The sequence below is a fragment of the Aplidium turbinatum genome, chromosome 10, assembly GCF_918807975.1.
Source record: "Aplidium turbinatum chromosome 10, kaAplTurb1.1, whole genome shotgun sequence".
NCBI lineage: Eukaryota > Metazoa > Chordata > Ascidiacea > Aplousobranchia > Polyclinidae > Aplidium > Aplidium turbinatum.
The window spans coordinates 24,344,923-24,412,320 of record NC_137481.1 but is presented as its reverse complement, the minus strand read 5'-3'; the positions used below and the strand labels follow the sequence as shown (position 1 = coordinate 24,412,320).

Sequence of the window (67,398 nt, the reverse complement as noted above, 5' to 3'; positions counted from 1 at the left end):
TGTCCCTAAAACAAAGTTTGCCTAATTTTAAACGAAACTGTATTGAAAGAGCGAGTTTTGCCAATACCAAACATTCAAATATCTCAGCCAGGAATTAGCAACAAGAAAACATAGAAAACTGCAATGTTTTTGGCAGAAAACATAGAAATGTTTTCTGCCAAAAACATAGAAACTTAACTTTTTTTTTCGAAAAATGTCGAAGAAAACATGATCTTATCCTTTTGCTATGCCACCGGACAGCACCATTTTACAGGAATATTTATACCCATATTTTTGTTGAAAATGCTCTCAGAATGCACCAAATTCAAAATAGTTTTTCAAAATTTTCTGGGTGAGACCCCCCGCCGCTGGGTGTCGCCTTTGGCGAAAACACCGCCGGGCTTCGCCCGTCGGCCGTCAAACCCCCCCCCCTTTCACAATTCCTAGCTACGCTACTGGTTTCATATGTCACCATTCATTTTCAAAGCTTTCATTCTCACTTTTTCACACCGGATGAATGGATGTTGATACAGATATACGGCGTCGATTAATGACAGATAGCAGTTGATCTGACTATTGACCTGCAGACCTCTTTCGACGATCAGCAAGAATGCTATATTTGTCACTCACTGAATGAACTTAAATTCTCTCTTAACACTTTCATCCAACTGGCTTCTTTATGGACTTGTATTCTTTATCGGTGTCATTTACTTTTTCTTCAGTATTATCGTCCGATAAATCTATTCGATGCTTCAGGTGTTGCATCCCGCTTCCTAAATTTAGTGGCAATCAGAATAAGAGATGAATCTGCATCTTTCGATACACACGATTTCAGGACAGAAGTGCAAGGTTGTTCTTCATCTTAAGATGGGACGGCAATTGTGCGGCGATGAGTCCTCCTTTTTATCATATCTCAATTGTGACTGACGTTGTGGGCTATCAAATAGCCATTATTACGTCACGTTATAGAACAAATGACTATTCAATGTGATAATGAAAAAAACATTATTTTCTAAAAACAGTTCTCAACTTTTGACTTCTCAAAAATAAACTTTGTCAGTAAACTTTTCATTAAAATCTTTTTTTTTTACCACTAATGATTCAAAAGGCTGTGCAGCCTACTGTGATTGAAATAATTACAAAAAAGTGTAGACAGTACGGTACCACACTAAATTGTCAAATTCAAGTTTAAAAATTCAAACATAAATTGGCCAATTTAGTGTGGCACTCAATACTTTTTTCTACTTTTCAGCCTACGAATTTGGAATTAGTTTCGTCGCATTGGCATTGCGCCTGTTTCTTTGGCTGCGTATGATGACGTCATCTTGCGGTCTTGTGGAAGGCGCAATACAAGCTGAGGAAACACGTGGCTGAGTCGCCATGTTTGGACAATTACGTATTTGATGGTTAGCTATCTGTGATTGTTGTACAACAGTACAACAATTGTTGTTTGTTAAGTAAGGTAAACAAACATCTGTTTAATTACGAATAATTACGACCCGAACCATTTTGGTTTACTTTTGGCGTACAATTAAGCCTGCTATATATTCATTACCCAAAGAATGACGTTTTTCGTAAGCAAGTAGTAAGAAAGAGAAAAGTCTTTTATTTTGTCTGTTGCGAAAAATAGTATACGGTACAAATATAAATCGGTGTAACGGTCCAGGAGTGACCGCAGTCCAATAGTTACCAGGGTTGCCAAATATAATTAATTATTTTTTTTATAAAAATAATTGAAATTTCTACTGCTCAAAAAGTTACATTGACAATTTTAGGTATTAATTAATCTTAAATGAAAAGGTATGCATTAGTTTGAGAGTAACTACTCAATTAAACTTAGTTGTAAAATTTTTGTTTTTGTATCGCTTTCAGAAACGCCGGCAGCTCTGGTTATTTGTGGTCTGACGTCATTTCTAGAGTGCCACGCTGCAGCAGCACGGTAACTTTTGGACTCCTGGACCGTTACACGGGTACAAATATATTCAACAACAGACAAGAAGCAGCGAAAGACTATGTTAGTCATCGAGTCAGTTGCTTCCTGAATTGTGACCGCACGAATTTAGAAAAAAGTTTAGAAAAGCAAGGATACAATTAAATAAAAAAAAACAAAAAAACATACATATAGCTTTCAACATTTTTTTTCTCATTTTTACAAAAAAAAAGAAAAAAAGGTGCATGCAATTTTATTAAGTTATTAACACTTGCAGCAACGGCGATTTAAACTTTACCAAATTCAAGACGTGAAACGTTTCTCAAGCTGAAGTCTCAAGACAATTAACAAAATGAAAGTGTGATGTCATAAAGAAAGGAATGACTCAGAGAGACAAAAAGTTACATAAAACCGGCTCATTGTGACTACATGAACTCAGAAAAGCAAAGTAATAAAAAGTGAGATAAAATTAAGCGTAATAAAAAAAACAAAAAAAACAGAGGTGCTACTTACTTTTTAGATAAAGTTGGCTTAATCAAATTCAATTCAAAATTTCAAAAGCTTTATGAAAATCACTAATAAAACAAGTTTTAGCAATTGAAATAGATTTGCAATTTCACCAAAAAGTAGCCTTAAGCGACAAAAAAATTAAAAACAAGTATTTAAAAGCAAATCAACACTAAAACGGCCGAGGTGTCGAAATCGACAGTTTTAGAAATTTAGTGCACTATTTCGGGCCTTAATTGTTATCGCAACGTTTTCAAACTTTCACTAGCTTCCCAATTATGCTTACACTTCATAGTTCAGTATTATTTTTCTAAAAAATCTTTTTATGTTATTTACAATGTGCAGATATAACTCCAACGGTCGAGGTGTCGAAATCGACACCTCATACAAATTTTCACACTTACATGTAGCGTTTCTCATGGTAATTATCCAACGCTCGGCTTGATGTGTGTCATCGCTCGGCTTGATTTAGGTCATCGTACTGAGTTTACAGATACCTTCCACAAATCTATCAGCGATTTGCAACAAATAAGTTTATTTATATTCGAGAGCCACTGGAAGGACTTGTTGCTAGTTGCACCAACAATTACAATGCTTTGACCTGACCAACAAAGACATGGAAATAACAAAGGACATGATCCTTTACAATCAACTCCCTGGCGGACAAAGGAACAACCTGATTCTTTTGACCATGATGAATGTCGCCAAGCACACCATCATCCAAAAGAAGATATCTCTGGACATAGGCAACACATACATACAGGACACAAAACGGTCCACCATTCAAGCCCTGTGGGTGATCATGACAAAAACAAAAGACGTAACACAAAAGCACAACATACCTTTGTCATCTGACATTTCTCTTCCTTCCAAACCTCCTCCTACGGTCAGAAGAAAGAAAAACCAGTCGAGACCCCCTCTTCAACCGCCCTCTCAGTCGTCCTCGGTGGTAGGGATGACTGATTGCAGCGGTGGGTCTCACTAGCACAGTACGGTCATAGAACATCTTTAAAGAGGCTTAGACAGCCAAGGGCGTAAAAACCCACCTTTAACCCGTCCCTCTCACTCATCTGCAACGGCCTGATGCCGGAAGAGTGATTGCAGCGGGAGATCTTTAACCGTCCCTCTCCGTTGTCCCACTCGCCCTGGGATGACAGGATTGCAGCGGCCCATTCCAAGATGACTCTGGGGTCAGCGAAAGCTACCCTCCCTCTGGCCGCTCCTCTCTGGCATCTCCGCCAAATGAGATGTCAGACTGCAGTGGCCCGTTTTCTCCAAACAGGTGCCCTTCTTCAAGCGGGCAACAAGAAGATACACACACACAAACAAACTCAAATAAAAAAAAAATAATTCTCTACCAAAACGCGCTAGTTCTCATGCTTGACCTGCCATCTCCTAGACTGCTCCAAGATCAGCAAGAGGAAAGTCGAGACAGGCAGATCAGCTTGAGGCAGCCACTAACCAAACATTTACATCCACAGATTACCATCTACCGCGGTGGGTCCCTTCGGTCGTAGTAAGTCCCTCGCCTCCCTGGTAGGTATCTTCCATGTAAGTATGGTGTGCCTGCTGAGTGTTTGGGTGTGCGGACGGCTCCCGGAGCGGACGCACTAATGATGAGACAAGGAACAAATCCATTTCATATGGAAAATTTGTAAACCTGCAAGATGTAGTGGTATCCATCTTGAACTCTGAGCGTTGCGCGAAAAAAAACAAAAAAAACAACAATTACACTCCGGATTGGAGCCTGCCAATCGATGAACAGCTATTTTCAATGGAAAACAGATGTCCTTTTATCGTGTTCATGCCAAACAAACCAGACAAGTTTAGCATGGAATTCATGGTGTTAGCCGACTTTCATTCCAAATACGTATGTAATACCGTACCGTGCTTATCGTACCTCGGAGCTATTGAAAGAAAGTAACGAAATGGAAGGCTTACTCCCCGAAGATGTAGTGATGAGGATCACCACCAATTTACACAGACAAAGCGAGTACAACGTCACAACAGATAACTTCTTTACTAGGGAGAATCTAGCTGGTTTGCCACAGGAAAGAAGTATAACCATTGTTGGAACTGTTCGAGCTAAGGACTGACAAAGGAATTGACAAAGAGTGGAGGAGAAAGATTTTCCAGTAAATTCTTCTGCAATTCAACGAACAGATGCATGCTTGCAAACTATCAGTGCAAAAAAAAATGCAAATGTTTTTTTGCGTATGTATGACAGTCCCAGTATCGATGCAACAGAGAAAAAGAAACCCACGGTGATCCATTTTCATAGCGAGAACAAAGTAGCAGTTGATGTGTTTGACCAAATAGCAAGAGAACACACCACACATGCAGCAAGCAAAAGAGGACCTCTTGCAGTTTGGACAAATATGCTAGATACTGCAGCTTTGAACTCTTGGATTATTTTAAGAAAACATTCCGGCAGCAACATCAGCCGACGTGATTTTATCCTCAAGCTCATTGAGAGCTTGAGAACTGCTCATGTAGGCTACTGAAACGAAAGCCGACACTTCAGAGAGAAGAAGAGCAGAGACGACAATCTAGAAAACGCAGAAAATGTGCTGGACATTATTGCAAAAGCAATACAGTTTCAACCATTTTCCACCACTGTCAAAAACCAGCTTGTGAGAAGTGTGATAATGGTGACTGGAAAGTCACAGAGTGCAAAGGCTGCACTGCGTAAAGTGTTTGTTGATTTATTTGATTTTTTTCTCCTGAATAAGAAAATTTTGTGCTATTTTTATGATAATGTTGTCTTCGCTCTGTTGAATTTTTAGATCATCGTACAGAGTCAAAATACAGATACAGTCAAGCTTCGAACTGATCAAAACCTGGTAGCCTACGTCATAATTTTCGTCTAAAACCAAAAAATGAACAGCGCAAATAGGTGACAAAAGTAATAAGTGCTTCAGATAATTTTATCACTGTAAAATAAAACGAACTCTTACTGTTAATTTGGCGGAAAAATAAAGTTTTTGTGAAAAGTGTTGATTTCGACACCAGCGGCCGTTGGAGGTATACTTTTTTTTCGGCCGTTCTAGTGTTAAGAAGAAAGATTATTACTGTAACTTAACAGTTTGCACAAAAAATTAAGGCTACAAAAAAGCAGTTTCGATGATACGAATTTCAGTACATTATAATTGATCAGCACGTCTGACAACACTACTTTCAAAAAAAAACAAAAAAACAGTGAGGCTGGCAGTCAACCTTTGTTTAGTGACAATTTAATGATAAAAATTTAGTGTAATTTAAAGTTTTATTTTAATAATCAATTGCAAATTAGTCCAGAACAGTTTACGTTTTATAAGAGTCGATTTCGTAGCCGAGTGGCTGGCTGCGTAGCCGAGTGGTGAGAACGTCTGCGCGACGTTCGAAAGGACGTGGGTTCGACACCGCGCCAGAGCACGCGGCTGTGTCTCGGCGAAAGACATTTAAAGGCAAGCCAAAAATAAAGGAAGCAGCTGACTCGAAGACTATATGTCACTTCGCTGCTTCCTGTCGTCTGTTGCATCGCATCTGTGATCGCAGTGTACTGCATGTTATCGCAATGGGCGTAAATAAAAGCATGATTATTATTATTATTATTTCCGTTTGTAAGCCAACTTCTTGGCTCTTTCTACTTGTTGCTTCAGCAAATTTCTAACATTTGTTTGAATCGCATTTTCTTTAACAATTCCTGATCAATTTGAAAAAAACTCTTCGCAGTAACCACAAACAATTTCTTTTATCCAGTGGCGTAGCCAAAGGGGGGTTTTGGGGGTTTCAACCCCCTCCTTTGACACGCGTGTGACGTCACGATATTGAGAATGATGCTTTCAGTCTCTTTATGTCTCTAAAACTAAGTTTGCCTAATTTCAAACAAAACTGCATTAAAAGAGCGAGTTTTGCCAATACCAAACATTCAAATATCTCAGCCAGGAATTACCAACAAGAAAATATAGAGACTTAGCTTTATTTCTGAAAAATGCCGAAGAAAACATGATCTTATCCTTTTGCTATGCTACCGGACAGCACCATTTTACAGGAATATTCATACCCACATTTTTGTTGAAAATGCTCTCAGAATGCACTAAATTTAAAGCTATTTTTTAAACTTTTCCGGGAGAGGTCCCCCAGAGCCCCCGCCGTTGGGTGTCGCCTTAGGCGAACACGCCGTCACCCCCCCCCTCCCTTTTCAAAATTCATGGCTACGCCACTGCTTTTATCAAACTTTTCAAACTTGGCGTGTCTTCAGGCGTTCATTCTTCATTAGTTTATTTTTTTAAATTGGACATGGAGAGCACAAATTCAGCTGCCGACTTTGAAAAGCGTGGGAAAAAAAGCAAAGTAACCCTACGTACAATGAACTGGGTTTGTTCAGAAGGAATTTTCTTTGGGTGAAATGAAATACTTAATTTAGATTTATTTTCAATTCAAATCGAAAGGCAACACATCTTTGGACGGAAACGAAACGAAATTCAAATTTGTTTTAAAACAAGATTGAAGATTTAGATTAAGTGAACGGGAAGGCAAGAAAGCCAATCTTCATGTCCACCTTCAGACATGCCTTTAAGTGTCCTGCCAAAGACACAGCCGCATGCTCTTGAGCGGTGTGGAACCTGCGCCCTTTCGAACGCCGCTCCAGGGCTCTCACCACTCGGCAATGCAGCCGATGGTTTGATGAAACCAGTAAACCGAGTGCGTGATTACAAGCCTTGCCACTCTCATCCATAACCTTTATTATTCGTTTGAACTTATTCACCCCTATGTATGTTCTGGTGCACCTTGTACCAGGTGGAAGAGACATCAATAATACGCACGCATATTGTTATTGAGCCGATTGGATTTAAAACTTGCAAATAGGCTAAAATTATTTTTTAAAGAAATTAGTTCAATATCAAACTAACGTCTAAACAAAGCTGAAAGTAGAAACTGAGCCAGGGCCGGATTTAGCTGATGGGGGGCCCGGGGCACTTTTAGATTGGGGGGCCCCCGTGGAAAAAAATTTTTCGCGCCTACGGCGCATAAAAACCACCTCTACGTCTACAGTAGCATCAGTCCAGTACTGCACAGCATTTTGCAGAAACTTTAAAGGTCAAAAGGAATAAAATAACACAAAATCACATTTTTTTCCACATAGGGGGGCCCTTCAAAAGTTGGGGGGCCCGGGGCAACTGCCCCCTCTGCCCCCCCCTAAATCTGGGCCTGGACTGAGCTATACATTTCAGTAAGTTGTTTTGTTTTTCTCAAGAGAACTGGTTTTTGCAAGGGAAGTAATTTTTTGTGCTAAGTACAAAGCCCTGTAATCTCATTGAGTTTCATTTTACATCTTTTTTATTTGTGATCTCTCTACGTCACATATCTCGCTTGGTTGAAGTTGAGTTTGACGAATGAAGCAAGAATGCCCGCTGGCGGTGTTGATTTGTTATCATGCTTTTTAATAAGTTTGTTTCTTTCAAAGCAAACGCCACAATAAAACAACACGATGGTCTTTTCGTTTTATTGACAACAAATAGATTGGTTTGAACCGTTTGGTAAAGCTTTCTTTCAATCAAAGTTTTTTTTACAATTTTGGGATTTGGGGCTCCACAGCAGGTTATAAAATTGTGATTTTCCTAAGTAGCCTATCACCCCCTTCGCTTTCATTGAGAAACAAATAAACTATTTTATTGCTGTGATACACAGTAAACAATCCCATAATTGTTAAGTCTACCGAGTCATTTGTAGGCCTAAAACCGTTCATCTATTTGATTATGGACTGCACAAACTTTTAAACTTTCTATAATTTCATTGTCAGTCTCATATTACACAACAGTTGGTTTACTCTTGCTAAAATAGATTGGATATTGCATTCGATTTATTTCTAATGAGATTTTATTTGTATTTCGAAAGCAAAAAGGTAAGTAGCCTATATCAGCTGCAACCTACAACACACGATATCTCAGCAAGGTACAGCAATACAAAGCTTTTGAGAGAATGGTCAATGTAGAACAAATAATTGTTGTTATGTTTCAAAATAAACTTAAGTATTTGGTGCGCCAACGCGCTCATTTTGTGAGATGTTTTATTCAGTCATTAATTGATAGAGTGCAAAGGGGAAATGTCATTTGCATGAAGCTTGAAATACGAATGGAAACTAAACGCAAGATTAAAATAGATTTTTTGAAGTTGTTCAGCAGCTTTCGAACTTTTTTGCCTGCGCTGCTCTCCAGACAATATCATCCAAGAACACATGCGTAACAAGTTATGAGCAGCGTACTGGTTAGATAAGATTTTGAACAACGTAGCAGGCCCGGACAGTATCATGCAACTAAACCTACTGTACAGCAAAGTTTAAGGGTATTGTGTTTATAACAAAAAAAATCACACATGCAGAAATTTTTAAGTCACTAGTTGTTGAACTTTGAGAATAGAATATGTTACTACAGTTAGCAGGCTACTTAAAAATAAAAAGCAGATTTTTGTTGCTCATCAGGTAACAAAACATCATGGCGAGGCAACTCATTTTTGTTTATGTTTGTTGCATAAATTTGTGTTATGTTTTCTTGAGTAGCACAAGGAGAATTTTTGATTGTGATATTAACAATTGTTGAGAATATTTGAGTGGCGACAAATTGAGATTGTGTACACTCTTTAAAACAAAATTATTTTTTTTTATGCAAATACCCAAAGAAAATTATAGAGTTTTTAAATTTACAAACTTTTGAAATATATCTACAGTAAGCATTGTACAGTTCTCTGTTGTAGCGGGAAACCTAAAAGAAATAAATTGTGGAGCACTGCAGTTTCAACAACTCTAAATGTAATAAAAGTAGACAGTTTGATGTTTAAGGTACAAAGAAGTTAATGATGTAGTAAAGGGGGGCGGGGGTTTACCAGCCAGAACAAATTGGCAACCATACCCTGCTTTAATCACGTTTTGCTGATTTGTTTCTTCTGGAATGCAACTTCATCAATCTGTATATTTCGTAATAAACCATTCTCATCACAGCTAGATTTTTTAACTATTCTACAACCAGGTAAAGTTAGAACAACTTTATTTTTTATCAAACTGAGGACTTTGCTGTGAAGAACTAAATGACATCCAATGTAGCATCCCGCTCGGGGGATAGCTGAGTAGATGGCTGAGTAGATGGCTGGGTGGATGGCACTAACCTACCAGTCTAAGTTGGCTACTCGAACAGATGAAACATAGAAATAAAGTCTGGTGTAATATTGTAGTAGTGGTAGGTTATCGAATGGGGAGTTGTCGATCAAAGGTTTAGTAATCAACGTAAGCTGATTTGTAAAAGTTTGTTTAACTCAAAGCATGGTCATAGGGAGACTTTCAGCAAAGTATTCTCTTACAAAAAGACAACACGATTACCGAAATGTATGTATGACGCAAAGCTGATATGTAAATGAATAAGCAATTAAAATAATAAAGAATACAAGCAAATGTAGTCGTAGTTACTAGATTAGCTATACCAGAGCAGTTGCTGTGACCCTGGTTGTTATTCTCATCAACTAGTCACAGCATGAATGAACAAACACTTCCATTGGAGTTAAAACTTTATTACTTTTGGGTTTGAAAATTCCTAATTCTTGCTGTTGGATTTGTAGTAAACAACACTCTAAATGGAGTTACAAGTTACAACTATATGCTGTATTTTCTCTACCCAGAAGGTTATTTCATTTCTCTCTCGACAATATTTCAACGTTTGCGTAGCTTCTACCTCTTTGTACATCCCTCTATGTCAGGAAAAGCATTACCTTAACTTTGTAACAGAGACAAAAATAAAAATAAGCAAAACTGAAAAGGGTGTGAGTGGTTTATTTGACTATAAAGACCTAAAAATCCAGGTAACCAGATGTTAATAAATCTGACCTTGCTTAAATTTTATCAAACTTTCCAAATGTGCCTTTTTGTCAGCTCTTAAATAATTTGGCAATAAAACCAAAAATCGCCTTATTGGGGACACTCTTCTGATTCAGTATTACAATAAATAAAAATATTTTATATTAAAAATTTCGGAATTTGTGATCCGAAATTTTTAATTTAGTTCCGAAATCTCAAAACAAGTTCAACATAGGCTAAGTCAAACTGCAAGAAGACGTTTGTTGCGACAAAATGCAATTATTTTGAAGTGTTTATGATAAAATTAGACTTGTGCAGTAATAAACGAAGCAGGTTATATAACGGAAGACTAATGAATGTGAATTAATTATCTCTGGAAATGCCAAATAATGCTGCAATGCTTGCTATAGGAACTCACTGATGAAGGTTGCGATGCGATAAGTCTCGATTGAAAACGAATTTGCTAATTTAACGTGACACTCTCTTCTGTGCTGAAAGCACTGGTCTATGGTCAGAAGTGAAAAGCACCAAATCATTGTTGGAAGGAAGATGCCACCACCGGCGATAATTTTTTTTGGAGTAGGCTAACGACACAAAATTACCCTACTTTAGCAATATTGGTACATTTTGTCAGTAGTTATAATTATTTTTGACTTAGTTAAACGTTTTTGGCAACTTGAAAACTTGACTTTCCTTTCCTGTCATCGTTATTCAATCTGGTCTACAGCAGCGTTGACTGAGGGTACAGGGAGCAGTCATGGGCCCAGACATGGGATGATTTTTAGATCCCAGAACCTTTCCAAAGAAACCAAAAGTTGAGGAACACCGCGAATTCTTTTGCTTTAGTGCGTTGGCATTTAATCTATTTTATAGAAACGTGTAGCTCTTTCAGGAAAGTCACTTTTCTCGATGATTTTACATCTGTTTGCTTGTTTGTTGAGTTCTTTATTTTCATTTCTAAAAGCTTGTTAATTCCTTTGAGACCCCAAACATTTCATTGGTACCAGGTCCAAAGAGCAATTTTAAAGGTTCTGATGATCTGCTTCTTTTGTCATGTACATTTTGTCTATATATGATGTTGTTTTGTATTACATCGAACACGATTAGGCTGAGCATCGGTCACCTCACAAAGTGTAGCCGTTGTATAATAGCAGTTATTCTTGAAACATCACTCGCAAGATTTTTGAGAGAAGAATGCGTAATAACGTGAGCCTACAACGGCACAGCTTCATAGTATTGGCTACAATTGCTGGGGTACTTTGTTTAGTGAGTTCCAAACAGTTACCGGTACCAAGTTGCGTTAACGAGACTTGATGCTTTCTAAAATAAGTACCCGAGTTCAGATGCCGAACCACTTTAACGTACGGATGTCCCCCTCCGCTGACCTTAGTTGTACATCTACAGCTCTAATCAGTTGACTGAATGTCGTCAGCAAAAGGTCGAAGTTCATGTTTATTTATTTATTAAGCATAAATTTATTTAGAAAAGAGCAGTGCTGAAAAGAAATATTCAATGTTTGCGAAAAAGGTCAAACAAGGATTTTAAAAGAAAGCATGCTTCTCTTGTCTTGGCGCTGTTGGCATGCTTCTCTTCTCTTGTCTTGGCAAACTTCAGTTCCTTTGCAAGTTAGGCTATACTTCTTCACTTTCCTACATCACTAAGATCTAAAACGGTCAAAATGTTTTTGTTAAATGAGATTGTAAGGTAGTTTAGAGAATCAACTCAAAACACTGATTTGATCAAAATAATGTCGCTTTTTGTCTTGAAGATATTCGTTTAAGCATTTCGGATTTGAAGTAACTATGGAAAAAAAGCATTCATTTTGGAAACCATTTATGTTTTTAAGGCATAGCTTATAATAATAAGTAAATTTTGTAATATTTATAAAAGTTGAAATAAACTTTGAAAGAATGCGTGGCAGTGTCACATAAAAAACGTGGATTTGATCTTTAATCAGTACGTAGGCCTAATTGTATTTTAGATGCAAAGTGACTATGATTTCAAGCTATTTCAAAATTATTTCCCTTACTAGCTGTTGTTATTTTTCAGGTTGCAAAACCATGAATTATTCTACTTACAGTAATTCATAAAGTAGGCTAGTTTAACTGCAGTTTACTTTTATAATATATGACGAACGTATTCAACGTCGTTGTTGAAGAATTCTGCCACGCATTTATTATCATTTCCTTGCAACGAAGATCTAAACATGAGGTTTTGTAAATGGACGAAACTGTTACGAAATATATTTTGTCGTATTACTTTCATTATATTGCTGATGATCTTGACCCATGAAAAAGCTTCATCTTGCATTATTCCAGGAAAAAATGTGCGGTTTGCAGACTTTGCAAAAAGGTAAGTTACCGGTACCTTAATTTATTTACTTCATTGTGTTTATCTCGTCAGATTAACTGCTTTCCTTTTAGGAACTCTCTTCATAGTTTGTATCTCATGTTATTACAATTCGCTTGCAACACCGTGGTCAACATCATCATCATGACGTGGTTGGATGATGATGATCGTGAAAAAAGAATGTGTCCATTACTAAGTAATTATAAAGCTAGATGAAGGTTCAATAGAATAGTTTTGCAGCAAGTTCTCAGTTAGCCTGCAGGTCAATCAAAGGTCAAAATCAAATCAGAGTCGGCGTTGGCAGTTTTAATTTTCTAGTTGAAGTGTTGTTGAAAGAAATGATTTATCTATTCCATATGAAAAGTTGTGTTAGAAACGTGTTGATCAAATCCTACTCGAGCCGAAAATGAACCAGCATCCCTCTGATTATGTCATTAATTCACTTACATAAAGTACACGTCTATTGATAAATTGAGCTATTGATATAATTTTGATTTCTTGGACAAGAAAGGACTTGGGCTCAAGCCTTCTGTAAACACTGCGTGCAGTGACGCCATCCAGAAGTCTTTTTGTTTGTTTACACGACCAGCTCAGTGGCCGACCGGTTATCACCTTCGGCTCTAGTGCTAGTAGGTTTGGATTCGTTTCACCTTATTCGGACTAATGGGTGGACGGGTTCCGTCCATACCAAAAACTTTCATCGATTACGTAAAAGTTACTGGCTCAAATTAGCTGAAGTTTTATGACTTTTCCTAAAAATTATTCATCTTTGTTTTAGTAATAAAATGACATTTTTATGTGGTATAGTTTTTTAGTTATCAGCAGTTTTTGACACCCTACTCCTAAAATTGCCAGGTCATCTGAAAAACTTTATCATCTTGTACAAGCAAGTTAGCAAACATTTGTATTGTTTTGTGCCTTCCAAGATTTACTGCGTGACCTGCATGACTGCTGACCATTTCGGATTACATGCATGACTGGACCATGTGCCTTTAACGAAGATATTAGCGATTTCAGGAGATTATGACGGAGACATCAGAAAAATTAAAAAAAGAATGACTACTTTTAGCAAAAAAGCAATAGCAAAAAACTGATGGAGTATGTGTATCCACTTAAAATTTTAACCAGTTTGTCAATAATTTTGCTTTAACTTTGCGAAAAAAGCAACCTCGTAACGTTTTTATATCAAAAGTTATTAGCAAATGAAAGTGTAGATGGAATAAGTCCACACGTCAGGCCATTACCTCACAAAAATAGCTTAGTCCGAATAGAGTTCAAACCGAAGACTTCACAAACGGCATAGGCTACTACCGATTGTATTCTTTCTTGCTTAACGCAGTGAGTATAAGTCACGTAATAATGTGATGCGTAATACACATAAAACAAAAATAGAAAATGAAATAGCCTACCCCAAACCTTACCATTATTTATTACATTCTGCATAACTGCATACACTAAGAAGTGTTGCTACTGTGATAGGTGTTGTTGCAAATAACCATTCCCTTTACATGTTATTTATAGAAGAGTGTAGTGGAGATGTTTTACATTAATACTTCTGTAGAAGACCGCATCTGTTTCTTTGTTTTCTAAGCAAGGCACATACTGCTGTGAGGCAAAATTGACATAGGTTTTGTTGCAGCATATTTAGGCTACCATTATGAAGATGACATCAGGAAAATATAACTTTTCTTTTCACTTTGCTTCGTATCGTATTTGCAGCATCAGATGCACTGATGCTGATTCTAAAAACATTATTTCTTAAAATTATGACTAGCTGCTGTTTAAGTACATTGAACACATTGCCGGCCTAGATTTTCAACGGCAGCCTACCCTATTCGTAAAGCTGCACGTTCGAGCAGATATGATTGGTAAGTTTGATCCGAGGTGATCCGTCAAGTGCTAATGGTGAATAAATTGAACCTTCAATCCAATTGCAACCTTCAATCAATAAAACTTATTAAAGGTTAAAAAGTGAAGAAGCTACGAGCACATATGATTTATAAATATATTTAAATATAAATGATTTTAATATAATATAAATTTAAATATAAATGATTTTTAGTTAAAAATATCTACAGATTAATTTAGTAAAAATTGAAAAAATAATAGATAAAATTATAGCATAATATAGTTCATACAGCTGCTATTGTTCCAAAGAACACACGGCCACTATTGTTCTGCCCTGTTAGCTCAGTGGTAACGCGCCCAGCTCAAGGTCACGCAGCACTGGTTCGACTTACGGAGTGTGCGCTTGAGCAACGCACGTTAAGGACTTGCTCTCCATTCAGCGGCCATTAGTGAATGGAATAATTCCCCGGCAACAACACTTCAACAATCGGAAAACTTCACTCTGTCAATCTCGGTGACCGGCCTGCGTCAAAAGCCTCTACTAGTATGCCAAAGTAAAAGTTAAGAAAACTAAGATTTAAAACATTTCTTTTCTGTGACAATTCGAAATTACAACAAAGCAAGTCAAGACATTGTTTGGTAAAAGATTACTGGTAGTCTTAAACTTTCTTTTCTCCAAAAGTTACCTAATGCTGAGCACCTTAGACTAGGCAACATGTATAGGTGGATGGTTATACTGTGCGATGATGATAGTTTCCTGTAGTGTAGAAGATAAGAGAGAAAATGCTTCTAGCAATTTGAAATGCAGCAAGAATTTTGACTGTGCACTGAACTTGCCGCTCAGCGAATTCTCTAAACTTTCGACAAAGTCAAAACATGGACCTGCAAGAAAGTTTTACAATTTCAGCTTCTCGCTACATTTCCAAAAGTTTGTCACGTTGTAAATTGCCGCCGCATATAACCTACGTGCATTTTCATTAAAGTTACAAATATGGTCTTAACATAATTATCTCTAATTAACGACATTTAGTGGTTGGAGGCAAAGTATAAACCGCAACAATGTGGCCTTGTAAAATTTCTATGATGTCATAGTGGACTTCTACTGCCGATGTACAAAAGAAATATACGGTAAAATTTTATTTCAACAACGCAATGTAATATGTGGCATCATTGTTGCGCTTCTTACAACAAGCCAATGCTCAACTCCAATGTAGTTAGTTTCTACAGAACCAGCATAATGATTTACACCAGAACTTTTGCTTCAATCCACTTAACAATTCTGTTTAGTGTGAAAACTTCAGAGTTGAAATTGCAATAACGCAAAATTTTTGATTTTGTATCAATCGCAGATAGTCACTAAACGTGTCGGCTCAATATTGAGTCTCCGAATGCGTCATAGACTAAAACTCCACAAGTTACAATACATCATAAAACGGATAGTTCTTAATGTCACAATGCTCGGTCGGTATCTACTCGTATAGATAGCCAGCAAACAAGGAGGCTATGTGATGATATGCAGGCTGTGTATAAACATAACTTTATGATTGAGTTGGTGTGTTTCTACGCAATATGTGCTACAGGCGCGAGTGCATGAGTCACGAGACCCCAGCTTATTGTGGAAAGTAACGATATTACTTTGCACTCAGTTATAAACGTCAAAAATTAACTTGGAATCATTTTATGTGGATTATAAAACTCTAAAAGAATAAAATCATAAAAATCTCCACCATCAAGCTTTCTACAAAGCGCATGCCGAAAATTTAAGTAAATTCCAAAAACGACACCCATCATAAATATCTTTCATGGTATGAGTAGGGACCTACCACAGCTATCATGTGGTTTAGATCCAGCGATCACTTGTATTAACACTGACGGCTATTTCAAATACTTTTGTATAACTGATCTGCAAAGATCGGGAAGCATCTTCCACATTATACAAACACGGAACAGACAAGGTTTGCAAATTTCATTTTGCACCTTAAATGTGATAGCTGTCCAGCAATCACGCAGCGTGCCAGCGTAGTGTGCAGTTTAAGTTGTCCAGGCCATGTTTTATCCCACCAGTTCGTATGTTCAGTTCAGCGGCTGTGCCTTCTATCAGTCTGCATCTACTATAATTATCAAATAATGACGGCATTTAAAAACTTACTAAGTCCTTAATAGCAACACCAACCATTCCTTCCAGGCCACACCTGTGTTGGTGTTGAGGTTTTTCATCTTGTTAGCCTGCGGCAGGCTTGTAAGCTAAATGCTTGCTTGGTGGTTGCGATTAGCATATCAACAATTTTTTTTTGGAATTTCGTAAACAAAAACACTTTACAAACTCAATTTCACTTCATGAACCACCCTTGTGTCACAATAATAAGCTGACTGTGTTTCTCGGCAGTCGAGTGTAGCAAGAACTCAGCGATAGACTACACTCGACTGCCGAGAAACACATGGTTTTGGAAAAAGTCTTGATGTCTAGTGTGGAGGCTACACCGGTATGGTTAACGAAACACAATGCTCGCTGTTCTATAGTGAGTATTCAGGTAGTGCTGACGCCAGGAAGATCGCTCCTTCTCAACAATAAATCGACTGTCATCACAAATTACTGTAGATAACATTTTCTACTAGTCATCAATCCTTCTTTGCACCAACTTATTCCCAATCATATGTTCAAAACCAGTGTTCTTCAAGCTGCTTTTTGTTGCTAGTAGGTTGAGCACTACTGCTTTAGCTTAGGTTTTAGGTTATAAACGCCACAATGTAAATATTCAGAGGATAACCATTGCTGAGGAGCGAGAAAAATTCGATTAGTTTTAAGAATTTTTTGTTGTTTTAGCTTTTACATTATTAGCCTACCTATTGTACTTAATATAATTATTGCACAACAGTTACTTTCTAGTACGTTTATGTTAGCGGTTCTTAACCAGAGGTACACTATACTAAGAGGTGAGAGACCTATTACTAGAGGGTGCAAGAATACTGAATCATTAGGGTTAGATATGAAACGATGAAAGAAGCTATGTTTGTGTACAAAAAGCTTTTATTTAACATTCCGATTTGTAGGTGACTATTACTTTTGAACCATTCCAAGAAGGGGTCTGAAGAACTGCTTGATAACGTCAATGTGTGAAGGTGGTACCAACAAGCTTTATGCTTATTAATCATTGCTTTACACTCATAAAACCGTCTGTGAGCAGGTGTTGGGTATATTTTTATCAATGTGTAAATTCGTGTAATTTTCTTTAAAGGTCGCAGGTAGTCATACAAGCTGAAGCTATTTCAATCACTGCCACCCCCCAAGAAAATGAACGCTATAATGCAACCTTCAAAGTTTTCAGACGATTTCCTTTGAAATATGGTCAATTCAGAGTTGGAAGTAAACTCAAGTAAGCGATTGAGGCGGTGTACTTTGAGAAACTCCACACAAGTTGCACCATTAATCTGCTTGGGTTGCTAAGACTAACTTAGTCTGTCTGAAAATTAATGGAGTATTTTTTGTGGTTATGACATTATTTCAACGCGAAAGAAACTTTCACAGAAACCAGCAGATATTCATTGATGATTAATTGTTCGGCTAGAATGCATTCTATTGAATCTTTTTCAGGTTTTTATGCCATATTATATTTTTGCTTTGATAAAGTTTTGCAATACACCAGAACAAAACACGTGTCGTAGACTAAATCATGTTTTCTTTTGCTTTCTGGCCTAGGCTACACCCGAATGCAGAAATAGTAACATACCGTGACGTAGCCTAATAAACTTTCATTGTTGACTTTTTAAAACTGTTCGTTACTTGGTCGACGCAGGATTGGACCATTTGGAACAGAAGCCGCTTGCACTCAAGTGAAAAGACGAATCAAATACATTTTATTTCTGCGTCAAGCCAACGAGCCATCTAACGGACAAGAAGGTGTTTACCGAATGCGATTCAATCCTGTGCCTTATTCTCCGAAAGTTGCCGTGTTCTTTAGAAAAATCCTTAAAGGTAACATAGAAAAATTTCAAAATTCTCTTTTCGCCTATTTTTATATAAATTTTAATTAATTCAAACCGTAATTACAGTTGTTCATATAATGATGTCTGATGGGCATCCCTGCTGCTAGAAACGAGAAATCTGGTACTTTATTTTTGTTTTGCTCCGCACAGTCAAGTCCCATCATCCTATTCCATATCAACAATCCGTAAAGTTGAAAACTAGAAGTCTCATGCGTAACTATATTTATCGATGCATATACCGTAGAATTAGATCTTTTCATGCACGTCTTAAACCACTATGGTTTTGCCACCTTTTCCTTTTGTTGGTTTTGTTACTGTATTTCTTCTTCACAATATAATTTTTTCTGCATTTTGACAAAGAAAAGTAAATTGAATTGAATGAATTAAATTGTATTGTTTGAAAAAACTAGAAACTGAAATCATTTGATAGAAACTTTACACCAGTGGTCCTCAACGGGGGCAGTACCGCCCTCTGGAGGGCGTTTTGATTTTACAAGGGGGCAGTATGATTACCTCGGATTAAAGGGAGCGTTTTGATTATTTGGGGGCATTCTGGTTTAACCCATCTACCGCCCAGCGTAACGATTTCGTCAAAGAGCTTGTATCTTCGTGGTAGCATTTCCTACCTCATACCTGGTGGAAAAGGGATTTAGCTGTGTTGTTCTGCAACATACCAAATATTCGCTTTTCGTAATTAATCGTTGTTGTTGGGGGGTGGTAAATTTTTCCAGTTTATGAAGGGAGCGTTGGGCCGAAAAAGGTTGAGAAACACTGCTTTATACCAATGATACATAAAAGTGTATTTCTGGAAAGTAGCCTAATAATGCCTAGCCTAATGCAAAAACGTTCAATTTAAATTGTGATTTTCAGGCACAATCTCAGGCGAAAGAATATTACGATCTGGATGTCCCAGGCAGCAGAGACCAACAAATGGTAAAATCCAATGCAATCCAAAACGAAGTCGTTGCCGCGTGGAGTGTAGACAAGGATTTGAAGTTGTTGGATCAAAGTACAAGTTTTGCAGAACAAGATCAATGAGTTGGAACAATAAAGCACCCTTCCAATGCATCGACAAGTCAAGTAAGATAAAGTTTGGTCTTGCAGTACGAATAAGTCAAAACAAAAAGACAACTGTTAATCAAGGCAAACGGGTATGGTCTCTGAGCAAAAGACGCCCAAACACGCAACCTCGTAGAGATCCTGAAGAAGAAGAGGAAGAAGAGGAAGAGCAAGTGGAAAAGAGAAAATTTCGGAAACCTCCTCCGAGGCAAAGGGCTATGCAAAAGGAAGAGGAGGAAGAAGAAGAAGAAGAGGAAGAGCAAGTAGAAAAAAAAAAATTTCGGAAACCTCCTCCGAGGCAAAGAGCTATACAAAAGGATACAGTTCAACCAACAACTCAATCTGATATAACAACCAGCATCAGTAATGCTCTGAACAGTATTCAATCTACTGGAATATCCGTTCCTCAAAATAGTCCTCACACAGATTCAATATTGCATCAGTCGGAACTGGAAAATGTTTTTGTTACTCCACAAACTCAAACAAAACCAGAAATTCACAACCTTAATACAACATACAATGCTCTACAAGGGGGAAGTAGTTGGGTAAATGGAGATGGAACCACTAGCAGGCCCATAAAAGGCTTTGGCGACGCAGTGGTTGGTTGCCCCACATACAAAGGAAATCTTTCCATCAATAGCGTATGGCGCGGGGGATTTGATGGAATAGTCCGCTTTCCCAACATTGTGGAACCGTTAATGGGAGGATGGATAGTGAGACTGTACTTGAACATTAGAGTTCAGAGGCTAGAGACCTACACAGTGGATAAGTTTGTCATCTCCAAAAGTTATCGGGAATACTGTTTTGTTCCAAAGTATTACAACGTTGATCTTTACGAAGTAAGTTATAAGTCTACAATAACACGCTTTAACTGACACGGGCTCTAACTAGAGCCCAAGCCCTAAAAAATACACACTGTTTGCAATCACCTTAACTCTGGTCTTTGTTTGCCAAACTGCATGGGACTTAATTTTTAGAAAGAGGAAGACTTATGTTTTTTGAAAGTTGAAAAACATTACTAAGTTTGTATTCTTTTACACTGACATCACTGTGACAACGTTTGTGTGGAAAGCCTGACACTTGCCTGACGTCTAGAGGGGAAGTCTTCCGTAGTTTGAAGACTTTTATTCAGATGTTCGAAATTAACGAAAAAAAAAAATTTGGTATTTTGTCAGAGATTTTAGTCATTTAAGGCATGTTTGAGAAAAAATTCACAAAATTTGTAAAGACATTTTAAAAGACTGTTAAAAATACAACTTTCATGTTTTCATTTTTTCCTGGTAGGCTAGTTACCGTTCTCAAAATTCAGCAGTTCAAACTTAAAGCTAAAGCTAAGTTCTGAAAAATGCATCAAAAAATAAGCGTGGCACTTAAAGGGTTTAAGGTTCATGGAACTACAGCTCTCTCTCTCTCTCTCTCTCATCTTTCCTGCTTCTTCCAAAAGATAAAGCGACTGAATCAAGTTACCACCACTAACGCGTCGGTTCCGCACTAGAAACTTCTAGCTTTCACTTGCCTGTTCCCGTTATGCATTATCGATCGCCGTTAGGTTTGAGTGTCTTGCGAAGACGCCTGTACGTGAATTGATTAGCGTGGACTTGCTGGCGCACACTCAACAAGCACACATAAACTTGACAAGGCCATCAGCTTTATCCAATGGCAAGGCAAGCCAAGACGATTGGAGCTGGTGGCATGCTGCAGCCTTCATCCGCCTTCACAGTCGTTGAGCCTGGCTGGCTTCATCCGCCTGTTCCGCCGTTGGGGACTTGCGGACTTTGGACTTTGTTTTGTCTGACCTCTACCTTTCGACCAACCTGGCATGGGTGACCCTTCTGGGAGCAGTTAGCTACCGCCAGAACAGCTCTTGAGGTCATTGAGGCACGGAAACTCTCTCACCACGTTAAGGTAGTAGTCCGAGGAGAGAGTATGGAACTACAATACCTTCTATCATACCATGGTTTATACATAGGCTAGTAATGCACCCAGGACAGGGCGTATAATACGAAGCACTTTTACACTTTGTTTTGCGTAGTTTACACTTTGCTTTGATCCATACATAAACACCGAAACATATCGTCAGACTAATAAAATAATGGCGTAACTCATTTTTTCTTGTTTTGAGATAATCGAAAAAAACTGTCTACACGGTTGTTTTTATCATATTTATTGTACAGTTAAACGAAAATAGCATGTCGACACAAGTACAATGAGCATGTATACTTTGATTTGTTTCATTTTGCATCCCATAATGGGCTGGCATGACTTAGGCCATTTTCTGAATGCACTGACATGACTTAGGCCATTTGATATTTTGACTTTATTAATATGAGTTTTTTAACGGTGACATAATAACAGTGATAATACGACTAGAATTTACAGGAAAATCCCTAATGGCAACTCCAATCTAACGATAGAAGTTATATTTCATGCTAGACTGCATATTTCGCCCAAAAACAGTTTAGAGTTGGCAAGACAAGCTGAATAAATTATCAGTAATGAGGCAAATTATCGAAAAAGGAGTGGCACGATGTTGGCATAACATGTTTCATCGATTCGAGATCATTGTATTTCCTCAATTTGATTGGAAGATGGCTTGAAAAAATAGGAATCCATGTAGTGTCGTCTAAGTTTGTTTTTGACCGCTGTGGCAGATCCTCCCATTGTGCAGCCTCACATAATGGGACCTTGTACAATGCCTTTTCACTGCTTTCATGATTTCGGCCTCTAAGATCATGAACCGTGGGATCTCCAGCTTTCTTTCCAGGCCTAATACTCAACAAGCATCATCCATCGATTGTCATAAAATCACTGTGTTGCATCCTCTGTACATTGTTGGAATGCGGTCTGATCCTGGCATTCTGGATGATAATTTCGTAATCTCTCGTCGTAAAAATGTTGTTTACCAATTTTCGCTCGATAGTACTGTGCATGCTATCGCACTCCGTTTGAGTGAGACCAGCCACGAGGTCCTTCTGAGTAATAGTGATGCCATGCTTCCATGCAAGGGCACAGTAGGCACTAGAGACATTAGAGTTTCTATTTTGATATCCACACCCATCACTCCAAATAACTATCTCCTCCAGACCGGGGCTTCCACAAATTACCCACCCGAAATGATTAAACTGCAAGAAAGCGAATACTTCACAGCAAAAATCACTTTCTGTTTCATTCCAAATAGAGCAATAAGCGTCTTTTGATTCAAGATTGAATAGTGTAAAATTGTGTACCTGCAGCTTGGTTTTATAGTAGGCTACATAAATAGGCTACTGCTTGCCTTAGTTTTAGGACACAGAAGTACAGCCTGTAAATCCATTGATTGTCCATACGGATTTTACTGTGCTAGCGGACTCTTTGTCTTCGTCTTCTCATCTCAAGCTTCAATCTTCAACTTGATATAGTCATCGTATTGTTTCTTGGTAATAACACTGTATTTGAATGAAACACACACGTCGCACTGACCCTTACGTGGTATGAACAGAGCACCCGGCAGCCCGTCGCAACCAGTTCCCCTGAAGCTGCACGTTTCGATGTTATTGGGCCGCAGTGGACATGGAGCTGGCCAAGAGTGTGTGCGTGGCCCTCGCGTAGTTACGACCACCGTATATAAACATACAAGCAAATGGCCTAAATTGTTTCAATTTGGACCTGGACCAAGCAAAGCCCAATGGCGATGATATCACGGGTAACGGGGACAGGCTTGGTAGAGTTGGAAGCCTCCAGCCTGGTTTCACATATTGACGGCCGATATATGATGATCGTCTCCCAGTGCCTTTTGCCCACGTCTTTTCCATCACAGACTGGGCCTCCAAAGCCACATACGACATCACCATCTAAACTCAATTTGAAGATCAACCAATGCTCGGACACGAGCTGGAGCCGACGATGAAAACGTAGAAGTTCTCATTATGAAATACTTCCCTAAAAAAGGCTGTGCTCAATGGTAGTATTCCTGATGATTCAGCAAGCTCTTTAGCATGTGGATAAGAACTTCAGCTGCATGGAGATATGGGCCCAGGAATGGAACGAGCTGCCACATATCCCTCCCCAGTTTTCAGTTATACCAGCACTCTCCATCCCTCCTGGAGCAGACCTCTCAAGAAAGGCATGGGTCACATTGAACAGGACCAGATGTGACGTTGGCTGCACTGGAGCTAATCTGTTTAGGTGGGGGTTGCATAATACGCCGATATGTGTCTGCGGAGCGGCAGAACAAACAATGCAACACATACTCCACGAATGTCCCATCTTACGGCCCCCAAATGAAATCATTGGTATTCGACAACTGGACGCAACTACCGCATCATGGCTGCACGATGAGGCATTGCCAATCTAAGCTACTACAAGTCAAACGAGAGAAGAAGAAGCAAGCTCTTTGTATTGCCGATGAAGTTGGGTTATGGTATAGTTCCAGGGTACAAGAATTTCTTCTTTCTGTACATTGTGACCTTTCTACAGTAATGGGAATCAACAGTAGGCAAGTCATTGAGAAATTTCGCCAAAAAGTGATTTTCCTCTTTTCCCACTTTGGCACATTTAAGCTACCTACACATAAAAGTCAATTCAAACGTTTTAAAATCTATGTTTTCCAATGTTCTCCTTCTCCCATCTGTGAAACTCAAGAATGATGGCGAAGAACTCAGCAACGAGCTTATGAAGTCGCTAAGTGTGATATTAAGCTGAGAATTAATTAGGTACCGTATCCAACAATGACTTGCTACAAAAACCTGCCATGGGTGCGAGAAGACTCCGAGAAACGGCGCATTGAGAAGATCTGAACAGTATCATAGTGTGAGGTGATAAGTCGCACTACCAGAGTGCTAGGAAAATGAAGCTTCTCAAAGGAACAGAGAGAAAACAGATAGATTTAAGTAGGGTGGTTACTTGAAAATGGCTAAGATTACGATACATAGAATAGAAAAAACATAATTATTTTGTGTTAAATTAATCGTCTTGACTTGTGATAAAGTGGAAGCTCTATTTCTATACAATTTAGATCGTCGTCTTCTGACCATCTGCTCTGTTGGAGGAAAGCTTTACTTCCAGAAAACGATTAAAAAGATTGGTAAAATGGCCTAAGTCATGCGTTTGAGTTAGGCCATTTGACATTTTTACGAAAATACCGCTTTCCCGTTAACGTAGGTCTTAGAAAATTATGTGGCAGATGCGCTACATTTTAGGGACCTGGACCTAATATCTCAATTTCGTCAAAAAGTGAGTTACGCCATTATTTTATTAGTCTGACGATATTTGCTTTAGTAGTCCACTTGTATTGAAAGATTAAACCTTCTTTAAATACCGGTTGGCTATTGAACTTCTACTTTCCATTCTTTGTCGTGAAAAACCCAATTAATCATTCAAATCAGGGATGTGCAACCTTTATTACAGGAGGGGCAGATATAAATAACTAGGCGAAACTGCGGGTCGCACGTTTATTCAACATATGCTTTCTAGCAGTTGCAAGCATAAAAAAAATTTTTTGTTTTGTTTATTGATCTTAAAGTATTATTAGGGGTTAACTCGTTGCAGAAATAATAAGTTAAGCTAAAACGCATAAATTTCTGAAACAAATCCTATTCAAATTTATTGCCACACTGACTGTAAACGAATTCAGTGAGAAATTTGCAGCTGGCTTTTTTCCCATACCTTTTCCAAATTTTCTTTAATAGAAGTGCTCGCATTTCGGAGTCCATATTCCAGGTGTTCTTCTGTCAGAACTAATCGAAGGAGGAATTTCATGAGGCACCTTTTAGAAATAAAATGTTCGCACAAATACGTTTTTAAAGCCATAAATTTTTTCAAATTTGGAAAGTTCTATCTATCAATGTTTTATTTGTCAGTAACAGGAACATAGTACATGTTTGAAATATGCAAGTATTAAACACAATGCAAAAGTTATACAAGTTCCCATGCCGACAGGGAGACAATGGAAAGACCATACAGCTTACTAGTCAATAGCCACCCTACGGAAATGACGATTTTGTCATATTACAAGAAAAAAAAATAAAACGTTAAAACGTTCCTGCGCTTCAACATAGGTACCAAAAGAACATACTCAAGATAACGTAGGCTACACACAAAAGTTATCTGGGTTGAGATGTTTTCGGTAAAAGTCGCCAAAATTCATTTCTAAATACTTTGCTTTCAAATCAGTTTTTTCTTGGAGATCGATCAGCTCAAATTAAATATCAGCTGGTGCTTTGTCAACGTTTGTTTTGAATGGCAAAGAGAATATATTGAACAAATCTTCAAACAAAATTCATACAACAATTTTTCAAGTTGGTCTGCAATTTCAATTTTTTTTCTTAGGATGCATGCCGCAGTCTCTCACAGTAGGAAAGTGGGAAAGATTTCTTGTTGGTTTGTGAGCTTTCCAAAGTCTAAATTTGTTCATAAAACATATATTATGTGACCAAACAAGTTAAGAAACGTTAGACTGGCTAAAAAACAAGCCCAAAAACAAATAACCGCAAACTCAAAAACAGTAAGCAAACTCGAAATAAAACAAGTCCACCTCGTTAGCTCAGTGGTTACGCGCCCGACTCAAGATCACGCGGCGGTCGTTCGGCTCTAGGGGTGTGCGCTAGAGCAACGCAATTCAAGACTGCTCTCCATTCAGCGGCATCTAGTGGATGGAATAATTCCCCTGCAACAACACTTCAACAACAAGAGGAAAACTTCACTCTGTCAATCTCGGTATCCGGTCCTGCGTCAGTGATTCAAAAACTCACTTGTTGTGAACAAAAATAATTGATAAATCGTTTTACTGCATACGCAACAACCAGGGCAGGATTTAGCCGATGGGGGGCCCGGGGCACTTTTAGATCGGGGGGCCCCCGTGCAAAAAATTTTTTTGCGCCTACGGCGCGAAAAACCGTCTCTACGTTTACAGTAGCATCAGTCCAGTACTGCACAGCATTTTGCAGAAACTTTAAAGGCCAAAAGGAAAAAAATAACACAAAATCACATTTTTTTCCACATAGGGGGGCCCTTCAAAAGTCGGGGGGCCCGGGGCAACTGCCCCCTCTGCCCCCCTAAATCCGGGCCTGGCAACAACACAACCGCAGCTTTCACCAGTGATTCTGGTCAATAGCGATTGATGGCTCAATTTTCTCCGTTTTAGCAAAACGTTGCATTATCACGTCAAATCGTGTGATTTCATCAACAATAACCTTTAAGAAATAGCGTCAGTTTCAAGTTGCTGTGAAGTAACAACTATTCAATATCTCCGTAGTTCACCTCTATGACGAAATCTTAACCCTTTGAAAGTTGGAGGGGTGCTGTCAGTTCAACTTTTTTGTATCAACAGTTGTATCTCTAAAACCACTGAGGCTGCGATTACGAGATTACTTGACTTTTCCTAACTTTTATTCACCTCTATTGAGCTGAAATTTTGAGCAAATAAAGGTTATAAATTGAGAGATATAAAGCAATTCTCAGCACATCCTCTGAAATATTTTATATTCTATTGTTCAAAATTTTCCCACCAGCTGGATGAAAGTAATTAATTTGGCCCATGTCTCGTTAATCCTAACTGTTTTACAGCGTGAAGGGAATTGGCTGTATGTAAAACTATGTAAAAAATTTTTAATCACAACATTGCAATGGACGTTATTCATTACTCTACCAAAAAATAATGTGTAAACTCACGCTAGAATTACAATCATAAGTCACCTCAACATTTTAACGTATATGAGCAGTTCTAAAATTCACATAGTTTTAATTTTCGGGTATGATCAGCGTGAATAATTTTACAAAGTGAATCACAAATTTTGAAACCGTGCCTTAAAAAATAACAAAGATATCACTCCTAAAGCATAAGAAGAATCGACAGCCCTCCCTACTTGAGCAAGACTTCAGGAGCCCAACCTTCTAAGGGTTCATATGAGTTCACCCTTGTAGTAAACATATTGTTGGAATTAGCCAATTTTAAATTACGTAATCACTTGCCTTTTCTTTTATTTTGAAAGAGCTTTATACACTTCCACACAAACAAGTTTTGCTATAATATAACAATATAAGATGTCATAATATAAGATGCTATAAGATTACGTTAATTCTTATTTCCAAATTCAAAACTCTATTCATTCTAAAAAACGCTAGTTTAAAAATTGGTGTTCTAAATTCTGCAATTTGAACTCACGAATAAAGAAATTCCTTGAGACTCATTTTAGTTACCTCGGTGTCATCGAAGAAATAGTTACGCCAATAAATAAAACCTTAGAACCCCTGCATTGGTGCCCCGAGTGATGAAAATTGTACCTCTGTGTCATCGAAGCAATAGTTGCGTCAACAGCGGTTCTGCTGTTATCAGGAGATTAATTAACATTTAAATAAATAAAAACTTAGAACCCCTGCAATGGCTTTGTCAGTCCGAGGATAAAGATTCAAAACCAATCAAGCCCAGATTTGTGGGAAAACCGCAAGGTTGGCAACATTGTTCACTCTGCACAAGCCAGCTAAAAAAGCATTGTTGCAAAAATTGCTTGCACGTGTACCTGACTAACCTAAATAAAAAACTAGTTTCGTGGGCCGCACAGTTCAAAATTGTCGCTTATTCGCAACCCACACAATTTTTTTTTGCTGGCCGCGTTTAGCCCGCCGGCCGCAAGTTGCACACCCCTGACTCAAAGCTACAAAATTTTCTGTTTTATGCGGAGCCAATGATTTGCAGGATTTTACATTAAGTTTTGTTGGAATTGTTCCAAATCTCAGCGGAAGTACAAAAGGAATTGCTGGAAAAGGAGAGTTACTTGGAGTTTGTGAGACTTTTAAAATTCGTGACAAAAATGTGGGACAATTAATTCCTTACGATGACATCACGGGAAATGTAACAGAAGCCTGGGTTGGGAATAGGTGAGAGAATAGCTTCTCCCTGTGTGACTTAAAAGTATGCTTACATTTGCTATGAAAGAAAACTGATAAAAATGCGATCAAAAAGTTATAACTGAGTAAATCAACTTTCGTTGTTTTTTCAGGAAGTTTTTCGTAAAATCATGCTAAAAATCCAGCTCATTAAAGATGAGTGTAGTTTTAATAGTGCCTAGTCACTTTTTGATCGGTTTAGATTCAAAAATGACAAAAGGATTTTAGGGAAAACTAGAGGTTATTAGTCTACAATAAAAGTCAACTCCACTCTTTCCTGGCGCTCGTTTCCCAAGAAGTCGTCTTCTTCGTGTGACCCTTCTTCACCACTCCAGGAGTCGAGGGGCTTTGCCTCTTACCACTCTTGGGCAGTGGCGGCGACTCGGTCTAGATGTGAACAAAAAGTGTGAACTTTTAAAGGCTTTTTTCATAACAACATTCTGCCATTCAGGCGTATGTAAAACTACACTCTAATGTGTTTTGATTATTTTTAACACATTTTGCTTTAGCTCTGGCAATGATACTGGCAATGATGCAACAATAAACATACTCATTATTTTCACTACTCTTTTTTAGGACAGAGTTTCCTTTTGTAATCGTCGACCAGACGTTTCCTGGATCAATTGATAATGAGAATTTCTTCCCTCTTGCCTCATCCTTGAAACCTCTAGCTTATCCTTCAGCAACCACACCGGTGAGCACCACAGAAGAAATAGTAGCTGCCGATAGATGCAGCCCATCAGAACCTAACGGATTGCTTCCTGAAGGAGGTGCAACCATTCCAGATTGGTTGATATCTAATGGAACAAGTTAGTTAAATTTACTCTTTCAATGAAGTTTTAAGTGACAAGCATTAAAGTTTTAAATCCACCTTAATAAATACCAAAGATTCAAAACATAATACAGTGCTTCCTCGATTAGCATTTTAAAATTTGATGGTTTGCACGATTTTTTTCCAACCAATCATGGATGCACCAATGTCAATATCGTAGCATTGCGCCGCCATTAAAACCATCAGCGCTATATTCCTGCGGTGGAGTCAGCTATCGAGTTGTAGCTGCAGTAGGACACATTGTGCTGGATCGGTAGCCCACAATGTCGTTAAAGTTTTGAGATGGCTACATGTTTGAAAAGTAACCTAAAAGAGTTGTTATATCTGTCGAAGACTAGCTGAAATTGTGTGACATGATATGAAATACTCCCAAACAATCCCAGTTGCGTCCAGAAGAAACAAAAAAAACAAAAAACACAGTCTAAATAGGGCAGGAACCAAAAGTACTTTTGATATTAGATAACTACTCAGCTTATTCGAGTGAAGTTGAACTAATCAATGACGGATAGATTATTGCCAACCGCATAGTCAGATCACCGGAACTGATCCGTTGGTGCGACGTTAGCGCGTAAGGTAGGCAATTTGGCAAGCGAGCAACATGGGTTGATCTTCGACGAAAGATTGACGTCGTGTCAGCAACCAATATTTGCGCAACACGCATTTGTTAAAACAAAGGTTTATATCACTAAACTGTTTTATTTATTTCATTAACCTGATTTAGTTTTTTTGGTGATTATTTGTCTGGATAAAGAAATAGTGGCGACGTTTGCGTCGTTGACCAACAAACAGCCAGCATCGCCCCATTCGTTGTGCGGGAAGTTTCTGGCTTCAAATGTCATTCCACTCGTGGATCTTAAAGCCTTTTAAAGTGAATGAAGAGGATCTGTCGTATCTCTATATTTCATTTTAGGATGTATTCAATATATTCTAGTTTCTTAGACAGAGGGAGGTGGTATGTTTGTTTGTATCCTTGATGGTTGTAAAAATGATAGCAAACGCTTGAAAACAAAGAAATCTGCAGTAGTAAAGAAAATTTTGGTTAAAACTCATTCCACTTGGCGAATCATCTGCAGAGGAATACGTAATTTGTATACAGAACGTGATAAATGCCGATTGCGTGAAACAATTTGCCGTAGCCTAATAAACATTGAATGAAGGACTTCCGATGGTGCAAAACAGAACATTCAACGCACAATACCCTGTTTCTCATGCAGACGCAATACGAATATTTAACCACTGTTCAACATGGCTCTGTTTTCAGCAGGAGACAACAGTTTCAAGCACACCTCATTGTTACGACTTCACGAGGCAGTCACAGAAATACGCGAATCTCATCACAAACAATCTAAAATTGAATAAATTTTTAGAATATCTCACTGTTGCCACTGATGGCCAAGCGAGAAAGCTATTGCTACAATATTAAAATTTATCATTTTTTGTACTGTAGTGTAGCCTACCATATACTGTATAGTAGCTAACTGCTATATACTGCGTATTGAGTGGCGTATGCTATATCATATACTGTATAGCGTATAATTATGTTACTTTTTCGTTTCCTTGACTAATATAACAATTCAATTATCCGTTTTTTGCTTATCGGTCAAATTTTTGAAACCATTGTCCCAACTAGACCGAATAATTGAGGAAGCACTGTACCAACTAATAACTATCTATATTTTATTTACAATTGTATTTTTCATTATGCTGTAGTACGAGCTCATGATATGTACATTGTACAATGGCACATTATATTCAATCTTTACCACTACTAAGGTGAATGAATATAATGTTGATGAATGATGAGAATGCACTCTCGTATGCAATGCGAAAAGAATAAATTGAGATAATGGCAAGTTGTTTTTGGACAGTGTTCGTCGCACCTTTTTCATCAAGGCTCATTCACTTGTTATTAGTTAAAATTTCGTTTGAGGCCCAATATTGTAATCTTGTTCCCTGCCATTTCTAAAGACAAAATAGGAGACAAGAAATATGAAAGTGTTATTGAGACACTATTTTCATGAGTCCCCAAACAATTTCAATGCTTTGTGTTAAGTGCATATAGGTTGTGTTCAGCCATCAATCCAAAGGGCTGCAAGCACTTTACAATTTTCAAACACGCTGCACGTAAAAACTTTCTTTATTGAAGTTTGGTTGTTTTAGAAAGCGAAAGCTAGCAAAGTAACGAACAAATGACATTTGTGTCGGAAATGATGGCTTCCTAAAACTTAGAGTAAAACTTTTTCGAAAACGCTATTGTTACTTTGATTTCAAGAGAAAATGTTTCAAAGCTGTTATTTATCGAATTGAATGTTTGTTTTGAGGTTGAGTGCGTCACATTGCAGCAAAATTAGTCATCAAAGACCTGATATCAAATTAAACTTGGCATCATTCAGATCGGAATTAGGAATGCTGAACATCAAAATAACTTCTAAAACATCAGTCCACAGTCTCTGTGATAGAAAGATGTCAAATTCCACTATCCATTATTCAACAGCATAAGTTAAATGTAATTTTGCAACTTTATAAAGTTAATTTTAAAATTATATCTGGAACAAGCAAGACCAACAAAAACTCTTTTCTGGTGTATATCCAAAACTAACATCCAAAAAAACGTCTTATCAAACAACGTAGCATTTTGTGACAAAACATCATTAATAGCCTACCTCGTAAAGTCAAAAAGTCGAGCAAGCGTGCGGCCACCCTAAAGTCTACAATCTACATCACCATTAGAAAATGTTGGTACATTTTGCACTTAGTGTTACGCTAGATGTTACATTCACTGCGCAAGTGCTCCTGTTTGGTTGGCTATAATATTTGTTACACAATTCAAATATTGTGCCAATGTTGACAAGCAATTGGAAATCTTTCTGGCTTCCTTGAGATATAATTTTTTATTAAGTCACTTGTTTAAACTTTGTTTCACCTTTACACAAACTAGGTCAATAAATAATAAAGAAGCAATAATATAATTCAAATTTTAGATACCATTGATTATAACGAAATCCTCCACAAGTCAATATTGTTCTACGAGGCTCAGAGATCGGGAAGACTGCCGGATGACAACAGAGTGCCATGGAGAGGGGATGCTGATATGAAGGATGGATGTTCAATTAATCGTGATCTTTCCGGAGGATGGTACAATGGTAATTGACAGTAATTGAGAATTCTTGCAATTTAGGTTATACCTTTTGTGACTTCAAAAGCAAAAACGCTATTTTCCTTTTTTAAGTTTATGCATATTCACTACATTTTGATCAGTGACACTTTTTTCAACAAAATTGCTCCTCTTTTGAAACTCCACAAACGTGTGTTTAAATAAACAATAAACGGTCACTATTCAAGTAAGTGCTACCTATTTGCGTACAGCTGGTGGTAACGTTAAGACAACGTTGCTGATCGCCTATTCGACGACGATGCTGGCGTGGGGAGCGATTGATTATAAAGATGCATACGAGGAATCTGGAGAGTATGAACACGTGTTGGATCAGATACATTGGGCCGCTGACTATCTGATTAAATGTCACATTTCAACAAATGAGCTTGTAGTTCAGGTACTTGAAATAACATCATGTGGTTTTTGAGTTCATTATAACCTTTTAATGAAAAAGACTAGATAGGTGACAATTATTGAAAGTGAAAACAGTGAGCACATCAAACATTTTACTGAGTTAAGTTTAGAGATTTCCCGTACAACCTTGGTAACCTCAGGTATAGAGCAAAACCTTATCAGTTTTGTTAATGTTTTTGTTCTACTTTTTGTCTCGTACACACTGTTTCATTTGCATTGGCTGCATCTTATTTGTGGAATGTAGGCCTATCATACACAGTATACACGGTAATATGCAAAACTAGTACATAGTGAGTGAAAAGAATTGTAAATGACATTGCTGATATGCATATTCACGTCATAAAACTTTCAACTTCTATGATATTGTTGTTACAGATTGGCGACTTCACAATCCCAAGAAAAGAGTGGAGTTCCCCTGAAGATTCCTATGAAAGCACAAGAAGCGTCTATAAAGCTGATCCTGGGAATCCTGCTGCGGACGTCGCCGCGGAGACTGCTGCAGCGTTGGCTTCAGTTAGCGCTTTGTTCAATCGAACCGGTAAGGCTAATACATTTATCTAACTATCTGATGTCTGAATTTATTGTCACGACTTTACATGCAACTACGTATCAATGAGTTGTTTGTTGTCAGCGTTTGAGTGCTAAGCATTTTATACATGGCTCAAAATTTGTTACTTTAATGATTTGAAACTTCATGGTGGGAATTCCCAAACGGACATTTTATGACACTTTCCGGTCATTCTAATTTAGTTTACTAGTTAATTCACTAGGCTATTCTTCAATTTATCCATAGCTCAATTATTCTATGTGTTGTCTTTTAATCAAGCTTGGACTGAATGTTACAGATCCTGAGTATTCAGCTTTATGTTTGCGCCATGCCATGGAGGTGTACCAATTTGCCCTGAAACATCCAAGGCCGTACAAATCCTCCGTTCGAAACCAGGAATGGCCTGAGCTTAAAGGAAACGGAGTGATGGATGATTTGGTATTCGTGGTTGATGATGGCTTAAAATCTTTTTTTTCCTCACAAACATGACTTCATACAAAAAACTGAAAGAATAAACAAAGCAATATTTTGTAGCATCAAAATCTGGTTAATCTCGGTGACCGGGCCTGCGTCAGTGATTCAAAGCCTCTACAAGTATACGAAACTGCCTGGACTATCTCTCAAAGAAGCTTTTCCAGTCCGAGGATAAAGATTCAATCTATCAATCAATATATAAGTCGCTCCGCAAATATCTAGCAATAGAGTCATACTTATCCATTCTATTAAATAGCTTCAACAAATAAATAGTGTATACAGTACAACCAGTATCATATTATTCTCATGTCATTCAGGCTTGGGCGGAAGTTTGGATTCACATAGCCACCAGGAATATGAGCTACTTGAACAAAGCTGAGGAGAAATATTTTGACCTGAAACAAGATCAAAATATTTTTTCTTGGGGAGCCAAGACACGTGGATTAGATGTAAATATTTCTATACAGTTTTACTAATCTTACTTTTTGTAAACAACTTTATGTTTATGTTGTTATGACAACCATCGTCAGCGCCACGAAAACTACATAGTTTGTCGACATCACAAAATAGTCGGCCCCGTAACCCACAGTAAAGAATTATTATAAAGTGCATTGCTAAATATAACTTGGATCTTAGAAAGTATTTTACGTTTAGATTTACACCTGTGAAACGAATTCTTATGTGATTCTGAATATTGTAAAAATGTAGCTGCAATAATTACATACATCACTTATTTTAGAATAAAGAGAAGCCATATTCTTGATATTTTCCTCTATTTTCTTTCGCTTTTCTTTTTGACTTAATGTTACAATTTTGATACTATTTTTAACCCAGATTTTAGTGTTGTAAAAGAGGTAAAAACAATGAAAACCAATAGTTGGTATTCACCATGTTGGTAGAGCATGTGGTAAAATAAGAAGCATATTCTGTTTATTTTTAGTGGATGTTTTGTTCAGGTGTTATTAGGGAGATTCAGCAGCATCCGGGGAATCTATGAGATAGCTACATCCAGTCACATGAGGTGGCTTCGAACAGTCACAACCACACCACAAGGCCTGCTATGGTTTGATAGAACAGGAACAACTATGTTAGCCGGTAACCTGTTTAACGTAAACTTGTGCTGTCTGACAGAAGTGGTTATAAAGATTTTAACTTTCTTAGATATCTTGGCTAGTTTGCCCCTACGGGTCTACATGTTCTAATAGTAGGCTGGTTCGGATGTTTCGGACGAGTTTTTATATGTGGAATGTAGTGATTATTTGGTGATGAGGTTTTCATGTAGGATGGCACCTCTATTTTGTTGTTATCTTTTTTATTTTAGTCAGGACGCCCACTAATTTGAACTACAATCTCTGCTTACAATTGAAAAATATCTGGTAAAACGTTTTCTGAACGTTATGCTATGGGTAAAGATAGCCGAGTTAAAAATCCCGTTCTTTTGAATCTCTGTGTTATGTTCACATTTTTAAAATTCAACGCACTGATCATATTAGCAGACTTATTTTATGCATGCTGCGGATAAATCAACAAACGCCAGCTTCTGTAACGTGTACACCGCATAACGCCGACACTAACTAGCATCAACTATTTTCAATTTCATCGCAGCAAACGCAGCCTTCCTCACTTTACAATCAATTCGGTTCACAAAAACAAGAAGAGCAGCGATTAATTATTACAAGTTTGCCGAGCGCCAGCTCAAAGCAATAGTAGGGAATGCACCTGGGTCATCAGGCTTTGTTGTTGGGATAGGGAAAAATTCTCCCACCCGTCCCAGGCACAGAGGAAGGTAATAATTATGATATGTCGTGTTGTTGCTGAGCTATGTCTGTTTATGGTTGAAAAAAGCAAGCGCTCTTCCCAGTCATACTACTTCAAAGGCTTGATAAGGGCTACTATCATAGCCGACAACGTTTGCTACTTTGTTTTTGTTTTTATAATGTAATGTTATGTTGTTGCTCAGTTATGTCTGTTTATGGTCAAAAAAGTAACCTCTCTACCTAAATTTTATAAAGATAATTAAAATCGCGACTGAAGGCGGTATGAAGATTAGCTGTCTTGCTTTCCAGTCTACTTAATTTGCAGGGCAGTGAGATGCTTCAAAACAATTTTGTAAATCTCAACTGCATTTCAAGAACGGTCATTGATTATTACTATGTCTAGAAAAAGCCTGAGAAAGTTTATTGCGTTGGCGGAACCACTAGCAGCAAGGAAGCAATCGTAAATTGCAGCCTGAATACAAATGCAAAACTTTTAATTCAATAAACTTAACCATGGGATTGTTTCTTCAGCACCTGTCCAGTTCCACCAGCGCAATGCACGCGAAAGGTTTTGTACAGCAAACAAAGCAATCCAAACAAGTTGTTCGGAGCACTTGTGAATGGACCTAGCAAACGGGGAAGGTCAGTTATAATTTATTTGCAATAAAAGAAAATATCTAACACCAAAAGTGTACTAAACGCACACAAAGGATCCGCCTTCATTCGAGAAGTTATCTTTCCTAATTATCAGAAATTACTCGTGCTAAGATTAAATGTGGTATACCTTATACAGTATATCGATCTCATAGCAAGTAGGCTACTGTAGAGATAGAACTGAAGCTACTGAGAACTGGGTAATTTTGGACTTCGCAAATTTGTAAGAACAACTATCAAAGCAGCGAAGTTACCACATTTGCATATCGTGGTCCATGATTTGTTTAGCGAGGTATAGCTGAACCAAAATTATCATCATTTTTTTGTCTTCAGCTACTCCGACATGGCCAGCAATTATGTCCAGAACAAAGTTGGGATCACATACAATGCCGGATTTCAATCCTTAGCTGCTGGTCTCAAATATACCAAGTCCCAACCTTGGATGAAGAAAGCGCTTCCGTTGTCATAATTTAATACTTGTTTTGTATTGTGTTTTTACCTCGCCACCTGATAACCGTTCAGACTTTAGAGTGCTTTTCTTGCGACGATGACAGAGTAGTGTTTGCGGTATATTAGTAAGATGCTTTCTATTAAAAAAGATCCGCTTATGGAGCCACACATGTATTGCGCTTTTTTTTTATTTGTGACAAAGCATTAGTGTCAGTGGTTACAACAGTAAGGGCTTAATGCCTACCTACTAGGGCTACCATATGTCCTCTTTTAGGAGGATTTGTTCTCTTTTTTGAAAAAAAAAAATTGTCCTCCGAGGACACCCAAAAATGCTCAAATGTCCTCTTTTTTACATTTTCAGTTTTCTTGCTTATATTTTCAACAGGATTTCATAGTTATGAGGCTTTTTTCCCAACTTCCAACCATTTCTGTACCAATACAACATTCTGATTTATTGATTTTCAAAAAAAACATTGAAACATTCATTGAAACATACTACATTGCTTTGCGATTGTCTTAAAAGCCAAATAATGGTCAGCGATGAGTGCGAGACTGCGAGTGGAACTGCAAATCCACTTGTGAGGAAATTTCCTCATTTGAGGAGATCTGATCCATCAATTTATGAAAATGAAAAATTGGACAAATTAAAAAGGTAAGAAAATTAAAAAATGGAGTAAATCACAAAGAAATGAAACATTAAAAAACGCAAAAACTTGCAAAAGAGTTTGATATATTTACATTTTAAGGTTCTCACATTTTTACAATAAAATATTATTTTACCCAGATCTATTTTGTGTTGATTCAGCGCTTGTAAACGTTGCTGATTACCAACTTAATAATTTGGCTAATTTGTCAAGTGAAGCAAATCGAAAATTTGTCAAGTGAAGCAAATCGAAAAATAATCCAAAGTGCAGTATGCATGACATACAGCCTATTTCAAATAAATCGTGGCATGGATACTTACAACTTACGTGAGTGCAAATGTAGAATGACTTTAATCTATATGATGCAGCCACAATGGTACAAGAAAAGAAACAGCCTTTTCTTAGTTGAGCCTGTCTTTAGTATCTCATTAACAGCTGCATACAACTTCAATTATATTTCGTGCAAGTAATTTTATGATGTTTCTCGGCAGTCGAGTGTAGTTTTCGTTAAAGCTGATCTTTTTTTTCTGAAAAAAGTTAAGGCATGGGTACCTGCAGATACTGCCTGATTTGTCACATTTTTATGACATTATCACATCACATTTTCATTTTGTCACACAAATCTAACAAATCGGCTTCCGAGAAACAAACCAACTTTGTCTGTTTTTTTTTTGCTGTAACTTTTGCTGCATACGTCTATAATTATCCAAAAGGATGTAAAAAATTCTTCATACGTAACATTCTACTTGTACTGTATTTTACTCTCTGGCGAAACGTGTCCTCTTTTTAGGGGATGGAAATATGGTAGGCCTACTACCTACAATCTCTTCTTCGTCGAGTCACAATTATAACTTGCAGTATTTTATTTATTTTGATTCATTATGTCTGAAGTTGAGAATAAAACTTCATTTTTTTACACACATATGAACTTCAAAAAAGTTGAATTCAAATCCGAAGTACACACATATCGCAAAGATGTCCTGCTGGCATCCCTTCGCTCCCCGAAAAGAGGCAAATGCAACAATGAAGAGTGAAACAGATAGATGGTCCTCAGGTTGGCCACGTCACGGAGAACAAAAAAACAACGCAAACTCAACGTCAGCACAACTATAAATCAAGAAGGCAATCGAAGCGCCGGCAGTAAGACACATTAAGTGTTAGAATAAATATTAGTCGCAGTTCTAATTTGTCTGCCTAAAACGATTATCCTTTGGTTTGTAGCATTTCATCTATATACACTTACAGGTAGCTGCATTATATTCCCACAAGCGCAGAAGAATGTTTGCTTTAATCAAAAAATAAAGAGCCCAAAATGTAGATACCAAACTCATGTTCAGCAAACAAACTTTGGGCTCTTTATTTTTTAATTAGATTAACCAGGCGTTCCAACTATTTTGCCTCTAAATGTTTGCTTTGATTAGTGCTTTATTACTTTTACAGTAAACAGTTGATGTATTTTTGTTGGTGGTAGTTTTACCCAAAAGTTGCCAACGGTAAGATTGCTTAATATTGGCAAATTTTTTGAAGTGAGAGAAGATGGTATGAACAGAGTTGTTGGGTTCGATCGATTTTTTAATAATTTGATTCAGTTTTTCATTCGTTATAATAGAAAATTCTGTGGTAGAAAGCTCTGTAGTGTGTAGCCTATTGATAAAATAAGGGCCGAGTGGCCTATTGAAAAAATAAGGGCCGAGATTTTCGTCTCTTTCGAAGGTAAACATGGTTCAGCACAATTCTGTCAACCGTGTAATGTACGTAAGTTTAATTCATTCTTACAAAAGTAGAATTTGACACCTTCTTCTTTGATAAGATAGATAGGTGATCACTAAAGATCCCACACATGTGGAGGAGAAAGCTTCACAATACATTTGAATTTATCTCACTACTCATCCATTTGGATCCTTGGTAAATTCAAAAGAAGATTTTTAAAGAAAAGTTTGTTTACAAAATTTTGTTTTCGAATTTTGTATTGAGCTGGCTAAATGAGCAGTAAAGTATATTTATAATCATATCCACTCAAAATCCAGTTCGAAACTTTTGCAGACTTTTTACACTTTCATGTAAGTTAGTGAAGCAAACGGATATTTCTGCAATTATTTTCCTTCAAATATTTGTAAAAATGTACTCCAGGTAAAAGTCCCTGAAAATAACATGTTTATAGCCTAATAGGCCTAGCCCTGGCCTACGCAGCCTTTTCACGCGCAATAGAAATAACTTACTTTCGGACCGTGATAATTTTTGCACAACAACGTCGGATTTTTCATGGAAATATTTACGTTGAAGATTTTTTGAAATGCCTTCAGCACTAAGGAGAATAGGGTGTCGAAAATTTCAAACTATTTGAGAAAACTTGCATTGCCTTGCACGCATGATTAAATTTAAGATGACCATATTCTTTTTCTTTCGTTTTGAAACAGTTGACGTAAAAGCGAGCCTTTCTGAGTACGTTAACCATGACGTTAACGTACTCAGAAAGGCTCGAGAGTAGGGTGGCCCGTTCCTTTCTTTCGGCTTTCTTTCCTGCAGCAATTATGCCCACACAATGTATTACACCCTATAGCTGTGGTTCTTAACCAGGCTTCGATCAAACCCTTGGGGTTCGACAAAGCTGTTTCAGGGGTTCGGTTCGAACGTGCTCTGAAACAGTAACACACGGCCTATATTGAATGGTAGGCTATACCAGAGAATATTTTTGGAAAATATTGTCCAGCCGAAACTTGATTGCGACTTAAGTGATGGTAAATAAACATATGCGTGTTTGACGCGTGATGTAATGATGATGCCATCTGCATGTAACACAGAATGCAAAAAAACTATATTTTTACCTAACATTATAAAAACAATCGATAAGAAAAACTTGATTTTCTCAAAAGATGAATTTCCTCACGTTTGCTGTTTGCATGGAATGGCAGAAGCAGGGCTCTCACTTTTGAGGAAATTTCCTTAGTTTAAGAAAATTTAGTTCTATTTTCAATTTTTGTCAACAACAGCAGTATAAACAGTCCATACGTGGATGACATTATCGAGCTTCAAGAAAGCAAGATGCAAAAAAAAACTTCAACACAACAAATTTTCAATCGTTTTGGTGCCAACAAATGGAAAGTTATCTTCTTATTACAAAAGTTGCCCTTGAAGTTCTCATGCCATTCGTAACCACTTATTTATGCGAGCATGTGTTTTCTATTCTGGTGGATGTTAAAGCAAAAAAACGAAACCGGCTTGCATGCGAAAATGACATGAGAATTGCTGTTTCCGAGACAAAGCCTCGAATTTCACTATTGGTCACAGAAAAAGTTTCATTTATACATTAATGTAGCCTATTATTATTAAATGTGGTAGATTTTGGTTTTTGTAATTCAGCGAAAATTTGAGGTCCAACGAAAGCTTGCAGATTAGTGTAAGGGTTCGGAAGGTTAGTAAAAGTTAAGAACCACTGCCCTATATATATAAGTGAACGGTGTTTTCAACAACCAGATGAAGCCCGGAGTCGAACCAGGTTTGTATAATTGGAAAGCCAACGCCTTATTCGCTGCGCCATCCCACCACAGGTATACTCACTTTACAGTACATGTTAACTAAAGAGTAAAGGAGGCAAAGGCAAAGCTCTTCATGTTGGTAGGCACTTTAACATTACCCACTCGTCAAAGAGGTACGCAATCATGCGTGACATGTTCACTCGCGATTCACCTGATTTCAGTCATGTGACTCGACACGTGATATTCTGATCGAAAAATTTTGATACAAAGAAATTTAACTGAATGCTTTGCCACAACCACCGTTGCCTAATGGTTAGGGCAGAAGAGTAGTAATTTCAATTTCGTGGGTTCGATTCCCACCCTCTGCTAATGCTATTTTTTCTTCTGCAAATGAACTGAGTGCAAGAAGGATCTCAATGACTGCAATCAATGGAGTTTATAAGGAAAATTGTGACTAAACAAAACACAAAGCAATTTCACATTGAAAAGCAGGCGCTCTTCGACGAGTGGGTGATGTAAAAAAGCCTACCCTTCATGTTTGGCATGTGGGTCAAACAACAATCGGGTAATACGGTAGGTTTCAAGAAAAAACAGTTTATTCATCAATGTTGCCTTTTCTTGCCTGGAGTGCAAAGCCATGAATAGTGAGGGTGTTTAAAAGAAAGACTCCCTTCACAGTATTGGTACATTGTCTGGTGTCTCTTTGATAGAACTTTTTCAACAACCACCTCGTTTCGACAACCAGCATTCATTACAACTTTACACTCAATATTGCTGGTAAGAAACACCTTGAGCAGCAGTTGTCAGCTGGTCAGTTGAGAGGATAATTTTGATCCGGAACTAATGAAATCTTCGCACTGCAAGTCATGACACTTTTAAGAAAATGCACTAATATCCAAAGAATACGCGGTGGTTGTTTCAAATTTCCGGGCCACTTGAAGAGGTTACGGGCCCCTAAATTCATCCTGGGTCAAAGTCTAAAAGTACCCCTGGACCTCTGATAACGCTACTGATTGTCAGCCTGGGTTTTCAAATGTTCATTGCAATAGAAGCATACCAAACGCAAGTCACTCTAAGACTAAACCGAAACCATCAGATAAAATAAATCGCTAGCTGAAAAGCGGTTGAGCGAAGAATCCCAGAATGAGGGCCTGAATCAAAAATGCCAAGTAAGGTTTTGCATACAGAAACCAAAGGCGTTTTATCAGTTTAAACAGTTATCATAATAAAACAAGATAAATGCGACGTTAATTTTTGAAAAATAGTTTTTGTAGATAGGTTTAGTCAATTTATGGCGGTTTAAATATAACCAGCTTCACACAAACTGTTCACATTTATGTCATGCTTTTTGCGCATTCGAGTTATGCGCAATCATTGTATTCCCCACTATTGCTTTTAATCGCTGCGTGTTTCTTGATGCTTATAGTCAGTTAGATAGTAACTTTCAAGAAGTTGAAATTTATTGCACTTTTATAAATACTTTCAGATCCCTGATGAGGGCTTCAGTTAAGCCGAAAACGTTTGATTGTTAAACTATTTGTAAATATGTAAAATATATTGTTATAATTTCACAGTATAGATTCTAACGATCTGTTTTAGCCCGATGCTGCGAGTTCGTTGTGGCAATATCGAATTGTACTAGCTTTCGGAACACAGTTCACACAGTTTCCATAGCACATGACTAGGGAACTGTGTTCCGAAAACTAGTGCAATTCGATATTGCCACAACGAACTCGCAGCATCGGGCTAAAACAGATCGTTAGAATCTACACTGTAAAGTAAGCAAAGATCATGCTACTAAAAGGGAAACTCGATCAATTGCATATTTTTATAATGCTCAGCCCTGTTGTATTATTGTGTTTTGTCTAATTTTAGTTCAGCTGTTTTCGGAACAATAGTAAAGAAAATTGAAAAAAAATTGAAAAATCCTTTGCTTTTATTACCCTGTTAGATTTTTCACTTATTGTATCTCATAAAGGGCATGTAATATCAACAAAAATTGACATTTAGCGCATTTTGCGGATACAGAATTGAACTTTATTATTACAATTTTATTGCAAATAAGACTTTGTCCACAGTAACCACACAAAAATGGCAAAACCAGCGAACCAAACACAATGATCAATCAATGATCAACATTAAGAGCTTGCTGGTAATGTTTAAAGTAGTCTGATCTGTAAAAACAGTCAGAGTTCATCAAAGACATTATCAGACTGTTGCCTGAATTAACTAGTTGCGATGAATAAAGGAAAATGTGTTCTTTTTTAATAAGCCGTCAACTGTGATAATATTACATTGAAGTTTATGCTCACGTGCGCTGCACTGACTTTTGTTTCGCATATTTAATTGATATCATATGGATCATATGACTTAATCCTCTTAAGCAATTTCCGAATGCTCATTTGTTACAACCAAACAGAAAAAGGCGGAACTTTGTATGCTTAGCTATTTTCTGAACAAATTCAGAAATGCGATGGACAAATTCTTCGTTTATTTATTTTAATTTGAAGTTTTATTAACTAAAATCAACCCAGTTTCAAAAGGGATATCACGCTGCTCATCCAGGCAACAATGATCTTGGCCAAAAGAAACCTATTTTAGATTTATAATCAAATATGTATTTATAATGTCACACGAAGCAGCAGCAACTTAAGTTGTGTTTTTTTTACATAGGATAATGCCAAGAATGTTCAATTTATTTCTTTTCATTAACTATTTTATATGTTCTCATATCACATATCACTGAACCTTTTTGTGTCACTTGTGTTATGTGCTCCTGCTGCAACACAGTGAACCTTCTGTTCTCTAACAAAACTTTATTAACAATTCCGTTGATGTCTTGTTTCGTCATCAGATGTTTTGTTGCGTAAGCTTTATGAAATTGACATTGTGCGATGCATAAAACAACATATTGTGACGTTGTTTCATTGTTTCTGTGGGGTATCATGGAGTACCAAAAGTTAAGACATCATGGGGTGATATTGACCGCCCATTTGCTGCTAAACAATGGGGACAGATAGATACAAGGTGTCCATATTAATCGCGTTACCCATTCAAATAAACAAAAGCCTAATATGAACCATTCTGTAGGCTCATCTAATTCGCTGTTGCTGTAATTGAATATCGACCAAAGAGTGTTTTGTCTTCTCATTAGTGAAAAACAATACAAAAGACCAGAAGTCGTCACTAGAACGGTTTGTAGGCAATCCAGAAGACTATTCAGGAAATCTTGAATACAAGTGTTTTGTTTTAAAGATATTTTTGCAATATTGCGCAATTGTAAGTTTAGAAAAGTAAGTGAAACACACTTTATAAAGCCGAGATAAATAAAGAATAGCTCAGCGATCCACTTTAATTAAAAGTAATTAGTATTTAACTGAAATTGTAACACATCAGAGTCACGCGAGTATTTTGTTTTAGGCTAAGAAATCTGTTAGATAGAAACTTGAAGGTGGCTTCTCAACTGGTTTGTTTGCTTTGGAGTAAAATAAGAGAAGATTGTAGCATCTGCAATCGCTTACACTTCAACCATTGACATCTACTGTCGCCATTGAGCATAAAGGATAGCATTTACTCCATGAGTGGCGGGATGGCATAATCCATTTGCTGCATGTTATGTAAAACATCAACGCTAAAGTGTTTCGGCCAAAGAGGAAGCAAAAACCATTTCTGTATATTTCCAGAACGATCTTTAAGATTTTACTTGATAAAATTTGTATCTCGATTATACTTTTAAGCTAGAATGTGTTTAAAATAGTTAATACCGTCGCGGCTTCAATATTGATTAAAAAGTTATAATCAAGGTACTAAGTGATCAGATCGAACTAATGTAAACAATCATGGTGCGACTGTCAAAGCAAAAACAGGAGAAGTTGGAGAACATCATGACTTTGGTGGAAGAACTTGGTGTGGACAGAGTACTGGCAAGACTGCGTCAAACAAAAATGATGAGCAAAGAAGTTTTAGACGATATGAAGGTTTGTAAATTTATTTGGATTCGAAATGGCCTCAGTTCTTAGAGCACTCGGCTGTATCTCCACAAGATACTTAATGGAGGGCCTAAGTAATTGGGAGCAGCTGACAATATGACTAGGGAAAGATGTGGGACCTATAGATATAGTGGGACCAATGGAACATCAGATTATTTAGTCCCCTGTAAAATGTAAAGATTTTTTTCGATTAGGAAACATCAATTCTATAACTATTTTAAATCAAAACCAAAATAAGGGAGATTTCTTTTTTTTTTGACTGTGACTAGCGTTTGTGTGATTTCATAGGTGAAAACAAGCTTTTTGCTCTCTGTATGTAAGGAATTTTCCTTTGTCCGAGTAAACATATACCCATAAGTTGTGGCGCATTGACAAGTAAAAGTATTAAGCTAAAGGCGAACATAGGTTCAGCCTATATGTACAAGTTAAAATGTCGTTTTTACCTTTTTGGACTACGTGCATGGGACCAATAAAAAGACTAATTTCAAGGCGCTTTGTCGGACTCTTGCCTTTTAGGTTTTGCCTACTTTTAAGCCTAATAAATCAAAATAAATCTATTTTCTGAATAACAACTGCAGAAAACTAGAACTGATGTTTTTTAAACACAATGAGCCCAAGTCTGCATTGTGCGTTTGTTTATCTGTTTTCTTTCAATCTTTTATTATTTAGTAATTTTGCTTTTCTTTTTATTTAAAATACTCAAAATGAGACTTGGTATAAGGCTTTCCTGTTTTGTTTGTTAAACATGTTTTGCGAATGAAACAAAATTTGAAATTCCCAGATTGCATGTTCTACAGGAGTGTTTAAATACTGTCCCAAAGGTCTGATTAGGTGTTCCATTGGTGACACATGAATGTCTGGATGGGTCCTTTGAAACAAATCATAACTTTAAAAGATTCTTGTCATACATTTTAAAAAAACAATTAGTTGTAGAGGTAGGTTATTCCTACAACAATGTAGAAAAAATTAGGAAATTGTAATTTAATTTGTAGTCATGGTGGTCAATTAACAAAAACCATTCCATGGATCCCACAGTTCCGCCTACATGTCCTTCTTCTCCACTTCATGTTGAGTTGAATATGAGGTTCAAAAAGTAGCTTACCGTGTCTTCCCTTTGGGCGAAAATTGAAAGGATTGCAGTTATTATATTACGCTACACCACACTTTACCAATCAGGCGAGCATTTAACAAACAAATTTAGAAGGAGCAGCTGCTTTTTAATATCGCGTTTCATCTTCGCTCTATTACTATCAAGCAATTTCTGCTACGCTTTTATTTTGCTAATAAACGTTAATTACCGATTGTAAAGTCTGTGGGCGTTGCTATAATAACATCTGGACTGGAAGCCAAACGCTAGGTCTCATCTTGGCAGCAAACAGAATCGCCATATTGGCGGTTTTAATGCCAAATTTTAGAAATTTGAGCTTTTTTTTAATGCGTTTTGCAGGCTATTTTGACTTAGGCATTTTGATATATTTTTGGCGTTTTTTATTTTTTTCAGCATTGTTAATAGCCTACTTTGAAAAGCTTTCATCAATGTGCAGTAGCCTGTTTACAAAACATCAGGTTTGAAAAGGCAACTTTTTCCGAATCTTGATGACGCTTTTCATAATATTGCATTTTGGGCTGATTTTGTTAACAGCGTGATTACTACTATAGCCTAATGATGTTGCAATCATCGAATCATGCCATATTTTAACCTGGGAATCTATTAAAAAACGCCAATTTTCTAAAATTTGGCATTAAAACCGCCAATATGACAATTCTGTTTGCTGCCAAGATGAGGCCTAGCGTTTGGCTTCCAGTCCAAATGCCATTATAAGGACGTCCACGCTAAAGGAATCAGCCTATGAATGTTTTTCCAAAGTAAGTTTCCTGCTGTTAGGGTTGAACAAGATAGTGAGACGCAGCCTGCTGTTTATCGTGGGATTGACACTAAAGTTCAGGCAATTATCAACCAAAAATGTTTAAACTGAGTAAAACGTTTTGCAATCTCTAGGCTACACTGTTTTCATCTTCAGTGCTTGAGATCAAATGATTTTTTTTTTCGAAAAGTTTCTTAAACATAACTTTTTTTTGTATATTTTGGATTTGGAGTTATTTTCAGAATGACTTAATATTCCAACGATTTTGTTCATCAACATTTAAATTTTGTCACTGGTAGGAGTGGGAGACCGATTATGAAAAGAGAGTGGCTCTTCTTGGATTTCTTGTGTCACCAGAAGGTAAAAGAGCTTTCGGAGCTTTGTTTGAACTTGCAAAAGTTCATGAAGAACAAGTCCGTCTGCAGGAAGAACAAGAAAAATTGAGACAGGTGATGTATAAGATCAGTCTGGTTATTGGCCTATAGAAGAATATTTTCTCTAAGTTGCCATTTTGGAAGTGATCTGTCACACTTGATGAAATAAGCTTTGTTTTTCGAAACAATAAAAACGCCATTTCAACAATCTTGATTTCTAATCTTCTCAAAACTGTTGTTTTGTTACTTCTGATTAATGAAAGTCTATAGCAGAACGTTTCTTATAAACTTTTTCAGGAGCAACTTGCCCAACAAAAAGCAGCCACACTTGCAGGTGATACTCGAAAGGGGGGTGGCCATGGGAGTACAGGTGCAGCTGGAATGAGGTTAGCACAAACAGGAGCTTCCGGGATGAAGAACAAGATGCGAGCGCAGATGAGTAAACGAAAAGCTCCGACTTCTCAACCTGCTCAGCAGCAAAGTTCACATCACGGAAATGTTGCCGGGTGACAAATTCTGTGCCATGTTATTACTTGTAGAAAATATCAATATCTATCTATCTAACGATTTAAAGGTAGACTTGAATTTATCAGAATGAAATTAATTGGCAAGTTTCAGAATTAAATTCTTCTGTTTTAAGGACAAGTTAATATAGGCTAGTAAAAAGGTTACGGTATAGTTTTTCAACTTGTTATTGTTGCAATAGGAATGGTGCAAAATTTCACGTTAAGTTTTAAATTGTTAAGATACTTCCGCAATGATACTCTTCAAATTTATGAATTGAAGTTACTGATTGCTTTGGATAGTTCGTTGTTACTCACTAATCAGCTGATTAAATAAGCGCTTTTTTTAGAAAAGGAAAAAAGGCAACAAGTAAAAAGCAAGAGGACAAAGAAGATATTTTATTGGAAGAAGCCGCAAGAACTTTAGAACAAGCTCAAAGACATGTCCAGGAGAAGAAACGGATTGATGCCATGAGAAGTCAATTGGCCGCAAGTGAAGCAAGAGAAACAAGTTCAAACGCTAGTGGGCGTAGGTAACTGCCATGCAAGGAAATATGGATTTTATATTATACACATCATCTCACATTTCATGCTTTAATAGGAAACAAAAGTGGTGAGAGTGTTTGCAATATCTTGGAAGTGATGTTGGTTTAACAGTCCTCGAAGCATACAACTGAATCTTGATAAGACAGTTGAGATGGAAGAAGTTGACTCAACTCCTGCATACATAGTCCTGCATACAATGCATATCTTTTTGCTGTTGCATCTTGTATATGGTTTCTTTAGTTTCGTTGTTCGTTATGCCATCCCATTACCTATGCTGTCACAATTTTTATTATTGTGCATCAGTGCTTAAATTTTTTGTTACAGTTTTGTCATAGTAAGCCCACCGTGTTTTAGAAGACTTGATTAAAGCAGAATAGGCTACTAATACTCAATTGCTGTGAATTGACCGTAGGTCGGCCGGAAGCCCTCGCACAACACCAACACCAAGATCAGAAGGAAGTCAACGGCCAGTGACGGATAGTCCAAAGCCTTCTAAAATAGCTCCTAAAAGTACAGGTAGAAATCAATCCTATCTCTTTAATATACTGATGTACCGGTCATCTTCTTGGACATTAAATAAATAAATTTTACAATTTACTAACATGCGTGACATCATTTGTCTTGAAGAGTTTTCATTTGATCTAGTATAAGAGTTGTGGCTCCAATCAAGAAACGTTTTTTAGGTCCTTTCTAGTTTTGTTTTAAGCAGCTGTTTAAAGTTAAAGAAAATGTTTTACACAACCTGTGATTCATCATACTTCAAATACCGTACTGATAAGCTGGTGCATAAGAAAATGAGATTTATGCAGTATTACCGTATTTTACGTCCTGATAAGAACTGTTATAAAAAGGCAAATGACATTTATCGGGCATGTCATTTGTCATTGTCATTTGTGTCTTTCTTTTTCGCCAACAAAACAAAAAATAAACTGAACTGAAACTGAACTGAAATGTCTATCGTAAGCGTGGAATTGAGTATTCCGTAATGATGGGCGACTTTCTAGTCGAAGGGACTGGAAGCCTCTGGAAATTTTGTATGGAAATTTTTAAAACCGTATGGAAATTTTTAAAACTCTATCAACATGGATCAATTAGAATTTTGTAAATCTAATAAGAACAATGAACGACCGGTCGTTGTGGAGAACCACGGTAGCCGACACTTTCAAGCTGGACCGATGATCAAATGGATTTTACAGACTGTTATCTGAAGCAGGATTTGTGAAATGTTTGCATCGAAATGTAATATGCCCACTTCAAACAGCAACTGTTTCTGCCTTTTGTATTTCATCGGTACAACAATTGTAGTTCTGAAGTGACAGCCATAACTTACATACATGCAATAATGTTTTGGATTTGTAACGTCTGCGTCTGCGCGACGTAGTCTGCTGTGTTGTAGTGCGCTGTATGTTGTCACAATGGCCGCAAAATAAAACATGATGATTAGTTTAATATGAAACTTTCTGTCACCTTGCCCAAAGCGCTCAAACTGAAGAACTAGTGAGCCATGCCATGTTCCACCAGCATTTGTCTCTTAATTGATGACAGCAGCAAAATATTATTACTATAATATGCTATTAGATGTAGGCTACTTTGGTTTGTTTATATATGGATAGCAGTGACAAGGATAATATTGTATTAAGATTATCGCTTTGTTATGATAAAGATATTTTTGTTCTGCTGTTTGGACTTTGACAACTGATTTTAGGTAATTTTGGGGTGCTGAATCCGAATCTGAACTCAGATTTTCAGTATCACATCAAATTTTGGAGATACAATAATAAAAATATTTTATTTTTGCCAAAAGTAAAAGATTTGGCTTTGCGTTTACTACCAACATATGCAGTGCTATAACGAAAGGTTAGTGTTAGACAGGCCAAAATAGCTCAATAAAGTTACTGGACAACCATCGCCACAGGCCTGCTTAAATCTTTGTGGTTTCATGCAAAACAGTGATGGGGGAAGAGAGTCAGTTATACTTTTAGCTTGTTATTACTGCCTTGTTAATAATGTTGCTTAGAAAACAAATTGGTATCAAAATTGTAGTTTGTGGGTGTATTTCAGATAATTATGCACGTTATGGCCTGGATTTCTAGACATAGCACAATGTGTATGTATGATAAACGCAACGTCAAATTTTTCAATTTTGACAAAGTGACAATTTGTTGTTATCATATCTCACAAACCTGACGTGATAGCCAAAATCTGAGGTCAGATTCGCATTCAGCACCCCAAAACTACTCTAAATCAGTTTTCATAGTTTATTCCGCAAAAATCGTGTAAAATCTTTGGAGAAGTGTTAACAATACTCAAGTTTAATCGTTAACACTAAGATGACTCATATTTGTTTAGCTACAGATCATGATCCCAATTCCTCATCTTCATCAAAACGGAAGCCTTCCGAATCCACAGACTCTCTTCCTGCAGAAATTCCAAAACCAGCTCTTGAAGCCAAAAGAAGTGTTTCTAAACCGGAATTAAAAAATCTCCCTAAAGCGCTAAATGATTTTACTCGTCACAAAGAAGAAGAAGAAAGACACAAAGTGCAGGAAGGAGAATGGGGAAAGTTAGAAAGTTTAGATGTGGAAGAAGATGACGACAGAGATGAAGTCGAAGCATCCAAAAGACTTCCTCAAGAAAGACTTCCTCCAGAAGGGGAGAGCTTCAAAGATGAAAGAGATTATAAAAATTTACCTTCCCCAACATCCAAAAAAAATCAAAACTTTCCTGCTGATGCAAGCAGAGAAACTTCTTTCACAGAGACAATTTCAAATACAGTGAGATATTTAAAACTATGAAAAAGTGTTTAATTTACTGGGGTTTTTGTCCTTGAACTATTTAGAAGACGTAAAACTGATGCCACAACGCGCGTTTATTCATGAAATAAATTAACTGGTACTCTTTACAGCATATGTTATGACAATGCTAAGCCTATATCATAACCATGCAAACTACTTAAAAATAATTAATCCCCAAAACAGCTTTCAGATTTCTTTGAACAAAATTTTCATGCTAAGTAATATTAGAGGAAGCTACGTTTTGTAAAACAACTTTCATTCATAAAGATATACAGTATAACTGTACTTCCTATTCTACAAATATATTATCTTCAGCTTGCTTCAGAATATTCGATTAATCAACCTGCTGGTTTTGGTTTGCTGTTAAAAACATTGTTTTGAACAGGATAAAATTTACAAGGATATGATTTGAAATTGCTTCTTATCTTGTTTGGTACAATGTATCACAATTTATTGATTTTTTATTGCATAGAATGAAGAAGAAAATAATGAAGCTCAGCGGTACATTCTCAATGCTAACCTATCTGGGCCTATATTGAAGGTAATAACGCTTTTTATTAGATGATTTCATAATAAGATTGTTAAATTGTTTAAAAATTTTGTTGTTGTATTTAAGTATGGTTTAACCAATTCAACATAGTTCACTCATCTTTTCATCTTTCTTGAAAATCACATTTCGTTCGAAATATTATTTAACAATTTGGTTTTTTTATTAGCTTTTATCGGGAGAACTTGAAGCCCACTGTATGAAACGGTGTGATCTTGAAGACGTGGTGGCTGAATGGAGAGTTTTAAGGAAGGAAAGAGGGGGTCACATAATGGAGGCTGAAAATAGGATAAAGATAATTCATCAACTTAAAGAAGAAACAAGAGCAATAGAAGAAGAGAAAGAGCGAATGCGAAAAGAAAAAGACAGGTTTGTAAGATTGTAAGAAAGAATAAGCCGGAAACGCTTCATAAAAAATAGATTGCGATCAGGAGCTTGCTACCAAGTCAAAATAAGTTTTGATTCAAAACAACAGAAAACAAAGCTAACGTCACATCGACTTGATTCGGTTTGTGTTTGAAGGGTGAAGTTGGTCATAGACCTTTCCCTTAACCGTTTAGTCTTCTTCAGGGGTGTCCAAAGTCCGCCCGCGCCGGTTGTTGCACAATGTGTTAGTTTTGGCCCGCAAACACAGGTTACCAGTGATACAAATTTAACTTGCATTTTTTTAAAACTAATGAAGACAGTATTTTCTTACTTGGTCATATATTTTTTTGTTAACCGTTTCGTCTTCTTTATGACATGAAATTAATAAAGTAAGTCGGATCTATTGTTTCAAAATTGTTGCAACCCGGTAGAGGGTATTTTCTTTAGCGTTTAGACTTCTAGGGCTATCTAGGGTTATCCTGTAGAGAGCAAAACGATTGAAGACCATCCAATGTTTTGTGTTCAATAAAATTTTTGTAGTGTTACAAAAATATTTTTTTCAAATGCTTTGTATTTTTGAAAATATATCAATTTCAGCTAATCCAAGTTTTCGTTTCAAAAATGGGCTGATAAAATCATTTCAAAGTAGGCTACTGAAATTTTCTTACATTTTAGATTTGTGTACAAAGAATATGATCTGCAGCAAAAACTTCAAGATTTAAATCAGAAGCACAAAAATTTAAAAGAAGATTATGATTCTTTGAAGCAAGGAAATTATCAGGTATTTGCACGTGAAGTATAAAAACTAATAAAGATTGTCGACAAACAAATTCAACCATCTTCGTCTAAACTTGAAATGGATTCATGTTCTAGTTTTCAAAAATACTTCTTCTAGTTTGCAAAGAATTACTTCATGTTCTAATTTGCAGTTTTACAAACAGTGATAGTGCCTCTACAGAAAGAAAACGCACAAAAAATGTTTCAAAAATTGGTTTTCTGTGTTTTTTCTTTGATGTCTTGCCGACTATCGAGCTGCCAGATTTTGATACTTTATTTTATGAAAAAGTAACGGTAAGAAACAATCGTAGCTTAAAAAAGACAAATATTGTCACTTGCTGATTTCATGATGACTTTGTTGAAACGAATGGTCACCGATCGCCTGCCACTATTGTCGGCTTAGCAAGTCCCTTCAGGACATGCAAGGTTTGCAATATTGTATATTATTTAACAAAGCCATGTTTTTCAACATCAGATTCAACAAAATACAAAAAAAACTAATAAGCTCCATCAAGACATGAAAAGGAAAATAGCTAAACTGGAATCGAAAATCAAATCAATGGACAAAGTCACAATCCGGAGAGGGACTCAAACTGAAGATCATTCAGACAAGGCAAGTATCGCTAGATGGATCCCGGGGTATTCTGGCCAGTGTACACGTCACCAAGTGCAGTGGTTTAGACTCTCAAACAATTCACCAAAGTGCCATAAAGTTCCGTGTTTGTTGCAGCAAAGCAGCAACAACGATAGGTTCATCACTAATTAAAAACTGCTTGTATTTGAAAAACTATGTAATAGAATTATAGTTTGTTGCATATTTCGTAATTTAATGACCCCAATGAACTATTTCTCACACCATGATCATTTGGCAGGACGTCTACGAAGCTCTGAGGATGGCGCAAGAATCGTTATCGGTGACGGAAAGTGAACTGGTTTCAGCACAAGCAAAGTTGAAAAGCACTCAGCAAGAGGCAATGTTGAAAGCGAAACTATTCTTCTAAAATTTTGCTGAACGGATCTGTTGTTTATAGATTGTTCCAACGGAACAAATGAAACACATTTGACGACGGTTTAAATCTTGACATAGGCGCTGCAGCTGAAAAGTGTGCAACGATGACAGATCTCAACATGAAGTAGATGAATCTAAATCCAAACAAGAGCTTGCCCTTTCAGCGAAGAAGGCTTTGATAAATCACTCTTTCGTCTATAGTTGTGAGAAACATAACAAACAATAGAGACTGTCAGGATTGGTCTTTAAAAGTAGCTTTCTTGGTCCGAGGATGAAGGCACTCATAGGTCACAAATAGTTTATTGCAACTCGAAGTTAATTGGTTTTGGCGTTTGTTCAACAGTTTGACAAACAATAATTGTTTTCAAACCAGGTTGACGAATATAAGAAGCAGATCAACATCAAAGGAAGAGAGATCAACAAAAGAGAGAGAAAGAGCAAAAAAGATGAAGACACAATCCGGTTTATATCGAGAGAAAGAGATGCAATGGAGGGAAAATTAAGGAAAATCACAGAACAAATGGAATATTACAAAGGAATGATGGACACAAAGTATGGCGTTCAATTATTTCATTTAAAACCAAAACTTCTACTCTATGTATATAATATTGATTTAGGCTACGCCGCTTGAATGATGTAACTCACGAATACAGAACGCCATGGTCACTTATTTACTTCATAAGTTTCCAACAGTTTCCTTTAAATTAAGGACACTTGTTATTAAGAAGGCTTTCGGTTATATTAAAACTTACATTATCATGTAGAAAGTAAAATGAAATAATTTACTTTGAATATTATATTAAAATTGAAACAGATATAAAACATCAAAGCGTTTTAAGTAAAAGCGTTAGTATTGACAAACGTTCCTGTTTAATAATCAGGGGAAAAGCTGGGACGAAGAAGCATCCACCGGAAAAAAGGGAGGTCAAAGTTCAGCGATGCGCGAGCGGGAGACACGTGCTTGTTAAATCTGTGACGTCATCGCAACAGCACGAAACCGAGCCTGATTGTGATGAAAAGTCGCAGGCTCGTAGCAGCCGCTCTGGTAATGTGAAACAGTCCGCCAAATCGAAACCTGCTTCCACCGACAAGCCATTGAACAAAAAGTCTACTTCTTCAACGAATACAGCCAGAACAAACAATTCTGCATCGGCTTCTGTCGCTGAGAATCGCTCCAAACAAGCTTCGAGCAATGGCAGTAGTGAAAGTACAAAAACAGACACACCACCATCAAAAACGACTCCGAATTCTTCAACCAAAGCATTGTCAGATAACAAAGTTTCCAACAACAGCAGCACAACTAAGTCTACGAATCAATCCAGTGGAAAGCAATCATCCCAACATACGACCACATCTAAGAATCTAAATACCAACCAAACGTCATCTGATTCCAACAAAGACCAGTTAGCAATTAATAGCAAACAACAATCTCCAGGGAACAACATGGAATTAAAATCTAATAAAACCCCTTCTGACCCTGCAAAGAAAACGCAAAGTTCTGGAGAGACAGCTAAGCCCCGCAAGTCTTCATTAAAAGACAGTTCAAATGTGGCACAAGCAGTAAAGAAAAGCTGATGTCATAACTCATTATTGTCGCGCTCATCGAATTCTCAAAAGAGATCGTCTACGATTTTGTGGCTGAAAACTGTACCAGACGAATATTTGAACGAGAAGACAACGTTTAAAAAAAAACGCAGTGATTTGACTTCTGGGTTCAGTTTTGTTCTAATTCTTTTATCTTCATGCGATAATATTTTTTGTTTATTCCTTGCTACCGATTCAGTTCTTTTTGGAAAACAAGCTTGTTTCGGTATTTTAAACAAAATTGCTATTGTAGAAAGAAAACTAATTTGCTGTCGCTTGGCAACACATGTTGGTAACTCTAGCATTATAAATTCATACAAAATATATAACCTGCTTTGGTGAGATTGGTTGGTTACGAAAGATATTACGATATTGGAAAGTTGCTAACTTTGAAAAGACTGCAGTGTCTAAAAACGATAGAAAATATAATTTCACATAACAATCGCAGGCTATCTACTTCACATTTGTATCAAGACAGTGTTGCCACAAGAACAATGTGTATTACGCACAATGGGCCTCAGTTGCTTGCACAAATGCACAATGTGATAACAAAGCAGTGAGAGTAACAATGCGAACGGAATTCCAACTACCAAAAAAGTAGCGGCGCTATAAACGTAGCGTGCTACTACCCACCTCTGGTGGCAAGACATTTAGAGACTTTAGAAACTAAGTCTGGATGAGTGACGTGACGAAAGTTGTGTCATTGAAATGGTTGATCAACAGACGTTTTGCATGTAAGTAACGTTAAAATTGAATATTGTATCGAAGGGGTATTTTAAAGATCTCAACAAATCTTGTGATTAATCAAAGTAAAAAAAAATTGAAATGCGCTGCGTCTTGTTTGAAACACCCCTAAGTGAAAGTTAGTTCTTATATCCTAAATAAATACTTTCACGCAAGCCCGAGCATTTTTTACTTTCTGAAGCTTTAATTAAATAGCTAAGACCTCAAAATCAAAAAAGACAAAAGAATTTTCAGTCAAAATAAAACAAAATTTAGTTTTAACAACGTTTCAAAGTAAAACTAAAGTTGCTCATGTTAGCAGCTGTCCAAACAACTGGTGGAAACTGTTGCTCACTAAAAATCGGGTTAGCCAATAACAAAAATTAGGGGTAATAGGACCAAAATTATGTTCGTGGTTGTTTTTTAGGCCCAAAGACAATATTATACCACCTTAAATCAAAATCCAAAACATTAAGTGTGTAGGGTTTTTACGTGTCTGAAGCCCTTAGTGTAGTGTTTTCCTTATTCTAATCTTCTAGTGCAGGGTTTTGGCTATCTAATTGTGGCATTATTTTTTATAAAAGGAAAGTAAAAAGGATATATTAAAAGAATATTGAGAGACTCTAAGTCTCTAATTAAAAAAGGATAATTAAAAGGATAATTTAGGCTTCTGGCTGTCTAGTCTAGGGGTATGACTTCCTACAAAAAAGCAAACGAATTAAGTAGAATGAATCATTTTTTATTAAATCAAAGTTACAAATTTGCTATTCGGGAATTGAAAAATATCTCTAATCAATATAATTTATTGCGACCTGTGTCAGAAGAGCGACATTCCTCAGTCGTGAATTTAACCTTCTTGTTCTAAAGTTCAGTCCGTTCGCTTGCAAGTCTATTTTCGAATGCCTGGTCTTTTCAATTCCCCGCTTACTTCATAATATACCGGTAGAGCCTTTTCATCAATAATAGCTATCGTAAGAATCAAGGGAAAAGCTATACCGGTTTCATAGTTATGTCGCATTAGAAATACAGATGTGTTGAGCTAGATTCTGTGTGAGTGGCGTTTGTTAACAGGAAGCTTGACTTATGTTCTGTGAGAACGTTAGGTTTTGAATTTGCAGCATTGAAATGCATTTTGCAATAATGATAAATTTCGGTCAAATGTTAAAATATAAATTTGTTAGTTAAAAACATGGTACATGTTACAAGTGAAATTCATTCCACCCTACTGGGAGGCGCCAACATAGAAGCAATAAAAAGTTTCACACTCCGAATCCCATCACGGCGTGTAGTTCTTTTGGCGGCCGCGAGGATAGCTTGTCTTGCTGTAAATTTGATAGCATGGCAGAAGTCTTGGTAGGCCTTATCCATTGACTGTAGAAAGTGATGGCTATTCCGCCTCGATTTGATTGGTTGAGGCACTACTATTCCTTTACTTGCGCATTCGGGTTTTCAAACCACAAAATTTTTAAGTAAGTTACATGAATTGCGCAATTTAAGTTACTCGGACCCCTTACGCCCTAGCTTCCACATACTTGATTCTTCATGATCTTTTTTTCATATGATAATTTAACAAATATTGCAACTTGAAAATGACTCAGGGGCACGTGTCCTCCCATGCCTTGTAGACGCTACGCTACTGGTTGAAATCCTTCTACGGTCATAAAAACAATTATCTAAAACTTAACTTTAATTTAAACCAAACCTAACTGTAATTATAATTCTACAGAAATCGAATTTTTAATTTGATAAACTTAGTCAAATACGAAGTGTGCAATTCCAACGAAGACCGAAGTATTGAGCTAAGAAATACGCAAAAATTGCCACAATATTCTGAGAAAAAAACCTGGCTCTCTGCAAAATAGTTTTGTTGTTGGGCCTTAGTTTCACATTGTTCATTATTTTAGAATTCTTTCTTTGTTGAAACTGTGGTTCTCCACCAAAAATGTTTTTTCTCCATCCACCACTGCTTGCTTTGTCTACAAAAAACTTGAAATGGCTTATGTTGGCATATGTTTGGCTTATATTGGCCAAACAAAAGTAAATCTTTATTCTCGCATTAATGAGTACAGAACAGCTTTCAAATATCAACGCCCGAAAAAATCAGCTTCTTGCATGCATGCCATAACTTGAGATCATAAAATAACATAAAGCAATTTCTAAAATTCTAAAAGTTGAACGTGACTATCAAAAACAAATGCTTTCTAAAAGTTGATTTATTAATCAAAAGCCCCATGTGATGAAACGTAATGATGGCATCTCTTTTGCTACTGTTTATAATAAACTATCGTAAGTGCTTGTCTGATGTATTTAAATCGGTTTCATGCTGATTGAAAACTGTGCAGTGTTGCGTATACAATTTGATTCTTCATGACTTATGCGGCTCACGAATATTGGTGTGAGGAGACGTTCTCGGTTAGGAAGTTTAACAAGAACCGTTTGAGGTCAAAACTGAGCAACTGCCCACAAGGTCCACTTGATATTTCGCATGTCTACCACTAACCCCAAATCAGACTTAACCTGGATATTGAAATGAAGATGCCAATATCATCCTTCACATTAACACAGCTGTGTTTTACGAAGTTTCTGAATGTGTTAATTTCTGATGGAAAAACAGATAGGCAAACTTGTACAGCCTAACTTACCTCATAATATGTAGGCTACAAAATATTTAAACCTGCATATTGCTTTGTTGTATGGAAATGATACTAAATGATAATTGCTATAAATGCATCTTCATTTACCTTTTATTATCAAGATTGTTAGAGGTTGTAGGCCCGCGGGCACGTCCGCATTATTAAATATGGCTCGCCTGGGAAAAAGTTTGGACACCCCTGGTTCACAGCAACATAGTCCTGTGTTTTGCCATGCTAGACAGGTAGTTACTACCTGACCTAGCTCCCTGAAGAAGTCAGTCGTGTCTGATTGACGAAACGTCGGAATAAAAGCAGATTATCACCTTATACATCTTGTGACATTCAGCTTAGTTTGCACCTGCATCATGTTATTTAACTACATGCCTGGTGAACAGTTTCATTCAGTGGCGTAGCCAAAGGGGGGGTTTTGGGGGTTACAACCCCTCCCCCCCTTTGGCACGCGTGTGACGTCACGATATTGAGAATGATGCTTTCAGTCTAAAAAAAATTGCCTAATTTTAAACAAAATTGCATTAAAAGAGCAAGTTTTGCCAATACCAAACATCTCAGACAGGAATTAGCAACAAGAAAACATAGAGACTTAGCTTTATTTCCGAAAAATGTCGAAGAAAACATGATCTTATCCTTTTGCTATGCCACCAGACACCACCATTTTACAGGAATATTCGTAACCACATTTTTGTTGAAAATGCTCTCAGAATGCACCAAAATCAAAGTAATTTTTCAAAATTTTCTGGGGGAGGCCCCCAGACCCCCCCGCTGGGTCGTCAAAACCCCCCCTTTCAAAATTCCTGGCTACGCTACTGGTTTCATTCAATTTTTGGCTTAATCAATGTAGAAAAACTTCTCCATGCTTTGTTGCAAACAGTGACATAAAGCATTCCATTCAGAATAGCAGTTTTAGCTAGAGATGGAAAAAACGTTTTTTTTTGTTTAAAAAAATGAGCCTGTTTTTTATCGTTTTTTTTTCTTCGTTTTTTTTTTGTTTTTTTTTTGACATGAAATGTCACAATATTCAGCAATTAGGGTAAACTCATTGCAATAGCGTCTCTTTCAACAAACAAACAGTCTCATTAGCTCAGCTTGCAAAATCTATCTTTTACACATTGATCGAAAGTCCGACAGACACTGAATCAGTGTGACCACGGTGTGACTTACACTGTTCTCGCTGTAAAAAAGTGTTGCTGGCTGTAACGTCCGCTTTGTCTATTTGATTGCTACGTTACAGTGACGTATTTTGTTTGTCGTTGACCTTCGCTCTATTGAACTGCCTGGTCAGTTTCTTCTGTCTAGATTGCTTCCAACAACACGACACATGAATTTGAATTGGTTTTCACGTGTTCTTTTAATGTGCTTTTTAGACAATCTTTTAAACACAGGTAACTTTGAGATTTCTTAATTTGCGACCGTCCAGAGAAAAGCAATTTTGTAGAATGAAACAAATCGATTTACAGTACAATTTACGAATTCCCTTTCTCAAGGATTGACAATTATTGAAAAACGAATAGGTCATAATGGTTGTATAATTCAATGAAAACTGACGTTGTATCGTCGACTAATAAGTTACTGATTTAACGAAAACAGACCACAGGTGCCAAACGCATATGCGAAAGAGGCCAAACAATATAAAAGAGAAACAAAAACAGGTGGCTTTTTTAGTACAGTGGTCGGCAAAAGAGAAAAAATCCAAATATTAACAAACGAGTCACAAATGAACGCAGAGGGCTTAACTTAAGAAAATTGGCAGTAACATTCCCTCCCCTTTAAGGCCTCGTACATTTGTTCAAATACACAGGTATAAACAACATGAGAAAACAAAATCAGCACAAATTTACATTGGTTTTGCAGGAACGATCAAGCATAACTTTTGAATTGGTCTGACAATCAAGGACTGTTTAGTTTGAACGCTAACGCTACGGACAATGCCATTTTTGTCGGGAAACGTTTGAATTACGCGACCCATGAGCCAATTGTTTCGGGGTGTGTTATCTGCGATTAAAACTATGTCCCCCACAGTCAGATTAGGAGATTTTTTGGTCCACCTTTGTTTTTGCTGGAGCAAAGGTAAGTACTCTTTTACCCACCGTGTCCAAAAGACGTCGGCCATGTATTGGACTTGTCTCCAGCGTTTTCGAGAGTAAAGCTCTTTTTTTGTTTGTGAATGAGCCTGGAGGAAGGTTTATTTGCTGTTTTAGAAGAAGCAAATGGTTCGGTGTGAGAGCCTCCATATCATTAGGATCGTCTGACGATTTTGTAAGTGGACGACTGTTAATAATGTTTTCTACTTCACACATGAAGGTAGTCAGCGTTTCATCTGTTAAAGTTTGGCCTTTACAGATAGCTGATAAGATTTTCCTAATGGATCTGATTTGTCTTTCCCACACACCTCCATGATGGGATGCACTTGGAGAGTTAAAGATCCACTTGATGCTTTTCTGTGTTAAAGCATCTTCGATTTGACTGTTGTTCCATGATTTGATGGCTTCTCTCATTTCTCGTTCACCACCAACAAAGTTTGAACCATTGTCAGATCTAATTTCTTCTACTTGCCCTCTTCTTGCGATGAATCGTCGTAGAGCGAGTATAAAAGATGAAGTGTCAAGAGAGTTTGCGATTTCAATGTGTACGGCTCTTATTACAAGGCAAGTAAAAATGACACCGTATCTTTTATGTTCTGTTCTACCCTTTTTAATAATAAATGGGCCAAAATAGTCTACACCAACATAGGTGAATGGAGGTTTGTCTGGTGTCAATCTGTTTTTAGGAAGATCAGCCATTTTTTGTGTGCTGAGTTTTCCGCTTCTTTTGCGGCAATCAACACATTTGGATAAAACCTTGCGGACTGCTGAATTGGCTTTTATAATCCATAGATTTTCGCGCAGGGCAGACAGGACGTGTTCCCTGCCACTGTGACCAAATGTGTCGTGCGTTTCTTGAATGATGAGAGGAACTATTTGGGAGCGATTTGGAAGGATAATTTGATGTTTTGCATCGTGTTTGAGAGGTGCAGCTTTGATGCGGCCACCAATTCTTAGTAAATTGTTTTCTAAGAAAGGGTCGAATTTTATTAAGCTACTGCAGTTGTTTAATGGCTTTTGTGCTTTCAGTTGGCTGATTTCGTTGGCAAAGTGTTTTGACTGAACAAAGGTAAAAATAAAGTCTTGTGCCTTTGTGAGCTCATCTGGAGACAAGCAAAGATTGTGTGCTGGGGCATTTTGTTTATTTGCAAGGTTAGTGAGTCTTAAAGTCAGAAATTTATGCTTACAACGGAAAAGCCAAGCAACGATTCTTTTCAGCTTGTACCAAGAAGAATACTTACCCAAAAGATCTTCCAGAAAGTGGGATTCGCTTTGGGTTGCAAAACACGTTTGCTTTGGTTGTTTAATTTCTGGGTCATTGTCCACGACTTCGAGAAATTTTGGTTGCTTAGGCCATTGAGATTGTGGTTTCCATAGAAATTCAGGGCCGTTTTTCCATTGATTGCATTGAAGAAAGTTTGGAATTGAGAGACCCCTTGAAGCATGATCAGCAGGATTACATTTAGTGGGAACGTATCTCCATTGGGAAATTGTTGAAGCATCTTTAATCTGTTGAACTCGATTTGAGACGAAGGTATGAAACGCTTTGTTTGAGTTGTTGAGATAGCGCAAGACAGTTGTGCTGTCGGTCCAAAAAATTGACTCTTTATTAAGATAAGGTACCTTTAACTCTCTTTGTAGTATTTTTTCAGAGCTAATTGAGATTGTAGCAGCTGATAACTCCAATCGAGGAATCGTCATTGCCTTCATTGGTGCAAGTCGAGTTTGGTAGTGCGAGTCTTCCAAAAGTTTGATACTAGAGTTAACAGATTTCATGAATTGAGCTTGTTGAACAGATAATTCGGGTTTACAGTTAACAATTGAGTCAACAGCGTCAAAGCACATGTCGCACATTGGATGGGTAGAAGTTTTGGTAAAGAAATTTTTAGTTTTACTTTGATCCTGTTTGCTGTTAGGACAATTCACTAGCCAGCCAACGGCCGTTTTGATGGCATAATAGCCACCTTTTGCTTGTATTACTTCTTGTGGTTGGAGAACGTACGGATTGTCATTGCCGATAAGAAGTCCTACCTCTGCGTCAACATCGGGAATCGAGATGTTTGCAAATTCTGGAAAGTGTTTAGTGTCTTCTAGGGTAGGAATATCTGTATTTGAAACAGGAATTTGAAAAGTGGAGTAAAGAGAGCTTAGAGAAATGTATTTGTTTTCGTCAAAATCTGACATTTCGACATTTGTGACCACCTTTACCTTGTTACGTTTGCCAGTGTTGTTTAGCGTGATGGTACAAATATTAGTTTCTTGACAGTCGGCAATTTGCAACTTTTCTATCAAATCATTTGTTATGAAAGATGTTGTACTTCCACTGTCCAAAAACGCTTGTGTAGTGATAGTTTGATTACTTCCTTGCAGGCGAACCTTTACTGGGATTATGGGAAGCAGACTGCGAGAATTTGTTCGTGTGTTGACAAACCCATTGCGTATTGCTTGTGTAGGTTGATTGATATTAATTTTTTGAGTTGTGTCTTTAGGTGTAATATTTGTGGTGATTTGTGTTGCATCTGGGGGATGCAAGAGAGTAGTGTGGCGTTCAGTGCATCCTAGTTTTATGCAAGGGTCCTTCCTTTTACATTGATATGCCCAGTGACCAGCATTTAAACAGCACTTGCAGAGTTTGTTGTCGATTACAAATTTAAGCCTTTGGTCAATATTCATCATTCGAAATTGTTTGCATTGATTGAGAAAATGTTTATCTCTGCACAGATGGCATGTCCTTTCATGGTTCGACGATTTTATTTGCGTTGCAAAGGTTACGCTGCTCCTACGTTTGGAGTTGGAATCATCGAATTGTTTTTTAGTAGATTTTAGAATATCGCATGCCAAATTGGTCGTTTCTCTCGTTTTGCGCGAGACGTACCGTGAGAGATCTGAAAGGCTTATTTCTTGATTTCTTTCATGCAAAATTACGTCAACTTCGCGTAACCAGCCAGAATACCAGCCACTTGGCAAGCGTCTTATTATTTTTGTTATGGTATCCATGTTGTCCATTTTCTGTAAGTAATTCATGCCAGACAAAGTACATATGCAGGAAGTTAGTTCCGAAGAGAACTTGATTAGAGAATCCTTGTTAGAATTTTGAAGAGATGGGCCGTTTATGACGGAATCAACACATGCGCGAGCTATTTGAAATTTTTGACCGAAGGTTTGTTGTAGCAAAGCTCTTGCTTTTGTGTAACCTTCGTGGGGAAGCATGTATTGACACCCTTTTACCAAAGTGTGCGCAGAGCCTTTGGTGTATTGCAACAGATAAAAAAGTTTACGTTTAGGCTCTGTGAAATTACAATCAATTAACGTATCAAATGCGTCTATAAAACCACAGTATTCAGCAGAATTTCCATCAAAGATTGGGGGTTCTACAGACAACAGTGGGGACGGGTTGATAGTAATATTTGGAATTTGTTTCGAGTTTACTGATTGATTATTGTTTATTTGATTTAGTACAGGGGTCTGGGCATACGACGTACTCGGCTCATGTCTCACAAACGATTTATTTGTTACTGTTTGTGAAGGATTAATTTTGTTTGAAACGACAATAGATTCGTGAATGTTAGACCTGGCTTCTACGCCACTCAACGTTAATTGGGATAACATAGGATACACAGAATTATTGTTTACATTAGTTGCTAAATTCGATTGAAATTGTCCGTTTATATCAACATTGTCTTTAGACATTTTATAGCGCTCACCAGCATCTTCTTCCGATTCTTCCGAAAGTTGGGCAATTGTCTCTTGGAGCTCTGCCTTTAGTTTAGCTTCCTGGACTTGTTGCAGGAATTTTCTTTCTTGTTCTTCACGTAGCTGACTTTGTTTTAGGACCATTGTTTCAAATTCTGCCCTTGCTTTCGCTTGCTCTTGTTCCAACTCGCAGATCCTTTTTTGTGATTCCAATCGAGCTAATATTACCGCCTTCTTAATTTTAGCGCTCATTGTAGAGGAGCGGCTTTTGCTGGAAACTTTGCTGGTGCTGTCGCTTGGGTGCAGACTGCCATTTTCTGCTTGGTAGAGCATTTTTGATTGTGATCTTGTTGTCACCTTTGATGTTTGGGGTTCTGGATTTGTTGATTCTTCGGCATTTGATTTATCTGCCACGTCTGTCTCCTTTACAGAATTTGTTGCCATTTTCTTGACATTCAACTTCGCTCACTGTCAACAACGACGACTTTCTTGATTGAAATGTCTAAAAACTGAAATGTAACGTCCGCTTTGTCTATTTGATTGCTACGTTACAGTGACGTATTTTGTTTGTCGTTGACCTTCGCTCTATTGAACTGCCTGGTCAGTTTCTTCTGTCTAGATTGCTTCCAACAACACGACACATGAATTTGAATTGGTTTTCACGTGTTCTTTTAATGTGCTTTTTAGACAATCTTTTAAACACAGGTAACTTTGAGATTTCTTAATTTGCGACCGTCCAGAGAAAAGCAATTTTGTAGAATGAAACAAATCGATTTACAGTACAATTTACGAATTCCCTTTCTCAAGGATTGACAATTATTGAAAAACGAATAGGTCATAATGGTTGTATAATTCAATGAAAACTGACGTTGTATCGTCGACTAATAAGTTACTGATTTAACGAAAACAGACCACAGGTGCCAAACGCATATGCGAAAGAGGCCAAACAATATAAAAGAGAAACAAAAACAGGTGGCTTTTTTAGTACAGTGGTCGGCAAAAGAGAAAAAATCCAAATATTAACAAACGAGTCACAAATGAACGCAGAGGGCTTAACTTAAGAAAATTGGCAGTAACACTGGCTTTCACAATGGACTTGTAGCGTATCGGTTGAGAATGAGAAGCGTCTTGTCAGGAAATCATTGTTCAATGGGCGTACAGCAGTTTACGTATATACAGGCTAAATGATTTTCAGAGGTTCACGCTTTCAGTCCTGGCGGACAACTGCTCAGATTAATTTCTTTCGGTACGGTAATGTAAGTTAACAAAAGAGCAGAGTTGTAGCAATTCATAGACTTGGAGTTTAGTTCCCACAGGCTTACCGTGAGATACCTAATATAGAGACAGTGCGTGTTTTCAGCAAACTCGCTGTTAGCAACGAGCAAAAACTATGCGATTGCAAAATCTTTTTCTACCATTATGGTACAGTGAGATGAAGGCGAAAAAGAATATTGCTACCACCATGATTGCTACTTTGTGCAACTGAAAAACAAGCGTCAACTGCCCGTTTCCATGCTAGCTCAGAACAGGTCCCTTAAAAAAGAAAGGCTGTGTTATCATAGTTAGCCTACCAAGACCAGCATTGATTCCATAGCTTTTAGTTAGCTCATCAAATTAATTTGATGACGGTGAAACAACTTGTATTTCGTAGTTTTATCTATTAGTTTGATAGCACTTGATCCCAGAACAAACAACGCCAACAAACGTAGGTTTGTACGTTGCAGGTATCCTACTTGAAGATACTTGGCTTTTGTAAGCAAACCATAAAATATTAGATTCACATCAAATCAAGTGATATGTCGGCTGCATAGTCAAGTGGTGAAATGATTTATCTGTTATTTTGCCGCAAGGAGGGAAGTGTGTAACATGTAGTCCTGCCATGTTTTTAAACTAAGAAACTTAAATTATTAGAACATTCGGCCGAAACGTATGAGAACTGTAATTTGCAAACGCACTTCAAGTGTGAAAAGTCAAAACCTAAATTCTACCCTGACGGAATTTAGGTCACGCTTCCTGTAAACACATGCAAGGCCTATGAGAGGAGGGTACGGAGGGTAAGGCGTAAGAACTTGTAATTTTGATTAAACAAAAAATGCATTAAACATTACATTTAACTTGTTTAATTTTGCAGGCAATCATACCCCTAGACAGAAACCCTAAATTATCCACTTGTAGCTAGAGACTCAGAGTCTCTCAATAAGCAAAAGTCTACACTAAAAATATAGCAAGAAATCAAAAAGCCTACCAGAGCACTGGAACGGCAATCGAAAGGGCGCCGGTTCGACACCGCTTAAGAGCATGCGGCTGTGTCTTTGGTAAGATAATTAAAGGCATGCCTGAAGGTGGACACGAAGATTGGCTTTCTTGCCTTCCCATCCACTTAATATAAATGTTCAACCACCCGGCGTAAGCCTAGATACGACAAAAAAGTGAATCAGTGTATGATAATCTGGCTTAATTGTTGCCACAGAGGAAGTAGGCTAATGCTGGGCCGCCCAGTTAACAAAGTGGTTCTGTTTACATTCATCCAAAGAAAGTAGCCAACAGGCTACACTTTACAAAGTGTTTTTTAAAAGTGTTAATAAAAAGAAATAGATGATGCAAATGTAAAATCAACAAATTACCCAAATGAATCAACTGTCATTTATTTGCTTCATCCCTCGTTGTTCATCGTACCCAATAAATAAAATCCTTTTCGAATGGCTAATACATATTTACATCACAAATTTTATTTTTGTGAAAGCTAAAAACATTTCTAGCACAAGTTTCTCAAACTGAAGCAAACCGCAACAGGCATTGCGATGGATACTTCATAGTTCTTTAAGCTTGTACAAATGTACAATGAGGGCACCCAGAAAAAGATGACACAATGAGCTACCTTGCGCCAGTAAGGTATACTTGTTGATAGTGGCGTACGCAGGATTGCCCCCCTGCCTTTTTTTTTCGCTGAGACTTTTCGGTCATTTGTCCGAAACAACTTGAAAAAAATTCAGTCATTTATTATTTATTTCGGTCATTGTTTCTGATGAAAATATTTCCTTTCAAGTAGCTGATACAAACCAAAATTTTCACTTACTGACTAGCTGCACCATCAAGTTTCGCTGAGAAACGTTGTATTGTTTTTATCTGAGAAAAGTTAGAGCAGACAAA

The 67,398-nt window shown here is 37.3% G+C and overlaps 3 protein-coding genes across 3 annotated transcripts; 2 read left to right on the top strand and 1 right to left on the bottom strand.

Moving 5' to 3' along the window:
• Positions 1-12,322: 12,322 nt before the first annotated feature.
• On the top strand, positions 12,323-37,336 carry LOC145778588 (uncharacterized). Its single transcript, XM_082590105.1, has 15 exons — positions 12,323-12,593; positions 17,675-17,812; positions 18,233-18,411; positions 19,293-20,320; positions 28,153-28,334; positions 28,920-29,152; positions 32,157-32,318; positions 32,542-32,726; positions 33,119-33,281; positions 33,589-33,728; positions 34,082-34,213; positions 34,721-34,859; positions 35,370-35,550; positions 36,053-36,163; positions 36,509-37,336. Exons 1-15 carry the CDS (start codon positions 12,448-12,450, stop codon positions 36,642-36,644), a joined length of 3,255 nt encoding a protein of 1,084 aa, XP_082446231.1. The 5' UTR covers positions 12,323-12,447; the 3' UTR covers positions 36,645-37,336.
• A 7,101-nt stretch (positions 37,337-44,437) lies between these two features.
• LOC145778469 (uncharacterized) lies at positions 44,438-55,728 on the top strand. The gene is made up of 13 exons (XM_082589950.1): positions 44,438-44,722; positions 46,899-47,048; positions 47,271-47,479; positions 47,827-48,009; positions 48,435-48,538; positions 50,372-50,796; positions 51,290-51,358; positions 51,534-51,733; positions 52,406-52,511; positions 52,983-53,120; positions 53,380-53,478; positions 53,890-54,068; positions 54,398-55,728. Exons 1-13 carry the CDS (start codon positions 44,585-44,587, stop codon positions 55,089-55,091), a joined length of 2,694 nt encoding a protein of 897 aa, XP_082446076.1. The 5' UTR covers positions 44,438-44,584; the 3' UTR covers positions 55,092-55,728.
• Positions 55,729-60,498: 4,770 nt separating this feature from the next.
• On the bottom strand, positions 60,499-64,692 carry LOC145779085 (uncharacterized). Its single transcript, XM_082590655.1, has one exon. The coding sequence runs from the start codon at positions 64,690-64,692 to the stop codon at positions 60,499-60,501; it is 4,194 nt and encodes a 1,397-aa protein (XP_082446781.1).
• Positions 64,693-67,398: the final 2,706 nt, after the last annotated feature.

Coding starts and splice junctions, on each gene's coding strand:
- LOC145779085 (XM_082590655.1), bottom strand. CDS start 64,692: ATGGCAACAAATTCTGTAAAGGAGACAGACGTGGCAGATAAATCAAAT.
- LOC145778588 (XM_082590105.1), top strand. CDS start 12,448: ATGAGGTTTTGTAAATGGACGAAACTGTTACGAAATATATTTTGTCGT. Junction 18,412..19,292: donor CTTTAGAAAAATCCTTAAAG/GTAACATAGAAA, acceptor TGTGATTTTCAG/GCACAATCTCAGGCGAAAGA. Junction 35,551..36,052: donor CGTCCCAGGCACAGAGGAAG/GTAATAATTATG, acceptor TTGTTTCTTCAG/CACCTGTCCAGTTCCACCAG.
- LOC145778469 (XM_082589950.1), top strand. CDS start 44,585: ATGGTGCGACTGTCAAAGCAAAAACAGGAGAAGTTGGAGAACATCATG. Junction 44,723..46,898: donor AAGTTTTAGACGATATGAAG/GTTTGTAAATTT, acceptor TGTCACTGGTAG/GAGTGGGAGACCGATTATGA. Junction 48,010..48,434: donor TCAAACGCTAGTGGGCGTAG/GTAACTGCCATG, acceptor AATTGACCGTAG/GTCGGCCGGAAGCCCTCGCA.